General features: G+C 41.1%; 2 protein-coding genes and 1 pseudogene across 3 annotated transcripts; 2 read left to right on the top strand and 1 right to left on the bottom strand.

Annotated features, from left to right (window-relative positions):
* The first annotated feature begins 730 nt into the window (after positions 1-730).
* On the top strand, positions 731-1,171 carry LOC308246407 (large ribosomal subunit protein eL31-like). Its single transcript, XM_080664606.1, has one exon. The coding sequence runs from the start codon at positions 764-766 to the stop codon at positions 1,136-1,138; it is 375 nt and encodes a 124-aa protein (XP_080520732.1). The 5' UTR covers positions 731-763; the 3' UTR covers positions 1,139-1,171.
* A 36,460-nt stretch (positions 1,172-37,631) lies between these two features.
* Positions 37,632-60,909, top strand: AMD1 (adenosylmethionine decarboxylase 1). Its single transcript, XM_080666626.1, has 9 exons — positions 37,632-38,088; positions 55,184-55,270; positions 56,170-56,296; positions 57,563-57,665; positions 58,943-58,985; positions 59,084-59,228; positions 59,350-59,442; positions 59,523-59,678; positions 60,075-60,909. The coding sequence occupies exons 1-9, from the start codon at positions 37,979-37,981 to the stop codon at positions 60,213-60,215; spliced, it is 1,005 nt and encodes a 334-aa protein (XP_080522752.1). The 5' UTR covers positions 37,632-37,978; the 3' UTR covers positions 60,216-60,909.
* LOC308245914 (ribosomal protein eL42-like) lies at positions 43,100-47,988 on the bottom strand (annotated as a pseudogene). The gene is made up of 2 exons: positions 47,956-47,988; positions 43,100-43,437 (listed from the first exon to the last, which is right to left on the bottom strand). The product of its transcript is annotated as a ribosomal protein eL42-like (transcript).
* Positions 60,910-72,089: the final 11,180 nt, after the last annotated feature.

The raw sequence follows: 72,089 nt of genomic DNA, 5'->3' as shown, positions 1-72,089 counted from the left end.
CTCTCTAAAAAAAAAAAGAAAAAGAAAAAATCAATGGAAAAATATCCTTGGGTGAGGATTAACAAAACAAAACAAAAAAAAAGTAAATGGAAAGTGGACCATTATGTTAGTGAAAAATAAAATATAATTATGAAAAGCTTAACTAAAAAAAAAAAAAATTGGACCACACCCTGGGTTAACAAGGATATGGGAAAACAGATACTCTCCTACATTGCCTATGGAAGTAAATATTTGAAAAATACATGCCAATGTTATACATTAGATTTTGATCTTAGCAGCATCTATCAAAATTACATAGTAGTATCCTACAGTTATACTCCTTGTGGTGGAAACTGTGATGTGCCTCCCAGAACCCCGTTCAGGACTAAAGGATGTTTATCTCCAAGCTGCTGGGAGCGGTGCCACAGACGGCCTTCAGCTGTCAGTCCCCTTCAGGGATTGCCTTGGCCACCTCACCTAAGTCATGCCATTTCCCCAGAGCAGCAATTTTCAGCCTTTTTCATCTCATGACACAAACTAATTTCTAAAATTCTGTGGCACACCAAAAAATATACTTTTGGCCATTCTGACCAAAAAAAAAAAAAAGTATAATTTTGGTTCATTCATATCAGACAACTATTGTGTTGACTGGTTGTCAATTTTTTATCTGACAGTTTAAGGGAAAAGTGGGTAAGTGCCCCTGACTAAATAGCCAGGTATTGCATGTTTTAAAAACTCCCGCAGCCAATACCCTGCGCTCTTTCTTTCCAACTTGTTGGTCAAGATGGCTCCCGCAAAGAAGGGTGGCGAGAAGAAGGGCCGCTCCGCCATCAACGAGGTGGTGACCAGGGAGTACACCATCAACATCCATAAGCGCATCCATGGCGTGGGTTTCAAGAAGCGTGCCCCCCGAGCACTCAAGGAGATCCGGAAATTTGCCATGAAGGAGATGGGGACTCCAGACGTGCGTATTGACACCAGACTCAACAAAGCTGTGTGGGCCAAAGGAATAAGGAATGTCCCATATCGTATCCGAGTACGTTTGTCTAGAAAACGTAATGAGGATGAAGATTCACCAAACAAGCTATATACATTGGTCACCTATGTGCCTGTCACCACTTTCAAAAATCTACAGACCGTTAATGTGGACGAGAACTAATGCTGATGGTCGAATAAAGTTATACAACTGCCAAAAAAAAAAAAAAAAAAACTCCCGCAGCCCTAACCGGTTTGGCTCAGTGGATAGAGCATCGGCCTGTGGACTGAAGGGTCCCAGGTTCGATTCCGGTCAAGGGCATGTACCTTGGTTGCAGGCACATCCCCAGTAGGGGGTGTGCAGGAGGCAGCTGATCGATGTTTCTCTCTCATCGATGTTTCTGACTCTCTATCCCTCTCCCTTCCTCTCTGTAAAAAAATCAATACAATATATTAAAAAACAAAAACTCCTGCAACACACCAGCGTGCCTCTTGTGGCACACCAGTGTGCTGCAGCACACTGGTTGAAAATCGCTGTATTAGAGCAACTTACATCCAATGGCTGATCATCAATGCAGAGATATAAAGGCCCAGACCTCTCGCCCCACTTCAGGATAACTCTGATGAGTCATCCTATCATCAGAACTCCTTGTGGGGCTCACTGAGGCCATCACTGAGAATGTGATGCAGACCAACTTTTCAATCTCCCCCATTCTGCTTTCTTCCTTTCCACTCCAGAGGTATTGATCACAGTTTAGTAACACTCTGTAACAAACTGATTACATGTTAATAATCTCTATCTCAGGGTCTGCTTCCCTAGGAGCCCAACTTGTAATATTCCCCACATGTGCAAGATGATGTAATTCAAGGTATTCACTGAGCATTGTTTCAAATAGGAAAACAACAGAAATGTTCATTAGAGGGGGACTGGACAAATAAATTATGGCAAATCCATGAATGAATGATTATGCAGCCCTGACAATAATGTGAAATTTGTAAAATATGCCTCTTGGGTCTTCTTCCTGAAGGGAGGCCCAGCTGCTAAACTCTGAATCTACCACAGCATTTGCAGTGAGGCCATATTCCCCATGAGCTACCCCCAGCCTGTGATTGAGCATAGACTTCACTGAGTTATTCAGTTGATTGTTTTGTAATTTAGTTATAATTTCTGTTTGGTCCTGTGATGAGGTGAGTATAGTTTCCACCTACTCTGCTGCCATCTTGGATCTCCAGATGCTTTTTTTATTAAAAATAAAAAACAATCTGTCTCAGATAACACCAAACACCTTGAAATCCCAGATTAGGCTTTCTTATTTATATTTTTCTTTTAATAAAGGAAAGTCTAATAACTGTAAGAATATTATTAAACATTCCTTCTTTATCTTTTAGGTACTCTACCCTGGCAAAATAGATCATGGTAGATTAATCTGATTCTTAAAAATTAATCTAGTATTCTCCGTAGATAGATTGCAAGACATTTTTTCTTTCTATTGATATTTTTTAGTTGATCATGTTTAGAAAAATATAGGATATCCTCAAATATACAATAAATACAATGTGCTACAAAACAACAATAAAGTAGATTGATCAGTCCCACTATCGAGCAGATACTTATTTCAGAATTGAGGGACGCATTATTTTCTTTTTATTCAGAGAAGAAAAAAGTCAAATTCCTTTCAAAAAGGAATAATACTACATAATAACCTTATTTGTCTCTTTGGCTTACTATGTTTTCAGGACAACAGAGAAATTAAAAGTCTATAAATAAGACTTTGCCAGTCATTCTTTCATTCTTTAAACTTTGTAGCCCCAATACAGCGCTAATTGTTTCCTGACACCAAAATACAGCCTTCCCTAAGTTTCAAGCAAAAATCAAACTAATGATATCACACAGAAATTAATAAGGCCTATTTATACTGCTGGTAAGGTATTTGAAAAGTTTGATCTGAACATTAAAATATTGAGTTCAAAAAAAATTGAGTTCATTTGGCACAGGTAGAGAATAGCAATGAAAGGAGAAATCGATGGTTTCAATAGTTTGTTCATGTCAAAGGAAAGGTGGGTGTGCCCTGCTTCCAATGGATTAGTCATGAAGAGAACTGAGCTACAAATCTTGCAAATCAGGTTTGATGCACATGTGATAGAAGTAGTTAGCAAAATCGTGACTATTTTTTAATGCTTATGCCATTAGTCAGAACCAGTTTATAAGCTATGTGGAAGTCAAATTTTAATATGGAGACATTTTTATTACCACAGTCTAATCTAGGTCAGGAAAGTTTATTAAAGAGATTTATCAAGTTATTTCTTCATTGTTTAAGCTCAGTCTTCCTTTAGAAGACTCCCTGAGGAAGTCTTCTCTTGCCTCCCCAGTCTACACTGAGTGCTCCTCATCCATGCTGGTAACACTCTGTAAGATTTCTTCACACTTTCTTAATCTTATGCATATCATGTTTATAAGTCTTTCTTCCCAGATAGTGTATTGGAAATAACAACTAATAATTTTAAGTAGTCTTTTTATTAATTATTCATAATAATAATATATTAACATGTTTATGTTAAAAATAACTTTTCCAGCCCTAGCTGGTTTGGCTCAGTGGATAGAGTGTCGGCCTGCAGACTGAAGGGTCCCGGGTTCGATTCCAGTCAAGGGCATATATCCAGGCTGTGCGCTCGATCCCCAATAGGGGGCGTGCAGGAGGCAGCCGATCAATGATTCTCTCTCATTGATGTTTCTATCTCTCTCTCCCTCTCCCTTCCTCTCTAAAATCAATAAAAATATATATTAAAAAATAATAACTTTCCAAAACAAAATTAATGAAAAGAATGTCATTGTTTTACTTGTGTGTAAATCTTTATACCTGGAATATTAGAACACAGGTAGATTTCCATATCTGCTTCTGCATTCATTCTGATACATTATGTTGTTTTGGTTATGTTTTGTTTGGTTAATTATGTCTTGTTATGAAGAAAAATCTAGCATCACACAGGTATATATATATATATATATATATATATGTATATATGTATGCTAGTGGCCCAGTGCACGAAATTCGTACGGGGGTGGGGATTCCCTCAGCCCAGCCTGCACCCTCTCCAATCAGGGATCCCTCTCGAAATCTGGGACCGCTGGCTCCTAACCACTCACCTGCCTGCTTGCCTGATTGCCCCTAACTGCCTCTGCCTGCCTGCCTGATCGCCCCTAACTACCCTCCCCTGCTGGCCTGATTGCCCCTAACTACCTCTGCCTTGGCCCCCACTACCATGGCTTTGTCCAGAAGGAAGTCAGACATCCAGAAGATGGCTGGTCAACCCGGTCTAATTAGCATATTACCCTTTTATTAGTATAGATTATTCTCTGATAATACATCAAAACTTAACAAGTGGTAGTTTATTAAAGGATAGTAACAATGTAGAATCTGAAGCCAATAGCAATGAAGTTTTCATACTTTATTACCTAAAATTCCATTGCCCTATCTTGAACTTTGAATTCATCTTTTCCTCACACATTTGTAGGTTGATTGGTCCCACTGTCAAGTTACCCATCATACATAAGCCATTCAGAAAATGTTTCACTAAATTATGCAGATCTTCCAAATGTTGACACATTGCATTATCAAAAAAATATTTGTTAATATCACCACAGGTCTCATCAGGAAAGTTTTAAGCATTGGGAAGATATCAAGCTTATGGTATCAGGTAAATTTTTCAAACTACTAATTTTTGCTTGAAAGCTCAATTGTTATCATGGGCAATAAATACCATTAACTATTTTCCTTGAATTAACAGAGTCACTTTATTCATTTCTAAGAAAATACCAAATACCCAGTCTGAATAATCATGGTTTTTCAGACAGTCATTCTTTCAAGTAAAAATGGTGTTCTATGAAAAAAAAAAAAAAAAAAAAGTGGCTAGCCCACTTGTGTAATCAATTCCAGTGATTATAAAAGTGCCTTTCCTCGAGACAATCATTGTACTTCAATATGCAGAAGCTTTTGCTTACTTTCCATCTTGTCCCACAGACCCTCTAGGCAGCCTTGGCAAACTACGGCCCGCGGGCCGGATCTGGCTGTTCTATCCGGTTCTCTTGCTCTCCCCTCCGCTCCTTTACTTTGAATTTATATTAGTTCACACAAACACTCCATCCATGCTTTTGTTCCGGCCCTCCGGTCCAGTTTAAGAACCCATTGGGCCCTCGAGTCAAAAAGTTTGCCCACCCCTGCTCTAGGGTCAATATTTAATAAAGCCAACAATTTTTCTGCTTCATTGAGGACATTTCTATGCGTAACTGGCATTTTCTTTGTTGTGAATGTGTGGTGGTGAAGAATGCAATGACTACCAGTACATTTGGTTCCACTGTCTCATATGCTGAGATGCCAACAATTTTACCCACCATTGATTTCTTTTGCGCCATTAGTGCCAATGTCAATGCAGTAAAAACGGGGCAGCAAATAATGTCTTTTTTTAATTTAATGATTTTAGAGAGAGAGAGATTTGTTGTTACACTAATTTATGCATTCATTAGTTGCTTCTTGTATGGTCCTGACTGGGGATATCGGACAGTGCTCTAACCAACTGAGCTACCCAGCCAGGGCAATAATGTCTTAATATTACGAAAATAGTTTTAACCTTGTAGACTCCCGAAAAGGGTGTTAGCAATGCCCAGGAGTCCATGGACTGTACTTTAAGAACTACTGTGGTAAATAGCTAGTTTCCCGCTTTATAAATGCCCTAGAGTTGCTGTAACAAAATACCACATTCTGAGTGTCTTAAAACAACAGAAGTTTGTTCTCTCACTGGGTGTCTTAAAATACCAGAAATTTATTCTCTCACAGTCTGGAAGCTAGAAGTCTGAAATCAAGGTTATTGCTAGAGCTCTGTTCCCACAGATGGCTCTTCCAGCTTCTGTTGGCCTCAGACTTTCTTGGCTTGTGGCAGCATAACTCCAATCTCTGCCTCCATCTTCACGTGGCCTTCGCTGAGTGTATCTCTGTGTGTTCTCCTCTTCTTATAAGAAGACTAATTAATGAATTTAGGGCCTATCCTAATCTAGTATAACCTTGTAGGGGAAGAAAAAGTTTTTCTTGACCCTCTTATGGTCCCTAGCTAGATCTGAAAATAACTTTTATGTGACACGGAAGAACTTCATAAGGAAATGATGACCTGTAGTAATAGACTCGAGTATTTTTATTTCAGTTTCAATGAAGAATGGATAGTTGTGGAGGAATATGGTAAGTTAAAGAGTTAGAGGTATATGTAGTAAGCTGAGGAAAACTTGGCAAGGCCTATTTGTTCATATTTTTCTCAGCATACTTTTGTCGCAGGGGTTCTCAACCTTTCTAATGCTGCGACCCTTTAATACAGTTCCTCATGTTGCGGTGACCCCCAACCATAAAATTATTTTCGTTGCTACTTCATAACTGTAATTTTGCTACTGTTATGAATCGTAATGTAAATATCTCTGTTTTCTGATGGTCTTAGGCTCTATAGCAGCGGTTCTCAACCTGTGGGTCATGACCCACAGGTTGAGAACCGCTAGCAGGGTCCCCTAAGACTATCGGAAAACACAGATATTTACATTACGATTCATAACAGTAGCAAAATTACAGTTATGAAGTAGCAACGAAAATAATTTTATGTTTGGGGGTCACCGCAACATGAGGAACTGTATTAAAGGGTCGCAGCATTAGAAAGGTTGAGAACCACTGGTCTACAGAGATAAGGATACTCCATTCCTCCAGGTATAGAGTTCACCTCTCATGTAAGAGTTTTATGACCTGTGTCAGGAGCAGGGCGAGGGTCAGAGAGAACTTCCTGCTTCTGCCATTTTCTCAAACTTCTTCAGCTTAAAATATTCAATATGCTAAGGTGCCATATTTTGGGTTGTTGCCCTGAACCCTATCAAGCTCATCTTAGCTAATTACATCTACAAAGAACCTAACTTTGAATAAGGTCACATTCTGAGGTTCTGGATAAACGTGAATTTGTAAGGACACTATTCAAGTCACTATACCCATCAATATTCCCTAAGGTATATTCAACCTGGAGCTGCTGTGAGTGAAGGTAGCTAAAAGTTCACAGCTGTCACCCGGTGGGTGTGGCTCTGTGGATTGAGCATCATCCCATGCACCAAGAGGTCACCAGTTCAATTCCTGGTCAGGGCACATGCCTGGGTTGCAGGCTCCATCCCCAGTAGGGGGCGTGCAGAAGGCAGCCAATGGATGTTACTCTCTCACAATCGATGTTTTCCTCTCTCTCTCTCTCTCTAAAACATTTTTTTTAAAGTTCAAGACTGTCCTTTCTCTAGAGCAGGCGTCCTCAAACTACGGCCCGCGGGCCACATGCGGCCCACCGAGGACATTTATCCGGCCCGCCGGGTGCCGCTGCCTGTCCTGCTTAGCAGCAGCCGACTCGTCCCGGGCCCGCAGTGCGCATAGGAATTAGTTCATAGTTTTTTTTTTAAACTATAGTCCGGCCCTCCAATAGTCTGAGGGACAGTGAACTGGCCCCCTGTTTAAAAAGTTTGAGGACCCCTTCTCTAGAGTCTAGAGAATTGCCTTTGAGAAAGGGAATTGTTTCATCCAAGAAGATATTTAACCCCTCCCACAGGCAGTTCACAGCCAATGACCAATTGATATTGTGGTATAAAAAGTTGGCCCTCTTGCCCTAGCTGGTTTGGCTCAGCAGATAGAGCATCGGCCTGAGACCAAAGGGTCCCAGGTTCAATTCCAGTCAAGGACACTTTCCTTGGTTGCAAGCTCCTCCCTGCCCAGGCCCTGGTCAGGGCTTGCAACAGGCAACCAATTGATGTTGTTTCTCTTACATTGATGTTTCTCTCTCTGTCTTTCCCTCTCTCTTTGACTCTACCTATAAATCAATGAAAAAAAAAAAGCCAACTAGAAATGGCTCACTTAAAAAAAAAAAAAAGGGTTGGCCCTCTTGCCTGGCCAGAGGGCTCAGTTGACTGAGCATCATCTGGTGCACCAAAAGATTGCTGGTTCAATACCTGCGTTTTGGGTTTAATCCCCAGTTGAGGCACATATGGAAGACAACCAATTGATGCTTCTCTCTCTCTCTCTCCTCTCTCTCTCTCTCTCTCTCTCTCTCTCTCTCTCTCTCTCTCTTCCCCACCCCCCTTCTGTCTACCTTCTTCTCTCTAAGCATGTCCTCAGGTGATGATTAAAAAAAAAAAGTTGGCCCCTTTGTCTCAAGGCAGTGCTTTTATGGTGCAAGTCAAGCTCCAGAGCTACCCTTGAAATCAGGCTGAAGCTAGCCTCCAGCTGAGACCAATAGCTCACTTAATGTTTTTCCCTACCCCATCCTTCCTCACTCCCTTTTTTTTTAAAAAAAAAATATTTTTATTGATTTCAGAGAGGGAGATAGAAACATTAATGATAAGAGAGAATCATTGATGTGCTTCCTTATGTATGTCCCCTACTGGGGATCAAGTTGCAACTTGGGCATCTGCCCTGACTGGGGAATCGAACTGTGACCTCCTGGTTCATAGGTCAGCCCTCAACCACCAAGCCACGCCACCCGGGCCTTACTCCCTTTTGAGAGTACAACCCAAAATAATTCCTAAGTCATTTTTTACCTCTATGATTGATAATTATTTATTTATTGCTGCTTGAGTTTCACTGAATACAGGGAAATTAGATCATGTTAAACATTTTTGGTAGTAAGGTAAATTGATATCATCTTTCTTGAATGCAGTCTGGAAGTGTGAATTTTAAAATTTAAATATATATCCTCTTTGCCCTAGCCAGTTTGGATCAGTGGATAGAGAATCGGCCTGCAGATGGAAGAGTCCTGGGTTCGATTCCGGCCAAGGGCACATGCCTGGGTTTGGGGCTCAATCCCAAGTTGGGGGCATGCAGGAGGCCGACAATCAATGATTCTTTCTCATCATTGATGTTTCTATCTCTCTCACCTTTCCTCTCGGAAATCAATAAATATATATACTCTAGAGGCCCAGTGCACGAAATTCATGCATTGGAGGGTGTCCCTCAGCCCAGCCTGCACCCTCTCCAATCTGGGACCCCTGTGGGATCGGGCCTAAACCGGCAGTCGGACATCCCTCTCACAATCCAGGACTGCTGGCTCCCAACCGCTCGCCAGCCAGCCTGCCTGCCTGCCTGCCTGATTGCCCCTAACCGCTTCTGCCTGCCAGCCTGATCACCCCCTAACCACTCCTCTGCCAGCCCGATCGATGCCTAACTGCTCCCCTGCTGGCCTGATCGCCCCCAACTGCCCTCCCCTGCAGGCCTGGTCACCCCCAACTGCCCTCTCCTGCAGGCCTAGTCACCCCCAACTGTCCTCTCCTGCAGGCCTGGTCCCCCCCAACTGCCCTCCCCTGCCGGCCTGGACACCCCTAACTACCCTCTCCTGCCTGCCTGGTCGCCCCTAACTGCCCTCCCCTGCTGGCTTGATCGCCCACAACTGCCTTCCCCTGACGGCCATCTTGTGGTGGCCATCTTGTGACCACATGGGGGTGACCATCTTGTACGAGGGAGTGACAGTCAATTTGCATATTACCTCTTTATTATATAGGAGATATATATATATACTAGAGGCCCGGTGAACAACATTCGTGCACTGGGAGGCACGGGGGGGTGGCCCTCAACCTGGCCTTTGCCCTCTCACAGTCCGGGACCCCTCTGCCAGCTTAGGCCCGCTCCCCATGCTAAGCGGGGCTCCCACCAATGCCACTGTGCTTGCCAGCCATGAGCCCAGCTACTGGCTGAGTGGCGCTCCCCCTGGGGGAGCGCACTGGCCAACAAGGGACAGCTCCTGCATTGAGTGTCTGCCCCCTCAATGAAGTGGTCAGTGCACATCATAGTGACCAGTCATTCCACCGTTCGGTTGATTTGCATATTAGCCTGTTATTAAACAGGATAGTATACCTGTAATTGAAACCAAGTTCATTTGCCAACATGCGGTAAGACTAATTACTAAAACACCAAGTGTGCAATGAGGAAAGAGTTTATTTCAAAAGGCAGCCAAATGAGATGGAGAGAAGGTCCAAACCTGTCACCTTGATCCAGGGTTCTGGCAGGTTTTTAAAGGGTTAGGGGGAACAGGTATGTGCAAGTGCTGGCAGGTCAAGTTGTTTTCTTTTTAAATCATCACCTGGGTATATGTTTTTACTTATTTTAGAGAGATAGAAAGGGAGAGGGAAACATTGATCAGCTTCCTCCCATACATGTCCTGATTGGGATCGAACCTGCAACCCCGGTATGTGCCCTGACTTGGAATTGGACCTCCAACCTTTTGGTGCACGGGATGATGCTCCAACCAATTGAACCACCAAGCTAGGATGCAGGTTAAGTTTTAATTGGAGTGTCACTGGGAAGAACTGGGCCAAAACATGTCTGTCTTCCCTAGCACAGTTTGGAATGTGGGGGGTCTTGATTTCGTGCAGGAAAGATTTCACGATACAAGTTCAGGTGATTTTTTAAAACATATTTTATTGATTTTAAGAGAGAGAGGAAAGGAGAGGGATAGCAACATCAATGATGAAAGAGAATCATTGATTGGCTGTCTCCTACACCCCCCTCCCCACACTGGGGATCAAGCCCGCAACCTGGGCATATGGTCCGACTGAGACTCAAACCGTGACCTCCTGGTTCATAGGTAGATGCTCAACCACTGAGCCACACCAGATGGCCCAAAGCATGTTTTAAAGGGCAGTGCTTCTCAAACATTAATGAACAAAAGAACCCTCTGGGTATCTTGTTAAAATGCAGATTATGTTTAGTTAGGGCTGGGGAAGGGCCTAAGAGTCTGCGTTTCCAACTGCCCCCAAGTGGTGCTGATGCTGCTGATCATGGGCTACACGGAGTGGCAAGATTTCAGAAGGTGTCAGCACTGCAGTGATCCAAGTAGTTGCTATATCAAAACTATGAAACTGAATACAAAGCTATGAAATTGAGTGTGTGCAGCATTTCTAAAATGGCCAACAAAATCAACTAATATAACTGTACAGTGATTATATATGACTCAGAGAATCCTGAGGCCTTGCTTTCTGTGTATTGAAGCCTTATGTGGAGAGGTATTACTCCCAAAACAGGTGATTCTAACTTGGAGAAAAATCCAGTTAACTAAAAAAAACTCATTTCCTAATTATGTTGGTTAAGTATACTTTTTTCCAAACATGCCAGTCTTCTGGATGAATTCAGCATTATTTTTTGTTTGTTAATCCTCACCCGAGGATATTTTTCCATTGATTTTTATTTTATTTTATTATTTTTATTATTTTTTAAAATATATTTTATTGATTTCTTACAGAGAGGAAGGGAGAGGGATAGAGAGTCAGAAACATAGATGAGAGAGAAACATCGATCAGCTGCCTCCTGCACACCTCCCACTGGGGATGTGCCTGCAACCAAGGTACATGCCCTTGACTGGAATCAAACCTGGGACCCTTCAATCCACAGGCTGACGCTCTATCCACTGAGCCAAACTGGCTAGGGCAGCATTCTTTTTTAAAAAACATGTTTTTATTGATTTAGAGAGGAAGAGAGAGGGAGAGAGAGAAACATGGATGAGAGAGAGACATCAATCAGCTGCCTCCTGCACACTCCCTACTGATGATCAAGCCCAAAACCCAGACATGTGCCCTGACCGGGAATTGAACCGGCAACCTCTTGGTGCACAGGAAGATGCCCAACCAACTGAACCACACCAGCCAGAGTGAATTCAGCATTCTTAGAAGTGAGTCATAATACCCTAAGTTCCAATTATAAAAACCTCCCCTGCATTTCAGACACTCTGGCAGTATGGGAGATTAGATTCTCAAAACAACCCTCACACACAAAACAAATTTAATTCTGTCTAGAACATGAAAAACATCTGTTCATATAAAAGTTTGAGCTAGCAAATAGCTACGAACTATTCCGAGGCCATAAAACAAGTGAAAGCAGGAATCTAGAGTGGTAAACAGCACAAAAGGAAATTTTTTATGGAGGGTGGAGGGTATCTTAATTCTGGTGACTTTGAACTAGAGTTCTAATGGCCATGAAGGGTGAGGGAATAGGAGCAAAGCCAAGACCTGAGCCAAGATAAGGAATCTAATAGGAGATCCTCACAGAAACACACATACAAAGGTCTACACCCTCATCAAATAACAACAACAAAAAGACCACCTGCCCTACACCAGAGGATAGCAAGAAAATTTAACCTGTCTTGACCCTGGCTCTAGACAGAAGAGCGGAAAAGCTACTGTAATAATTTGCAATCACACGCATGGGCTCATGACCCAATTTAAACTGTCTATTCCTTATGAGTCTCTCAAGTTTCTACATATTGTGAGCAGAGGCACAACTGTCTTTGTTCCAGACTCTTTCAACGGTTTATTTCCTGAGCAGTGTTGGAAGAGAACGAGGGCAGATTTGCTTATAGTCTTGGAAGATAGCTGTAAGGTCTACCTCTGGAGAAAAAGGCAGGTGTGCTATTGCCTATTATAAAAGATCCATGTTCTGTAAGTTCAGGCTTCCTTTCTTGAAATTCAACCCACTGCGTGTGTAGATGTCACCTGGACCGCTTTGTGTTGCCCTGTGGGAATTGGGACTTGGGAAATGAACAATAAATGCTGATCCTCTGGCTATTGCTTTGTTTTGAGTAATAACCTGTCCTTGGTCTCTAGCCCAAGAGTAGCATGTCTTCTGCCAAAATCGATGCCAGCGGTTCTCAACCTGTGGGTCGTGACCCCTTTGGGGGTCGAACGACCCTTTCACAGGGGTCACCTAAGACCATCAGAAAACACGTATTTCCGATGGTCTTAGGAACGGAGACACCGCTCCTCTATCCGTCTCCAGGTGGATCCGCCCACATGCAGATATGCCCACATACGAGTACCTGGCATGATGACATCATCATGCCAACACCATCACATACACCCCGTACAAATACAGGTGTATGGGACAGGGTTGGCGCCATAATGTGCTTATGAAGACCAGTCACACATGTGTAGAGAGCAGCTACTGTGTAGAAAGCAGCTGCTGTGTTGAAAGCAGCAGTATTGGAGGTAAAATGACAGTTCATGAATTATAATTACTGGGTAAATGTAAAATCATGTACTGTAAAATCATCAACTACTGCAAAAAAAAAAAAAAAAAAATCTGTACCATGGGAACTTAATCTGGATGCTGATCAGTCTTTTTATATTCAGCTGTGGTTGATGTGAATACTGCCCCCTTGTGATAGTAACAGGTATGTAAAAAAAACAACACAGAGAATGGTAAATCATAGGAAACATTAATGAACTGTATTGACTGAACTATGCCATGTATCATCTTTTGTATTATTAAAGCTATTGTTATATATTATTTTCATTAGCAAACCATCCCATGACAATGGATCATATAGAGAAGAACGTTAAGAAAAGAAAAGAAAGTGAGGATTTTTTACAGTATGGTTTTACCTCAATAATTACAGCAACAATTGAGAAACTGCAATGTGTTATTTGTTGTGAAGTTCTATCAGCCAAATCTATGAAGCCGAACAAACTAAAACGCCATTTTGATAGCAAGCATCTGAGCTTAGCCGGCAAGGATACCAACTATTTAGAAGCAAAGCTGATGGACTCAAGAAAGCCAGACTTGACACTGGTGGCAAGTACCACAAACAAAATGTAGCAGCCATTGAAACTTCATATTTGATGGCACTCAGAATCGCCAGAGCTATGAAACCTCACACCATTGCTGAGGATTTACTGTTGCCAGCGGCCAAAGACATTGTTCAAGTTATGATCGGAGATGAATTTGTTATGAAATTGAGTGCAATTTCCTTATCTAACGACACTGTCTGCAGAAGAATAGATGACATGCCTGCTGATATTCTTGATCAGGTAATCCAGGAAATTAAATCTGCTCCACTTCCAATATTTAGTATCCAGCTTGCTGAATCTACAGATGTTGCAAACTGTTCACAGTTACTGGTTTACGTGAAGTATATTAATGATGGCGACTTTAAAGATGAGTTTCTTTTTTTCAAACCTCTTGAAACGACAACTACTGCACGTGATGTATTTGACACAGTTGGTTCATTTCTGAAAGAGCATAACATCTCTTGGGAAAAGATTTGTGGTGTTTGCACAGATGGTGCTCCAGCTATGCTAGGATGTCGATCTGGATTTCAACGTTTCATACTGAATGAGTCACCAAAAGTCATCAGAACTCACTGTATGATTCATCGACAAATATTAGCAATGGAGACGCTGCCACAAGAGTTACAAGAAGTAATGAAAAGCATCATAAGTTCTGTCAATTTTGTAAAGGCGAACACTTTAAACAGTCGACTATTTTCGCAACTGTGCAACGAGTTGGATGTGCCAAACAATGCTCTGCTATTTCACACTGAAGTGAGATGGTTGTTGAGAGGAAAAGTTTTAAAACGTGTTTTTGAGCTTCGTGATGAACTCAAAACGTTTTTTAATCAGAAAGCAAGACTTCAGTTCAAAGCACTTTTCAGCGATAAAAGTGAACTGCAGAAAATAGCTTACTTGGTTGACATCTTTGCCATCTTGAATGAGTTAAATTTATCACTGCAAGGACCAAATGCAACATGCCTCAATTTGTCTGAAAAGATCCAATCATTGCAAATGATACTTCAGCTTTGGCAAAAAAAAAAAAAATTGAATGAAAATAAAATTTACATGTTGCCTGCTTTCTTTGAGGAACATGACATTGAACCAGACAAAAGGATTACGATGATAATTTCTGTGAAAGAACACTTGCACATGCTCGAAGAAGAAGTTTCATCGTACTTTGCAAATCTACCTGACACCCCATTTGCACTCGCCAGAAGCCCATTCACAGTCAAAATTGAAGATGTTCCTGAGACAGCACAAGAGGAATTCGTTGAACTTATTAACAGCGATGCAGTGAGAACTGATTTCTCTACAATGCCAGTTACAAAATTCTGGATCAAGTGTTTGCAGTCATATCCTGTTCTGTCTGAGACTGTGTTGCGCCTTCTTCTTCCATTTCCAACAACGTATCTTTGTGAAACAGGGTTTTCCAGCTTGTTGGTTATCAAGTCTAAATACAGAAGTAGACTTGTTGTGGAAGATGATCTTCGTTGTGCTCTTGCAAAGACTGCCCCGAGAATTTCTGATCTGGTGAGAAAGAAGCAATCTCAACCTTCTCACTGACTTTGGCTTTTTACGCATACTGTCGCAAAATGTAGCAATGTAGTTTACTGTTGTTATATTAAGACTGTTACCCATGCTACACCATGCTTTAAGACAAAAAAATTTCATTTATTTGTAATTAGAAATAAATATTTCACAATATATAATTACATATTGTTTTTGTGATTAATCACTATGCTTTAATTATGTTCAATTTGTAACAATGAAAATACATCCTGCATATCATATATTTACATTACGGTTTGTAACAGTAGCAAAATTAGTTATGAAGTAGCAGCGAAAATAATTTTATGTTGGGGGTCACCACAACATGAGGAACTGTATTAAAGGGTCGCGGCATTAGGAAGGTTGAGAACCATTGATCTATGCAATAATGGCAAGCTAACTGGCAGGGTAAAATCTCAAACCCTTCACAGCTTTTAATATCCAGGTGGTCCAACACCGTATGCTGAAAATTTATTAAATTGTTCCTAGATTAGTAGTAATCCTAGACAGCTAATAAAAGCAAAAGAAAATCCTCTCTAGAAGAACACCCTTCCATTCACACTGCAGACAATTCTCATAGCTAATGTACCAAGGAATGATGAGCTTTTTTGCAGAGCCACATAACACACAAGAAAATAAAGTATCATGAAGTAGAAGCAGTCTCACAAAAGTTTCAGATACTAGGATGATTAGATATAGACTACAAAACAAGTATATTTAATATGTTTAAAGAAATAAAAGATAAGACTTAAAATTTGAGTAAAAAACAAGTGACTGTTAAAAAATGGGAAGCCAAGTTTGCAAATGATCCAAATAAGACCTCTAGAAAAGAAATACATAGAGGTATATCTTGGTGATATTGCAGGTTTGGTTCCAGAACATGAAAATAAAGCAAATATCACAATAAAGCGAGTCACACTAACTTTTTGGTTTCTGATGCATACAAAAATTATACAGGGTGGGGAAAAGGTAGGTTATAGTTGTGTGTATGAAAACAGAGTTTATTCTTGTATTATTACTTATTAATTACTAGAGGCCCGATGCATGAAGATTCATGCAAAAATGGGCCTTCCTTCCCCTGGCAGCTGGCACCACCTTTGCTCTGGCTAGAGCTGCCTTTTCGCTCTGGCCCAGAGCCACCTTTCTGCTCCAAGGCCCGGAGCCGCTTTTCTGCCTTCCCACACTGCCCAGAGGCCCAGAGCGGATGGGGTGGTGCGGAATGCCTGCATCCTGCCCCGCCCCCAGCCACTTGGCCATCTTTGTCGGGTTAATTTGCATACTCACTCCTGATTGGCTGGTGGGCATCGCAAAGGTACGGTCAATTAGCATGTTACTCCATTATTAGTGTAGATTGTATTATTTTCCATACAAACAACTATAAACCTACTTTTGCCCCACCAAGTGTTTATACTATACTGTAGTCTATTAAATGTGCAATAGCATTATGTCTTTTAAAAAGTAAAAACAGCCCTGGCTGGCACGGCTCAGTTGGTTGAGTGTCATCCCATGCATTTGAGGGGTCACAGATTTGATTCCTGGTCTGGGCACATGACCTTGTTGTGGGCTGTATCCCTAGTAGGGGGTGAGCAGGAGGCAGCCAATTGCTGTTTTTCTCCTCCCTTTCTCTCTCTAAAATCAATATAAACATTTTTTTAAGTAAATACCAGGTGCAGTTCACTTTAGACAATTTTTTAAATGTGTATAAATTGGACTAAAGACAAACCCAGAGCTTCTTGTTTAAAAGGGAACTCGGGGGAGGGGGGCAGGGGCAGGCTAGAAGGGGCCAATGGGGAAAAAAGGGGGACATGTGTAATACTTTCAACAATAAAAATTTAAAAAATGAATTAAAAATAAAAGGGAACTCTGCTAAATTCTTCTGCAAATAATGTAGCTTCCAATATATATTGTGTAGCTATTCATGTTTAGACTTCTATCTTCCTTAATAATTGGGAAATATCTGTTTTGTAACCCATAGTCATATCAAATAAAGGCTTACATTCTAGAGTTATCTTAAAAATAAAATGCAACAATAAGTAATTAAAGGAATTGCTGATTTTGATCTCTATGTCATTTTTATAACCATTTTTTATATTTTTATTTATTTTAGAGAGATAGAAACATCAATGAGAAACATCAATCAGCTGACTCCTGCATGCCCCCTACTGGGGATCGAGCCTGGAGTCAAGGTACATGCCCTTGATCAGAATCAGACCAGGACTCTTCAGTCTGAGGGCCGATGCTCTATCCACTGAGCCAAACTGGTTAGGGCTATAATAAACGTCTTGTAAAAACCACAGATAAGGATTAACAAAGAAACAAACAAAAAACAACAACAATCTCACAATACCAATATGAGTCTCAATTTTAATACCCCCGTTTTCCCGAAAATAAGACAGTGTCTTATATTAATTTTTGCCCCCAAAGACACGCTAGGTCTTATTTTCAGGGGATGTCTTATTTTTCCATGAAGAAGAATACGGTACACATTTATTGTTAAATGAAAATAAAGGAAATTTATTACCTGTATACAGTACGGTAGTACGGTAGTTGTCAACACAAACCAGACAAACTGTGAATCCTACAGTATCAAGAATTTACTCATTTATTCAATGACAATCATGTTATCATCTTCTGGAACATCATCATAACCATCCAATTCCTGAATTTCCTGGTGAATTTCTTATGACTCCATTTTTTTCAGAATCAGTGGACCAAATCTCTCATGTTTAGCAATAGCACTGTCTTTAAATGAGTACTTCTTGTCAAGGTAGCCTGCTCATAGTGCATTTGCAATGCAACTGTCAGTGATTTTCTCCCATGAATTCTTCACCCAAGTCACAACTTCTTGCAGTTTAGGTCTCACAAAGTTTCCACGCTGATTTCTCTCCATTCTATTTTCAATGTAGTCACTAATTTCCATGCGCAAATTGTCTTTGAATGGCTTGTTTATTGCAATACCAAGAGTCTGGAGATTCCTGCCGTCATTCCTGCGGGAATCATTATCTGATTTATTTTTCTTTCGTGAAGAAATATCTTCATGTCTTTAGCGCGGTGAGTGCTAGCTGCATCCCAGACTAGCAGACCTCTTTGGCTCCCTTGCATAACAAGCGGCAGCATTAAATCGACCCACTTCCTTATAACTGCTTGTGTGGCCCAGGCTTTTTCAGTTTCAGGAATAAAAACGCCCAAAACACATTCAATCTTTTCCTTCTTGCCCTTAGAAATGATTAAAGGTGGGATTTTAGTGCCATCCAGACGAATTGGCAAAATACAGGAAACACGTGCACTTTCGTAAGCAGTGGAGGGAATGTACACCAAGGAGGCACCCCGCTGTTCAATTGTTGTTTGAGATGATTGGCCCATAAACACTGCAGTTTCATCCATAGCAATCATGTTGGAAAGATTGTATTTAGAGAAGTCAGCATCATCCATAAAGGACTTGAATGCAAGTGCTCACTTAATAACTTGAGTATCTTCCAACCTAAACAATGTTGTAGATCTTCTTAAAGACAGTTCACTTCGCTGAAGGAAATTATCCAGCCAGTGTTGTGATGCTTTGAAGTCTTTGGGGGCTATGTCAAACTGTGGTGCCATTGCAAGGGCAAATTCTTGAATCTGAGCCCTATTCATAACCAAAGCCTTTGCTCTCCTGTCAACAACCCATTCACAGATCAGGTCTTCCAGCTCGGAAAATAATGGTTGCCGACCTGATCCACACTTGCGCTTTTTAGCATTTCCCTTGTCCACTTGTTCAATGAGGTTACCATACTCTGCTCGCCATTTTCGGACCAATCGGATACTCAACATCTTCTCTTTGCAGAAAGCAGTAAGATTTTGGCCCCAAGAGTCTTCCACGATTCCTTTCTTGTACTCCACGGAGTAGCTTTTTCTTTTTGTGCTCATTTCTAGGGGTAAAAAAAAAGGAATTGGGGTATCAAGGTGGGGGGAGGGGGATCACTCAAAATGACACAGGGGGGATCAGAGGGGGGAATCAAAATGGCACAGGAGAATCAGAGGGGGAATTACCATTTTAGTAACCCCTTTTGATCCTCCTGTGTCATTTTGATTGCCCCCTCTGATCCTCCTGTGTCATTTTAAATGATCCCCCTCCCCCGACCCCTGTGCCACTGAACACCTTCACCAGACATCCCCCCTACCCCTTTATCAGACATTTACCCCCTGGGGCCTGCCTGGGGACTGTCACTGGGCTTGCTGGGGCATGGATCTGGGCTGGAGCAGGGTCTGCCACTGACTGAGAACCTCAGTCATCATGAAGGCAGCTGCGAACATCAGGTAGTGTCACCAGAGTCAGACCAGCACTCACCACCTTTGCCGCGTCCCGTCCGCTCTAATCCTCCTGTTCTTCTACACGCATCTGCGAAAGTCTCCTCCTCTCTCCCGCCCCGCGCTCACCGCTCACTCCGACCTCTGCTCCGCCTCCACACAGCAGTGACATCAGGACTCTGCGTAACGTCACTGGTTGCTAGACGCCAGTCGGGGCGGCCCTAGCGACCAGTTTACGGTAAATTAATTTTCATTCTGAGACAGAGCCTGGGGCCTTATATTTCGGGGGATGCCTTATATTTCACTCAGAAGGAAACCTGTAAGTAGGTCTTATTTTCAGAGGATGTCTTATTTTCGGGGAAACACAGTACTTAAGACCTAACACAATGCCAAAATAGGTACTGATGAATAGCAGTTGCATGAATAAGTGATTGAAATCATTCATTCATTCATGAATACACAAAGATAATACTTAAACCTAAAAGTGTTCTGTGAAAAATATAAGACTAACAAGAAAAATTCATAGGGCTAAGTAACCATGTCATGTTAAACTACCTGATCTTTTGAAACTAACAGTTTATGTTAGGAATTCTCTGTTTTGCTCTCTGTGTCTACATAATATTGCAGCTCTTTTATTATACTAGAGGCCCAGTGCACGAAATTTGTGCACAGGTGGGGTCCCTAGGCCTGGCCGGTGATCAGGCCTGGGCCAAAGACGAGGTGATGGTCGCCAGGCCAGGAGCAGAAGGAATGGACACGACACCACCATTGTGGACACCCCGCCACAATGTGGTTCTCCCCCTCCCCACTCCTCCTTCCCTTGCCGCCATGTCGCCGTAATGGCAGAGAAGTGGCGGGTCAATCAGGGCCTGCTGGCAAGGGGGAGAGACAAAGCATGGGAGGTTGGCCATCGGCCCCAAGGTGGGAGCTGGCCCTTGGCCCCCCTGGGAAAGGGGCCACATCCCCTGCCACCCACCCCCAATTCCACATCCCAGCCCAGGGCCTGGCCCCAATTGGACCATCGGGGCCTGCCGGCCAGGGGGAGGGACCGGGGGAGGTTGGCTGTGGGAGCACACTGACCACCAGGGGGCAACTCCTGTGTTAAGCATCTGCTCCCTGATGGTCAGTGCAGATCATAGTGACCGATCGTTCTGGTCACTTAGGCATATATATATATATGTATACACACACACACACACACACACACACACATATATGTGTGTGTGTGTGTGTGTGTGTGTGTGTGTGTGTGTGTGTGTGTGTGTGTATGGATAGATAGATAGATGATAGATAGATAGATAGATAGATAGATAGATAGATAGATAGATGATAGATAGATAGATAGATAGATAGATAGATAGATAGATAGATTATGAAAAGGCTGTGTCATTTGATAGACCCACCACATGACTGTATTCATGTGTTACTTAGCAACATTTCCCTGTCTCCTCTCTCGCCTCCTGTTGGGAAACCTGCTCAGAGGCTTTAGAACTTGGCAGGGGTGAAGGAAATCCAGTGACTGATACTTTATGTCCAGGAATTTTCAGAGGCTATAGGTGACTTTTGGTTTTGAATCGTGGTTTTTGTTCTAGCTTTCTTCCTTTAAGGATTTTTAAATTTAAGGATTAAAACATATATATTAGAGAGTTTGCTGCACAATGAAAGATGCAGAGCAGAAACATGTTTGACTGGAATAGGCTTTTTTAGCACTGGTGCCACCACACCTTCATTGCTAAAGACATTGCTGTTGGGAAACGCTGACACTCCCCTTCTCACACTTGGGGTTACAGCTCTGTAGAATTAAGCAATACACTACTTCACATTGGAAACCTTAATTTAAAAAGAGAGTTACTACTGACTTTTATGTAGGTTAGTAAGGTACATGAAAAAGAAAGTAAATGAGTACAGAGGAGGAAGGAATCACTTCTATATAACTTCTCGGGTATAAGTATAAATCTGAGTAGGTAAAGTAAATACTCCTTAAGTATAATTATAAGTCTGAGTGTATAAGGTATATACATCAATACCAGCCAAATTAAACAAAGTTAAGCTGAAATTACTGTAATACTTTGTTCACATAATTGCTTTCTTAAAAAAAATTAAGTAGAATCAGAGCAAAGGTTACCTTGGGGAGCATTCAATGCTAAAGACTTGCTTCCTGAGGAAGAAGCCCAGAAAAGGAGGAAGAGGAAAGAGGGTTCAACAATGGCTCTTTCTTAGGAAATCAACCAAAATGTCTGACAGTTGGAGACTCTCTAGATCTTTTTTCTTTTCTAATCCTCAACTGAGGATATGTTTTTAGAGAGAAGAAGGAGGAGGAGGAGGAGGAGGAGGAGGAGGAGGAGGAGGAGAAGAAGAAGGAGGGACATCAATATGTTGCCTCCTCTACATGCCCTGACCAGGCTGCAACCTAGGTATATATGCTAACTGGGAATCGAACCCACAACCTTTTTTTTTTTTCTTTCTGGTGTATGGGATGATGCTCCAATCAACTGAGATACACAGCCAATGCTAGATCATTTTTATCACATCCATTTCTTGGAGGTTTCATTTTCACCCTGTGGATTGTATCCTTTGACACAAAGAAGTCTTTTATTTTAAATATATTTTATTGATTTTTTACAGAGAGGAAGGGAGAGGGATAGAGAGTTAGAAACATCGATGAGAGAGAAACATCGATCAGCTGCCTCCTGCACACCCCCTACTGGGGATGTGCCCGCAACCAAAGTACATGCCCTTGACCGGAATCGAACCTGGGACCCTTTAGTCCGCAGGCCGACGCTCTATCCACTGAGCCAAACTGGTCAGGGCGACACAAAGAAGTCTTTATGTTTGATGAAGGGATGAATGGCTGACTTTCAAAGGTGTGGCCATTGAATTTTCTCAGGAGGAGTGGGAAGACCTGAACTCAGTTCAGAGGGCCTTGTTCAGGCATGAGATGTTGGAAAGCTATGGGAACCTGCTCTCCTTGGGTGAGCATAACTTTCCTCCAGAAATCAAGATCTGCCCTTGGGTGTCTTTTCCATTGTGTGCTGCTTAGGAGTCCTTGCCTTGGGTGACTGAGATTGAAGCTCTGTTTACTGAGACATGAAAAGGCTTCATAATGTAACATCAGGATTTTAAAGGTGCCCTTTATTCAGATGCTCTACCCACTTCATGATACATCAGTGGTTGTTCCAGAGCATAACTGTTTATAAAGCCCTATGGCAAACTTAAAATATCTAATATTTTGTTTTCTATCTCTCTACTATTGAGTCTGTAGTTCTTGGAAGAGAGGCTGGTATCTGCATAAGACACTGGTCCCTATGCACAGAAGGTGGCAAGCAGTGGATGGATTTATGAAATGTTTCTTTCAGTCCATCTGGAATATCCTCATAAACTCAATTAAGCAAAGATTGGGAATTCTGAAAAAAACTACAGGTCTTCATGCTCCATTCTTCATATATGCAGGAATTTTTGTTTCTGATCTGAATATTATCTCTATTTTGGAACAAGAAAAATTGCTCTGGACTCTGGAGCGTAAGTTTGAAAATAGCAAACGAAAACAAATCATTGGGAACATATAAAAGGTGTGAACACATGTCAGAGCTCAGAAAGGAGAGAGGAAACTGCAGCATTAATAGTGTTTGCAAGGGAAAAACCAAGATGGCGGCATAGGTAATCACCTATATTTGCTGCCTCTCACAACCACATCAAAACCACAACTAAACGGCAGGACAACTACCACCCAGAACCTTGGGAAAGCTGGCTGAGAGGAAGTTCCATAACTAGAGAGGTGAAGAAAGCTCACTGAGATCGGTAAGAGGTGCGGAGGCACAGAAAGTGCTGGCACCTGGATGTGCTGCTCTTTAAACCAGGAGGGTGATACAAGCTCCCGCTTGCTCTGAACTCCATTTCCGGGTGAGACTCTGGGGGACCCAGGCACATATGGGGAGAAACTGGACTGTCTGGCATCGGGACAGAAATGCAAGGGTGGCTTTCTCTCAGAGGTGCTCGCAGCGATCATTGTTCCTGCACGGGGGCATGGGATGCAGAGACCCAGGGACCTCCCCGGTTCGGGGCAGCCATTGCTGTTTGCTCTGCCCTGGTGATTCCCAGAGACCCTGCCCCACCCAATTTACAACCTCACCCAAGCTGTGCAGTGGCTTTTGCATATGAATGGCCTGTTCTTTCCCCTAAAAGGAACTGCAGCTGGGTCAGAGAGCCCCAGAGATTCCAAAAGAAGGGCCACTACCTGGCAACAGCAGCAGCCTTGCTTCACAGCTGGGCCTCGTCTGGGCACTTCCAAACCCCATACAAAGTGGAGGAATCTGCAGATCTCTCTGTAGCTCCTCCTGTGCGGCCCCAGACAGTGGCTGACCTTGCACCTCCTTGGAGATCCAAGAGCCAATGTACCCAGTGGTCAGAGTGAGACAATATCAGATTACAAATCTTCACATCCATAAGAGACACACTCAAGGGACAGACTCAGTGAACACCAAAGCCCTACTGAAGCAAGTCCTGCCCCATAAGGGTGTATCCTGAGCAACAGATCTTCCAGTGTAGACAGACACAGCTGGTCCTCACAGCCAATTGGCCTGGAGGTCAATTCCTCCCAGTGACACCAACAGCAATCAAGGGTTAACTACAACAAGACTGTGCACACAGCCCACAAAGGGGTGCACCAAAAGCATCCACCTCAGGTGACTGAGGAGGCTGAGCCACTGGGCCCTATAGGACACCAACCATACAAGGCCACTGTATCAACTCAAGAAGACTTAGCAGCTACCCAGTACAAAGAAACAAACACAGTGAAGCAGCCAAAATGCGGAGACAAAAGAAACAAGTCACAAATGAAAGAACTGGATGAAAGCAAAATACTGGATATAGAGTTCAAAACCACGGTTATAAGGTTACTCAAGAATCTTCTAGAAACCTCTGAGAAATTTAGTGAGACCCTCAAGGATATTAAAAAGGACCAATCAGAAATTAAGCATACACTAACTGAAATAAAGAATAATATACAGAGATCCAACAGCAGACTAGAGGATCCCAAGAATCAAGTCAAAGATTTGAAATACAAAGAAGCAAAAAACACCCAACCAGAAAAGCAAAAAGAATCCAAAAATATGAAGATGGTGTAAGGAGCCTCTGGGACAACTTCAAGTGTACCAACATCCGAATTATGGGGGTGCCAGAAGAAGAGAGAGCAAGATACTGAAAACCTATTTGAAGAAATAATGACTGAAAACTTCCCCTACCTGGTGAAAGAAATAGACTTACGAGTCCAGGAAGCCCAGAGAACCCCAAACAAGAGGACTCTAAAGAGGACCACACCAAGACACATCATAATTAAAATGCCAAGGGCAAAAGACAAAGAGAGAATATTAAAATCAACAAGAGAAAAACAGTTAGTTACCTACAAGGGAGTACCCATATGATTGTCAGCTGATTTCTCAACAGAAACTATGCAGGCCAGACGGGAGTGGTAAGAAATATTCAAAGTGATGAATAGCAAGAACCTACAACCAAGATTACTCTACCCAGCAAAGCTATCATTTAGAATTGAAGGTCAGATAAAGAGCTTCACAGACAAGAAAAAAATAAAGGAGTTCATCACCACCAAACCAGTATTATATGAAATGCTGAAGGGTATTCTCTAAGAAGAGGAAGAAAAAGGTAAAGATAAAAATTATGGCCCTAACCGGTTTGGCTCGGTGGATAGAGCGTCGGCCTGTGAACTGAAAGGTCCCAGGTTCGATTCCGGTCAAGGGCATGTACCTTGGTTGCGGGCACATCCCCAGTAGGAGGTGTGCAGGAGGCAGCTGATGGATGTTTCTCTCTCATCAATATTTCTGACTCTCTATCCCTCTCCCTTCCTCTCTGTAAAAATCAATAAAATATATTAAAAAAAAATTATGAACAACAAAGTGACAACAAATACGTATCTATCAACAAGTGAATCTAAAAATCAAGTGAATAAAAAAATCTGATGAACAGAATAAACTGGTGAATATAACAGAATCAGGGGCATAGAAAGGGAGTGTACTGACAATTCTCAGGGGCGGGGGGTACGGAGGTGTGGGGGGTGCAGAAAGAGATTGGACAAAAATTGAACACCTATGTACGAGGACAATGGGGATGGGGTGGTAAGGGCATGGGTGGGGTGGGAACCAAGTGGAGGGGAGCTAGGGGGTGGGGAAAGAAGAACAACTGTTATAATCTGAACAATAAAGATTTATTCAAAAAAATAGTGTTTGCAAAACTCTCCCCAAGTGAGAGAGTTCTGTGGGTAAACAGAAGTCTATTTCTTATGAATCCTCCATCCTTCGTGTGTAAAATTTGCTCTTTCACCCTCCTGTCATGCTGCTGCTCCACCAGAGGCAAAGGCAGAGTGTTTATCATGATTACAACACTCTGTTATCTGGCCACTTGTTATGGAGTCCTTGAAGAGCAAGGGGAGGGCTGTTTCAAAGAGGTCTCTCTTCTATTTTGGGGTCTTTCCTTCAGGACTTGACTCCATCAGATGTACAGTTCTTAGTTTATACAGATCAGAGCTGAGGCCATTGTAGTCCTGCCTCCTGAACCTATCCCAGTTTCATTGCCATTTCCTATAGTTGGAAGACCTTCTCAGGAGATGGGAATACATTATTTGTTCTTCCATTCCATCTGGCATGCCAGAAACTACATGGAGCTGTTTCCAGCCCTGTCTGCCTGCTCAGGTCCCTCAACCATTTCTCCTGTTCTGATTTTTCTACACTCTTCAGAAGTGTTTGGGAAATGGAGGTAGTTATGATCTTCTCTAACTGTTACTTAGGAAATCTCTAAAGACAGTGGACAGAGAGCTCCTCTCTTTGATCTTCAATCCTATATGGGGAACACATCAATCTGTCCTACTTTTAGATTGGTGTCTGTGGTAGAGCACATGGTCCCATCTAAAGATCTTACACTATCTGACTCCATACCTTGTATTTTCTTTCTCTGCACCATACTTATTAGTCTGAGAAAATAGAATTCCAGATTTCATATTCTCTTAAATTTATATGATATGCCTCTGAATCTTCCTTATGAAAAACACATTCTGAGGGTCTCATATTTTATTGTATTCTTTTGCTGGTGTAATGCACCTTCAGATGATGGACACCTTCTGGTGGACTCTTTATGCAGTAAGTTTACTTAGTCACAGAAAATTCTGATGGAGAATGCTTTCACAAATATATTGCACATTACTGCCACATAGAGAAGCGGTGCTTGAAGCTGCTCAGTAGAGTGGTTGGCATGTCCAAGGATCCCAAGCTAGAAAATATCACAAGAGCCTGACGGATAAGTGTTTTCAATTTTCTTCCTGATTTTGAGGAGTGTCAAAATCGCATCCCTCCAGAACACTGTGATAATGTTGATCACATGTACATACATGCTAATGATCATCCCTTTTGAGCCGCAATAAATAGTATAGAAATTTCTTCTAAAGACAAGTGTCCAAGTTCACATCCTCTTATACTTGCATCTTTAACTAAACTAGTGTTCATTCCACGTTTTTCTTTCCCTGTGTGTGTCATTGTGCATTCTACCTCAACAAATGTACTTGTGAAGTGTCTTATTGAGGAACCCTATGAAGTGGAGTGACACCTTCAGAGAAGTTCACCATAATTTGGTTTTAAGCCACTGCTGCCTTCATCTTGTACATTTCCTTGTGTTACAAATGAATTTGATTTTTACTTATTTAACCATCAGTTTCATATTTTTATATTTTAGTGTCTTATATTTCTAGTGTGTAGGAGGGTTGAATTGAGGAATTGACATTGTTTGATATGTATTGAGGGTATTTTCTTCTTAATTTTGAGGGTATTACTTCCCAGACATTTTGTTGAATCCTACACTTATTCCAGATTATTTTGAAGAAATAATCTCAACTATTCCTTCTATTTCTTTTCACCTGATTTAGTACTTCATATTATGTTACCCTTCTGTTAATTGGATTTATTATAGAATTTAAATTGGGAAATACATATATATATAATTCTTCATCCCAGAAAAAGCATTAGATTGATTTGTCATAGCTTGTTATATAAAAGTCTTTGCTTTTTCTTTAGCATGTTTTCAATCTGCTATCCATTATTTGTTGAGTTGTGTGTAAGTTGCATCATAAGTTTCACCAAGTTTTTATATGTTATATAACTGCTCTCTTCTAATAATTTGGCCAAATTGAAAACTAATGTCAGAGCCTGATAGGAATTTTTATTTTGAGTCCCCTCCTTAAGCTAAAATAAAATTATAGCCTAAAGGGAAAGAAACAAATTAGAGATTATGTAGTTAGACAGGTATGTCAACCTATGATGTCACTTAAGTTTAAACCTAAATTTTGAGAGCAGTTATCCATATCTTACAAATCTTTATGAAACCAGAAATGCAGCTCTAGAAGCAATTCAAGCCCACCTATCTTCATCATTCTCAATTTCTAAGACTAAAGGGAAAAAAGGGGGGAGACTAGGGTGTTCTTTGAAAGCACAAACTGCCTCTTTGGATCCAAGACACAGATCTTAAGTGCCTTCTCCACAAATATTAGTTAAAAAACAAACAAAAACCGTAGCCATCTGAATAGATCAACGTAAATTATTACATGTCTAAATAAGTGAGTTTTGCTTTAGCTGCCTATCTCATGGCTACAAGATCTCTATATCTGTCTGTACGTATGTTATGTGCATTTTAGTATTTTCTACCTCCAGATAGCATTATTAATTTTTTTTAAAAGAGCTCTATCAAATTGGCTTAAACAAACAACTGCTTATATGAGAATGCTCAAAAATACCGTATAACAGAAATTAACCCAAGTACTTTTCAGAATCACGTGATCTGGGAAAGTATCTGGTATTAACGCTGCTCAGAGTTTGGTTTGGTTTGGTTTGGTTAAATATGCATACCCTTAAAATCATCAGCATTAAATAATACTTTTATTCTGCCTTGGTTTATTAGTTAAATAAGTTTATGTTATCTCTGCTGCAAAATTGTCAGCAAGAAAAATAATAGTATAATAAAGTCTTTATAAGTAATCTGAACTTAAATGTTAGGAACAAATAAATTAAACAAATGGCAATGGGATAAAAATTTTATTTTAGGATAACTCTTATTTTCTTACTCATTTTTATTTATTTACTAAAGGCCCAGTGCACGAATTCATGCACATGTGGGGTCCCTCAGCCTGGCCAGCAATCGGCCGGCCAGGGAGAGGGGCCACAGGAGGTTGGCTGTGGGAGCACACTGACCACCAGGGGGCAACTCCTACGTCGAGCGTCTGCTCCCTGGTGGTCAGTGTGTGTCAGAGCCACTGGTCAACCAGTTGTTCAGTCGTTTGGTCACTTAGGCTTTTATATATATAGATTTTAAAAATACTTTTTATTGATTTCAGAGAGGAAGGGAGAGGGAGAGAGAGATAGAAACATTAATGATGAGAGAGAATCATTGATTGGCTGCCTCCTGCACTCGCCACCCCTTACTGGGGACTGAGCCTGCAACCCGATCATGTGCCCTTGACCGGAATCAAACTGGGAACCTTCAGTCCACAGGCCAACCAGCTAGGGCAGCTAGGGCTATTTTAGCAATAATTATATTGTACTTAACTTTTTTTTATATAAATAAATCTCTTTGGTAACTTGGCACTTTAAAACTTTTCAATAATAGATAGTCATTAAATGTGCAGACCATTACTGAACATAGGTTTATCTACTGTCTACTTATTGTAGAGAAACTACAGATACTTGTGCCTATTAGTAAACATATCTTATGCCACATTAAAAAAAGGTGCTATGAGGAAATATACATATATTTTTAATAAATTTTTATTGATTTCAGAGAGGAAGGGAGAAGGAGAGAGAGATAAACATAAATGATGAGAGGGAATCATTGATTGGCTGCCTCTTGCACACCCCCCACTGAGAATCGAGTCTGCAACCCAGGCCTGTGCCCTGACCGGGAATGGAACCATGAATTCCTGGTTCATAGGTTGACACTCAACCACTGAACCACGCTGGGCAGGAAATAGATTTTGAGAAATTATTAAATGTTTTCATAAATGTATTACTCTAAAGAATACTAATTGCTTACTTTTTAGTTGTCATTAGAAATTGAGGTTTCTAAGAGTTAAGATTTCTAATTAAGATGGGAAGAAACTGTATGTTTTTAGTAATAAAAATATACAGTATATAAAATATGGAAATACTTTTTTTGAAGGAATTAGAAGACCAGGGTTTTTTCTAAATAAGGTTGGTTGTTTCAGAATGAATAAGAAGGGACAAACTAAGAGGGAGTAAGAAAGTTGTAGAAGTCTATAAAGAAAAATCTTGAGGCGATTTCATACATGATTAAGCTGAATAAGTTTGGCATTTACTTAAGTAAATAAATTTAATTATCAAATATAAGCTAATGCAGAATAAAAGTTTTATTTTGTTCACTCTGTTAAAAATTATTTTTGTACTTTACTACAGATGAGATATTATTTTTAAAAAATATTTTTTATTCCCAAATCAATTATATAGAAAAGATTCCTTTATTAACTTTTGGTCGAGAATATGTTTGTATGTTTCCAGAAAACAACTCCAAGACCATGTGGATTCCTGCAACAGAGAGGAATGGACAGGTCTGCTCCAACCACGAAGACAAGAGGAGAAACAGTCCAGAGATGGAAGACGCTGACGACGCCTTGCCACGCTAGCAGTCAGCAGCTGTGCGACACAGCACTTGCCTAGGACCAAACCAGAGAGGGTTGGACCTGCATTGCCACCATGTGCCCACCATCCAGATATCATTGCTAACATGTACACATAAGGAACTGTTTGACATTGAAACGGGGACTCAGAACTGTTGGACATTGAAATTGAGACTCAAACATTTTTTGTTATTATATGTTTATTTCTAGTCGCAGAGGCAAGATTTTTTAAAGGAAAGAAATGGGGAAAAATAGATACAGAGGCAAAGAAGCATTGAACAGACTGTCAGGCTACAGCGGGAAGGTAGGGGAGGTTGGGGGGGGGGCGCTGTAAGAGATCAACCGAAGGACTTGTACGCATGCATATAAGCATAACCAATGGATACAAGACACTTGGGGGGGGGCAGGTAAAGGTATGTACTGGGGGGTAGGGGAGGCCAGGGGGAGGTCAATGGGGGAAAAAAAAAAGGAGACATATGTACTACTATTTGTAATACTTCAAACAATAAAAAATAAATAAAAAAATAAAAAATTTAAAAAGATATATTTTTTATTTATTTCAGAGAGGCAGGGAGAGGGACAGAGACAGAAACATCAATGATGAGAGAGAATCATTGATCGACTGCCTCCTGCATGACCCACACTGGGGATCGAGCCCACAACCTGCCATGTGCCCTGACCGGATATCGAACCACAGACATTTAGGTTCATGGGTCGTCACTCAACCACTAAGCTACACCAGCCAGGCAGGAGACCTTCTTAACCCAGAAATGGCTTTGGGTTGTTCCAATGGGCCCCTGGAGCATCTCAAGAATTTTTTTCCTCCTTGCAAGAGAGAGGTTTTGAACTAATTAGGCCATTTGATATGTTTGAATTGTATGGGAAGCTTTGGCAACTAAGGAAATAGTTGTGTTGTATTTGTATGCATATGTGGTTGTTATTAAATGGATATTATATATTGGAGATTATATTAAAATCTCTTAAGAGTCTACAAAATCCTGATACAATAATCATTTGTAATTCTTTTTTTTTTTTAATTTTAGAGAGGGAGAGAGAAATCAGAACATCAATGATGAGAGAGAATCATTGATTGGCTGCTTCCTGCACACCCTGTACTGGGGATCGAGCCCAAAACCCGGGAATGTGCCATGACGGGGCATCGAACCATGACCTCCTAGTTCAGTGGTCGGCAAACTCATTAGTCAATAGAGCCAAATATCAACAGCACAACAACTGAAATTTCTTTTGAGAGCCAAATTTTTTAAACTTAAACTTCTTCTAAGGCCACTTCTTCAAAATAGACTCACCCAGGCCGTGGTATTTTGTGGAAGAGCCACACTCAAGGGGCCAAAGAGCCGCATGTGGCTCGCAAGCCGCAGTTTGCCGACCACTGTCCTAGTTCATAGGTTGATGCTCAACCACTGAGCTATGCCAGCCAGGCAATATTGAAACTTTTATTCTTAAATTTGTGTATATGTAGGTATAGACAAAACATACATGAAGTGTGATGCAGACTCTAGTAGCAAAATGGACATATTATACTGGAATTGCAGTTAGTTTAATTTTCATGAATATATTTAATAGGTTTCATTAAATTTTCAAAAATTAAATTTAAAAACTTTATAATTGCCCTAACCAGTTTGGCTCAGTGGATAGAGCGTCGGCCTGAGGACTCAAGGATCCCAGGTAAGATTCCGGTCAAGGGCATGTACCTTGGTTGCGCACACATCCCAGGTGGGGGGTGTGCAGGAGGCAGCTGATTGATGTTTCTCTCTTATAGATGTTTTTAACTCTCTCTCCCTCTCCCTTTCTCTCTGTAAAAAATCAATAAAAATGTATTTAAAAAAATAAAAACTTTATAATTATAAACTTGAGTTATTAATTAAAATTCATATAATTGTTGTCTTTAATTTTAACAGATGATTATACAGTTTAGAAGAAAAATACCAGAAAAAATTTAATTTGTGATGTTTTTACACTTCTTTTATATCTTAACATACATTCAAAACATCGATGAGAGAGAAACATCAATCAGCTGCCTCTTGCACACCCCCTACTGGGGATGTGCCCACAACCAAAGTACATGCCCTTAACCGGAATCAAACCTGGGACCCTTGAGTCCGCAGCCGATGCTCTATCCACTGAACCAAACTGGTCAGGGCTATATTTTTAATTCTTTAGCTGACAGGATGAGTACAAGTTGAGAGAATGATAGAAGAAGAAAATGCAGAAGTGGAGCTTAAAAACAGAAAAGTCTCAAAAGAAAAAATACAATATCCTTTAAAGAGGCTATCATCTGCATAAATATTTAAAAACTGAAGTTGTGTTCATGAACCACATTACAAATTCTTTTCTTACTGAATATTTAATTACTAATGAAAATGAGTAAGAAAATTATGTTAGCGTATCTTGCCAGGACACTACTGGTCAACTACATTGTTTATAACTCTCATTGTCCATTTCCATTCATTAAGTTCATTGTCTATCTTTTCTTATTTCTAACTTTATGTCTGCTGTTAAATACTTAATTCATCCTAGGAAACAATTTTACTAAATTTGTTATATCCTGAGTTTTTTATTCTCTCTTATCAGTTTCACTTTTTCTATCACTTTTCTTTCCCCTATGTCTGGTAAGTTGAAATACATTGGGGAACAGAAGGGGGGTTTTTCCACATAAAACTACATTCTCACCTTTGGCATATGTCCTCGAATTAGTCACACCAAAGAAGTCAACAGCTTTTAGGACATTATTTCTGGGCACTTTTGTTTCATAATTTAATGTAAAACTTCACAGGCATTTCAGTTTTATTCCTTTCTTCAGTACTTTTGTTTCTGCATTTTGTAGTAATAATACCATAACTTATTTTTATTTGCTGTTTTATAGTTTTCAAATCACTTTTACAATATAACACAACTAGTGACACATTGAAGGAAATTAATTCATGCACATTGAAATTAATTAGAAGGTGGTTGTGGGGTGGGACTGGATGAGACAGGCCAGACACGCCCTGGAGCCAACTTCCCTCTCCCCCTCCCTTCCTGGCACACCTGGGGTGGTGCCGTGGCTTGGCTGGAAGGGCATCTGCAGAGTGAGCGGGGTCCCTCCAGCAGGTGGGGTCCTTCAGCCTGGCCTGCGGGAATCAGGCCGAAACCGGCTCTCTGACATCCCGAGGGATCCCAGAGTGCCCGAGAGGGCACGCTGCAAAGTTGGCTGTCATACAGGGTGTGGAATGCAAACGCAAGTGTGCAGTAAACCAGATTCAGGGCCAACAGTACCCCAGCAACAACATAACCCACAGCCGAAGGTGGAATCACACAGCCTCACGAGGAATCCGGCTCCCTCCTCTCTGGTTTCGGGGTGCCTCACCGGAGAACCACCGCTGCCAAGTCACTGCAGCTCAGCAGCTCCTGTGTTGAGCATCTGCCCCCTGGTGGTCAGTATGTATCATAATGACCAGTCAGAGGGACACTTAGCATATTAGCCTTTTATGTATAGAGATAAGCCCTATAACAGCCTTGGGTGTTAGAACTCACATTTACAGTAGAGAAAACTATGTTTTCAACATCACAAAGTGACAGGTTTGTGACAACCAGTGGTATACTGTAAATATTTCTCTTTTCCATGTCCAGCAGGGCTAGAGAGCGGTCCGCTTCCTGAGTAGGGGCTGCTGGGGATTGAGAAAATGAAAGAAGACAGACACAGAGATGGGAGGAAAAAGCTGGGGCCAGGTGGGACCACTGTCTTCTGATGGAGAGACAGGGACCCAGAGCCAATACAGCGTGTTTATTTTATACAGCAAAAACCAGGAAGTTTTACTGAAGGTCAAGACAAAGGAGATTATGTGCATTCTTGGGTGGGCCCGAGTCGTATTCATTCCTGGTGCTTGGCTGGATTTAGATAACGAAACCCACCCCCTGGTGCCTGGGCTGAAGGTCAAGCTGACACACTCCTGTCTCTGGCAAGGTGTGTTTTCAGGACGTGGCTGGATTCAGCTGACAATAATTAAAGAAATGCTCATGTGCCTTCCCAGGCGCTCTCTACAGTATACTGGCAAATGTTTAATACCTGCTTCTTGGAAGGTATGGAGAGCCTTGCTTGTAGAGTTCACCAATTTCCATGAAGTAAATACTCCCACCATGGCCAATTTCAAGCTATCAATGTGATGCTACTGGCTCCTAAAAGTTCTGAAAACTTTTGTTTCCTGTTTTGCAAACAGGAAGAAGCCAGCTCCAGCAAACCAACCAGTCACTTAAAATTTAATCCAAAAGTATATGAAAACTTACCTATGTGCCTTGTTTGAGATGGGATATCTAAAAGACATGGATTGTCAATTTAGTTAACAGATTAAACCAACAATGAAGCTATTAAATGGTAGTGTGGTCTTAATTACAAATTCCTTTGGAGTTCCCAGTGAATATGACAGATCCTCAATGATCCTGACTCCTGGTATTCATGCCCTTGTGGAATGTTGGAGGATAAGGTTAGTTTGAAAGAATAATATTAGGAGGACACTTAAAGAAAACAAGACTTATGTAGCTTAAAGTCTAATTTGATGGTGAGAGGGAGCCGACAACAGTAAGTAAATACAAGAGAACAGTAAGAATTATGCAGAGAATTAAACCAGAATGATGTGGTAGGGAGTAACTAGCTAGCTACTGCAGATTAGGTGGTACAGAAAGGTGTGGCAGGCCTGCAGATTGTCCCACACACCCATCCTTTCCCTCTTTTAGTAATTGCCCAAGTTTTGAGCAGGCAACTAGCTACCCAGGTAGCAACCGTATTTCCCAGCCTCCCTTGCAGCTGGAAGTGAACATATGACTAACTCAGCAGAATTAATGTTACAATTTACTGATCTCATTTTCATAAGGAAATTGTTTTTCTCCACTTTCTCTTTTTCTCCTTTTTCCAGATTGGAATATAGACAGATGTGGGCCAGCTTTAATCATGTGAATGAAATTTACACTCTATGATAGGACCAGGCTAGAAGGAACCTGGATCCCTGAATGATCTCATGGGGCCAAGCAGCCTGTTTACCCTTTACCACCTGCCTACCTCTGGACTGTTATGTGAGAGAGAAATAAACTGTAATCTTTTTTGAGTTACTAAATTTGGGGATCTCTTTATTATGGTAGCTTAGCCTGTGCCCTAGTATTAGAGGTGACCTCTCAGAAGAGGTGACATTTAACCTAAGACCTCAGTGATAAGAATGAACAAACCAGCCCAGCCAATGCTGCTCAGTGGTTGAGCATCGACCCATGAACAAGGAGGTCACAGTTCGATTCCCGTTTGGGGAACATGCCCGGGTTCTGGGCTCAATCCCCAGTCGGGGAGTATAGGAGACGGCCCATGGATGATTTTTCTCTCATCATTGATGTTTCTATCTCTCTCTCCTTCTCCCTTACTCTATCTGAAATCAATAAAAACATATTTTAAAAAAATTAATTCTAATGTTAAGTATTACAGGAAACCACTGGAGAATTTTAAAATATTAAAATTTAAATATTAAAATATTAAAAAGTGTTAAGTTGGATTTATGTTTAAAAAAATCACTCTGACTGGTCTATGGTAAATCATCTGAGGGGGCCACTAAGGAAAAATAATATATTTTACACAGGACCAGTCCAGTTGGTAGACACTTTTAAAATTATCTGTATCAAATTAACAAGGACTTACCTTGCCAAGATTTTTGGCACTTTTATATTAACTTAAATTGCATTAGGAAAAAGCATAATAGTAATTGAAAAGCAACTAATTATAAGCAATTATAAGCCAAATTATGTTTATACTACAATTAGTGTTTGAAGTGGTTTAGTAGACTGATTCTTCATTTCAATAAGCAACATCAAAATAACTGAATAGCTTGTAAAACACAAATACTTCTTTTATCTTTATTCCAGGTATAACCACCACATTCTCTTTGAATTATTATTGCAATAAGTAACACTTATCTTTTGTCCCAATCCCCAGTTTGAGTTGGGTGCTTTTAAAAACATGGCAAGATTAGCATATGCACCTACCACACAACACAGCTTCTTTCAACAGGTTTGTTGGAGAAATGTGAATAAATAAATGTTTTTGTAAGACAAGTTCTACCCTGCAGGGAATCTAGAGTGCAAACTTAAAATCATGTCTTTTTTACTAGGTTTTTCACACTTACAACATGATCATATTGCACTTTTAGTTAAGGAAAGTCTTTCTTTTTTAAAAATACTTTATTGATTTTTTTCAGAGAGGAAGGGAGAGAAATAGAGAACCAGAAACATCAATGAGAGAGAAACATCAATCAGCCGCCTCCCGCACACCTCCCACTGGGGATGTGCCCACAACCAAGGCACATGCTCCTGACCGGAATCGAACCTGGGACCCTCCAGTCTGCAGGCCAACACTCTATCCACTGAGCCAAACCAGTCAGTGCGGAACGTCTTTCTTTAAGGATGATAGAGAAAAGTCTTTTGTCACCTTGGGTAATTTTTTATCAGGTTGCCTTTTTTTCTTATTTCTGAGTAAAAGTCATAACTTTGTTATCACAATTTTGCCACCTCAGGTTAAAATGAGTATTACTTGGCAACTGTTTGACACTTTACATTTATTACTGAAATATTAGATACATTGTTCTTTAAATAACCTCTAGTGAGAGCTTTGGATCCTTTTTTCATTAATTTCCATGTACAGTCTGATACACTGAGATGGTAGCACTGTAAATTTTGGAGGCAAGAGACCCCTTTCAATCAGTTAATCAACTCCAGACAATTTAAAGAAAAATATTATCAATTTCAAATTATATTAAGTAAATCAGTTTCTAGAAATAGTTTTGCAGAATAAATTCCCACTAGTTGACCTAATGGAGCATGGAGTTGCCAGCGCTTCATGGCAGCTGCTGTGCTTGGCCAACTCCGAGGCTTGGGCGAGCCACATGGTGGGAGGCAGATAGAACCCGAGCCCTCCAGGGCTGGGAGCCTCCTTGCTTTTTTTTAAATAAGAAGACAACGCTTCTGGCTATTGTGCAAACGGGTCGAGAACTGCGTTCGTTCGTAGAGCAGCCAAGGCGTGAATTAAAGCGCCTTCTAATCTGATCTTTGGCACCATGTGCGTCAAATGTGGACAAATGCTGGGTTTGAATGCCTTGCTTCGTTCGCCTAGCGGGGACACACTTCGGAGAATGGCCAAGTACCTCAGCAATCGCGGCGAAATGCACAGGATCAAAACCACCACGCCAGCCCAGCAGTGGCCACCGCCCCCGCCGAGCCGCGCCAGTCTTCCTCAGGTCCCACCCACGTTATCGCATAACCAGTTGTTGCACACATAACTGCATAGCCTTTCTTCACTCCACTCCGCTCTCCCACCCCCTCGGCAGGCAATGCCCGGTTCCCAGTCCCCAGTCGGACAACATAAGGCCATCTCCCGCCCTAGGAGCATCGCGAACCCGAACCGCAGCGCAGCAGGCAGTTCCCCGCGCTGCTCGCAGGCCGGCGGCCAGCCAGCCGCAACTTGGCCGCTGGTGATGGACAGGCGGCTGCAGCTATGAGCCGCAGGGGCGGGACGTGCGTCACTTCCGGGCCTTTCGAGGGAGACGGCGTATATAAAGTCGCTGCTCACGCAGCGCTCTCGCTTCCACAGTATGGCCGGCGACATTAGCTAGCGCTCGCTCAGCTCGCTCTCTAACGGGGAAACAGCGGACTACAAGAGACTGAACTGTATCTGCCTCTATTTCCAACAGACTCACGTTCAACTTTTCGCTCACACACATACAAAAAAGCCGGGAAAATTTTATTAATTCTTTTTTTAAAAAAAGTTAATATAAAATTGTAGCAAAAAAAAAAAAAAGGAACCTGAAACAGCTGGAACAATCCGCAGCAGCGGCGGGAGAAGAGATTTAATTTAGTTGATTTTCTGTGGTTGTTGGTTGTTCGCTAGTCTCACGGTGATGGAAGCTGCACATTTTTTCGAAGGGACCGAGAAGCTACTGGAGGTTTGGTTCTCCAAGCAGCAACCCGACGCAAGTCAAGGATCTGGGGATCTTCGCACCATCCCAAGGTGGGTGCTCGCGGCGCTCGCCCACAGTCGGTTCTGGGGCTGTCGCCGCCTGGGAGATACTAACCATGGGCGGAGGTAGGGAGCCGGGTTCTCGCAGCCTTCAGGTGGGAACAGCTCCGCCTTCGGAGGTTATTTCCACGTCGCGAAAGGGGTCCCCGGTGCTGGAGGGAGCGCCCCTTCCATGCGGGGCCCGGGCCGGTTTCTCCCATCGCCGTTGCCGGGCCGGGCGCAGCCCGGGGGGAGGGGAGAAGGCCGGTGCCGCCGCGTGCTCAGGTAACGTCCCTGGTTGAGCCGCGGGCGGCGCCGCTCGGAGCGGTTTGGCGGTCAGAGGCCCCGGGCGAGGGTAGCCTGGGGGGCCGCGAGGGCTCCCTCCCGGCAGGTGTGGCTGGCCGGGCTTAGTCAGGCGCTAATTCGGGCGTGCCCGCTTTGGGGATTGGGGGAGGGAGGGAGCGGGTCTGAACCGGACTTGTTCTCGCCGCGTGCAGCGGATCGGAGAGGCCCTCCGCCTTCCAGACTGGGGCTGGCGAGCAGGCCTCCAGCTCGGGGTCCGCGCTGGCAGCGTGTGGCGCCCGGGCGGCGGGGATGGGGGGTGGCGGTGGTGTCGCAGTGGCTGGGCCCCACCGCCGCCCTAACATGCTCTGCACCAAAGCCTTTCGGGGCGTTCCCCGCAGACGGCCGCAGAGCCCGCCGAGGCTTGCTCCCGCGACTTTTGACCTTGGTTTGTGTAACCTGTTACCGAGTCGTTGGGGTCCTGGCGAGGTGTGGGGCAGAATAAGGTTTGCCGACCTTGAGCAAGAGGCCCGTCTGGCTCGGGACTTAATACCTTGAATGCATAAGCCAGCAAAGGACTCTGGGGCCCCAGCCTCCCACCCCGGCAGTCACGCGAGAGAGCTGGGCTGGTTGCGCAGACAACGAGAGGTCTTCTAGGGTCTTGGGGTAATCGGAGCGCGAATCCGAGCGCAGGCGGTGCCGCAGGTGCCGGGGCCTGCTCCCGGGTCACGCTGACCGCCAGCCACCCCTTGCCTCTTAGGCTCCTCCGCACACGAGTGCGGCGGTGCCGCGCAGGAACCGGCGCGGCCGCTTCATTGAGAGTGGACGACCAATGAGCTGCTGGGCCCTGCCGAGAGCCCGGCCGGGGTGTGGGCCAATGGGCGTTTCAGGAATGTTGGCGCCGCTCACCGCTGTCGCTGACAAAAAGCAACTGGAGAAGGGAATCCAGGAGGACACGTGCTACCGGGACTTGAAGGCGTTATGTCTTGAAGGATTCTCTTGTAGAAAAGCGTCGTGATAGCTCACATTACAGGTCTCGTTTTCCAAGCTTTGTGCGACCCTGAAAATGTTTACCGTGTGCCAGGCTCCGTTCTAAGCACTTTATATGTATGTAATAGGAAGCAGTTACTTTTCTTACAAATATATGTGGAAGCTTAGATTTCCTCCCTTTCACCGTGGGGAAAACTCCCTGGTGTTGGTGATATACTTTGGAAAAATTATTTAGAAAATCTTATTTTAAAAAAATGAATAGCCTTGTTTTGCCCTGACTCACTGAATGTTTTTTTAAAGTTTTATTTGTAAGGACACATTCTTAATAAAGGGACGAGGGTTTTACCCTTTCTCCAAGTTCTTGGGTAGAAATGCCAGAATGTAAGGTTGGGCTTTTTTTTGGTGGTTGAGAGTTCCCTGAGTCCAGGAGGGAGAGAAAGGCTTATAAAAGAAAGGGCAGCTTGCTTTCTTTAAATACTTGAGAACCACTTTTCCTTTGTGCCTTTATCAGTAGCAATTACCTTACTACTTGAATATGGCTCATGAAATGGCAAAAGTTTAATCTTCAAGGACAGAATATTCTGTTTTGTACACTTCATAATTTAGTGCACGTTTTGTACATATTTAACATTCGTTAAATCACTGTTTTGAGAGTTTTCTCTTCGGTGTTTCAGCTGTTGTAGGAGTAACTAAGAACGAAAAAAATGTATCGTTTTAACTGAGAAGTCCATTGGTAGCCTTTTGGGGAAAGTTTTTCCGTGAACTGTCAGTCAAGCAAGAATGCACTGGGTAGGTTAAGTTACTAGGAGATTTTAAAAGTACCTGAAAAAATATTAGATGCTAGTAGATAAATCACTTAGAGTGATAACCTGGCAAGAGGGAGGAAGGATAATCTTCATCTAGAAGAAGAATATGCATAATGAAATGATACATGGCCTCTGGAATGTCTAGATTTTAATCAAACAACATTTAATGACTAGTTGTGTGGTGTATTTTCACCTCTAAAATGGAGATGATAATGGTACCTACTTCATGGGGTAGTTGTGAGGATTAAGTGGGTTAGTGTATATATAGTGCTTAAAAATAGTGACACATAGTAAGTAACCACTGTACAAATGTGTTTTTATATATATATATATTTTATTGATTTTTTACAGAGAGGAAGGAAGAGGGATAGTCAGAAACATCGATGAGAGAGAAACATTGATCAGCTGCCTCTTGCACACCTCCCACTGGGGATGTGCCCGCAACCAAGTTACATGCCCTTGACCGGAATCGAACCTGGGACCTTTCAGTCCACAGGCTGACGCTCTATCCACTGAGCCAAACCGATTTTGGCTGTACAAATGTTATAAGTGTTTTATATTTATCTTTAGAACAAAATCAATCTCTCCCACCCCCCTCAACCAAGGGTGAAGAATTAAGTATATCAGATTGTAATTTTAAAGGCTACACAATAATTTGATGTAGTTTTTATTCAAATAGAGGAGATAGTGTCAGTGGGAAGGTTTAGATTTATTATTCTGTAAAGGATTAATATCATGAAGCAATCTTTAGTAGTTTTGCTTTTATTGAATGATATAAAAATTTGGAAGCCAGAAATCCTTGCTTGTCCTTGCCTCATGTCCCTACTCTCAGTAATTCCATTAAAATGTAAACAGCTGGAAGGTTATAATTAAAAGATTTTAATAGATTTGATTAAAATTAAAAAGTAAATATTTTTACACTGTATATCAAATGTAAAACCTAAGGACATTGAGAATGAGCAGGCACAAATGTTCTAACAGGATTACTACACATACTACAACATTACACATGGGAAAATTCCTAGGAAAAAATGACTTTTCAAACATTGGTATAAGAAGAAATAGAAATATAAGTAGTCCTATAACCATTACATACACTGAATTAGTCATTAATCAATCGTCCCATAAAGAAAATTCTGGGCCCAGATGGTTTCACTGGAGTGTTCTCTCTAACATTCAAGGAAGACATAATTCCAGCCTTTCACACATTCTTGTGATTAGAGAGGAGATACATTTCCCAGCTCATTTTGGTATTAGCATAATTTTGATATCCAAACGCTGACAGGCTGTGAAGGAACCAGAACTCTAATGCACTGCTGGTGAGAGTGGAACGTGAACAAACCACTTTGGGATTTGTAGTTTGGTAGTTTCTTAAAGATTTAATTTCTAAAAAATGCATACTAATCACACCAGTGGTTGCCTAAGGGTTGGGAGTAAAGAGAAGGGTGTGGATTATAAAGAGGCCTGAGGGACCTTTGGGGAGTGGTAGAAGTGGTCACTATCTTGTGATTGATAGTTTTACAAGTAGGTGTGTATGTCAGAAATCTTGTAGATAAATATAAAGATGAATAGAATTTGCCCTAACCGGTTTGGCACAGTGGATAGAGCGTCTGCCTGCGGACTGAAGGGTTCCAGGTTAGATTCCAGTCAAGGGCATGTACCTTGGTTGCGGGCACATCCCCAGTGGGGAGTGTGCAGGAGGCAGCTGAATCGATGTTTCTCTCTCATCGATGTTTCTAACTTTCTATCCCTCTCCCTTACTCTCTGTAAAAAATCAATAAAATATATATTTTTTAAAAAGATGAATATAATTTGAAGATCTACAACACAGGTTAAAATAAATACATGCATGCCTCCAAAAAACAATCTGATTATTTTTGCATAGTAACTTTATCTTTTCGGTGATTCTCACCGTGCATATGATTGAATTGCCTCGCAAATAGGAATATTAATTTAGTTGTTATTAGCATATATGTTGTATTTACTGCTACAAACCAAAGAATAATTTTGGTTGCTGGTGAGCTCTCTCTGCCCTCCCCCCAAGTATGTAAACTTAGCAATTTGCGTCCGTATGAAATCAATTTAGAGCATTATATAGCCCCAAAACTCTTTGTACAATAACAAAGATGAATATGAATTTGGAAAATTGCTGAAATGATTTTAAAGAAAAACTGCTTTTGTGATGTATAAGGACAAAAATATTTAATGGGAAGTGGTGTGGAGCTTGAAGAATTGTGACATGAAAATAATTCCAAAGATTTTGAACCAAGAGAGAAAGCCATAAGGTAATTTTGAAGGCAATATTCCAGCAGAGTTTGAGGAAGTGGTAATCGGCCAAAGAAAGAAGTATAATATGAAAAATCTGGCTGTTAGTAAAACAGCTTGTCTTTGAATACAGATTTTTTAAAAACTTTTTGTTGAAACAAAAAAGTTACGAAAATCATAATGCAAACCTAGTTTTCACAAACTGATCACACTCGTGTCACTAAAGTTTAAGAAATATAACTAGCCAGAACTCCTCCTCGCCACCTCTAGCAGTTATTTTCCTGCCCCCTCTACCCCTGGGGTAATCAGTATCCTAACTTCTAACATACCATAGATATGGAATCATTTAGTTTGCATCATGTAAGGCCTCCCACAGTCAACATTATGTTTGAGGTTTTGTAGTTCATTCTCATTGTTGTGCCTGTAGTTGTTTTGTGTTGATACACCACAATTTATCCATTCTACTGTTATGGGCATTTGAATAGCTTCTAGTTTGCTAATACAAATAGATTGCATGTGTCTTTTAGTGAACACTATGTATTTCTGTTAGGTCAGAGAGTGCATATATCTAGCTTGAGGGTTCCAGTAGCTCCATATATTCATCTAACACTTGTCTTTTTATTTTTTTATTTATTTGAACATATCAAGATTTTGTCATATAATAAAACAAAATATGAAACTTAGAACTGGATCGCTTGACCCTTTCTCTTATCTCGTCCCAGTTCAAAATGCTTGAATCTCTTAATGGCCAGCATTCTCTTAGATCTGCAGTTAGGCTCAACGCATTCAAGCCTCAGCACAATCTTCTTTGTAGTTTTAGCCTTTTTTTTTTTTTTTCCAGAAAATAAGCTTAGTCTGCCCACCATAACCACTCTGCTTCCTGTCACAATGCCGCCTTCCCTGCGCATACAGAGAATCCTTGCTCTTTCTTGTACTGTGTTACTTTGTGGGGTTGATGCTTGCCACACTTACAGAAAATTCAGCGGGTTTTAGGAATGTTCACCAGTTTGCTAGAGCACTATCAGCAGGGAAAGCTAACACTTGTCTTTTTAATTTTAGCTATTGTGTGTATAGTAGTAGTATATATTTCCCATCAGACTAATGGAGGCTAGCTTTGTTTTTTATATCTTTATTTGTCATATGGATATCTTTTGTGAAATGTTTGTTCAAGTCTATTTTTTTCTGGGGTAATCATATTTATAGTTCTTAATATGTTATGGATGAATTCTCTGTCCAACATGTCTATTACAAATATACCCTCTATGGGTTTCCTTATTAATGATACCTTTGAAAATAGAAACACATAAGTTTAATATGGTTCAGTTTATTAATATTTTCCCTTTAATGTTAGCAGTTTTTTGTGTTTTTGTTTGTTTTTTTTTTTTTTTTTTGTTAGCAGTTTTTATGTACTATGTCACGACATAAGAAACATCCAAACCTGTAGAGAATCTTTTGAGTTTATTTGAACCAAGCTGAGAAAATTTGTTGGGAAGCAACAAACTGAGAAAGTGCTTTGGAAAATGTCAGTTTTACCACGTATTTTATACATCAGAATACAAGGTAATGCTGGTGGTATTGATCCAGCATCTAGAAGGGTTCAGCAATTTGGCGAAGGGCTGTGTGTAAATTAAATAAGAGTCCAGAGACGAAACATAATTTTGAAAGGCATTATAGGAAGTCAGAGAAAATTTAGCTAAGTTCTCCTTGTCTCAGGACCCCTTGCTTTTTATTAACATAATTTGTCCTAAGGCAAGGTGTATATACACATCAAAGGGTAAGGTTTCCTATACACAGTCCATTGTCAGAATGGGGAATTGCCTGTGGCTGTTCAGGTGTTGGGCCAGTAGGAGGCAATAACAGGTAGATTAAGATGCCCTAAGCCAGTGGTCGGCAAACTCATTAGTCAACAGAGCCAAATATCAACAGTACAACGATTGAAATTTCTTTTGAGAGCCAAATTTTTTAAACTTCTTCTAACGCCACTTCTTCAAAATAGACTCGCCCAGGCCGTGGTATTTTGTGGAAGAGCCACACTCAAGGGGCCAAAGAGCTGCATGTGGCTCTCGAGCTGCGGTTTGCCAACCACTGCCCTAAGCTGTCTGGCAGCAAGCAATCATCCTTTTCAGGTTTGGGGAAATACCTTTAGCCATTTCCAACAGGCAATAACATATGTGACTCAGCCCTTGTTGAGTCCCCAAGTTCCATCAACCTTTTGATGAAACTCTTGCAATTATGACATGCTGGAGTTGGCTTCCAGCAGCAAGGGGAAAAAACTTTAGAGGGGTGACATGAAATTTCTTGGTGATTAGGGAGGTTGGAGAATGCAAAGCTTGGAAATCTCTAGAATTGGATAAAAAGTAGACAGAATAGACACTTCTTTTACATTGGTGGGTATAGGATACCTAACTGAACAATTAACATGAAAACAGTGAGGGTTCTTTGGTTTGCTCTGGTACAGTGATTGTGCCCTTAGGGGTCGAAAAGAAAATGACTGACAAAGATGTGTTGTCGGGTAGATGCAAAAAAGACAATAGGCTCAGTTAAGATAAAGGTTGACCTTTGTCAAGGAATATTCCTGCCTAGTACAGGACTACCTGCCATGACTCACTTTTATTTTTTATCTCTATCCATTTATTTATTTTTTTTACTTGACACTATTACAGATGTCCCCATCCCACCCTTCCCTCTGGCCATCACCACACTGTTGTCTGTGGATTATGCATTATATGTTCTTTTGCTAATCTCTTCATCATATTCCAGTTTCCCCTCCCCTCAGACAGCTGTCAGTCTGTGGTTTGTATCCATGCCTCTGTTTCTGTTTTGTTCCTGTTTATTTTGATCATTAGATTCGCTTTTAGTTAGGAAGTTTTCATTTCAGACCATCTTAGGTGGTTACTTTGTCTTTTAGTTTGTAAGGCGGCCATGCAAGCCTCCCCTGAGCTTGTCCACAACTATTTGAGATATCTTTGCTCATCCCTCAACATTGTTTTACCTTTCATGTTTATATCTGCAGTCCATCTGGAGTTGGTTTTTGTTTTTTGTTTTTTTATGTGGCATGAGGGAATAGAACACACTTAAAGTAAAATAGGCTTATCTTTCCAAGTGATTTTTTAATACTGGTAATCTTTTACTAATTTCTTAAGGGTGATCAAAGGGACACATATAATTGGGGGGGGGTCATTTTTAATAGAAAATTTTGTCTGGTATGGGCTGGGTTAAAGAATACTGGTTAATCATCTGTTGGTGGAAAGCAGTAGTCCCGGCATATCCAAGTAAATAAGGAAAGGATGATGTGTTCTGAAACTGACTGATTTCACACAGTATTTAAAGTTGAAATGTAAAAAGGAGTAGTATCTTAATCTGCAGTTTTGTCTACTAATTTTTCAGATTTCAAGAGTATGTATAAAAGTGTATTCCTGCACTAAGTTGGACCAAACGAAAGTCTTATTTTAATGGCAGCTTTGGGATGGATGGAGGTAATGGGGAGGAAGTCTGTCAGAAAATAAGAAATTTGGTTGGCCCTGAATCAAGGCCGGCAGTTTGCTGAAGCTGCTGGTTTCAAGCAGGAGCCTAAAGAAATGTCTTTCTATGGTCTGTTGGCCATTTCAGAACTTAGGAAATGTAATGGTCAATTCATTAGAAAGAAACATCTGAGTAATAAAAAAAAATAAAAAAAGAAAAGAAATTTGGTTTAAAAAAAAGTTTAATTTGATCTTTAAGGACAATAAAGTAGGCTTTTGCTTTTGAATTTATCACAAATTTGACCTATTCTTAGTAAGAGGTGGGTGGGTTCAGGTGGGAAATTCTAGTGGAAGTAAAGTAAAGAGAATAAATAAACATTTCATTAATTGTGAGAAGCTTCCAGGTATTTTTATTTTTATAAGCTAAAATATAACTTGCAGTAAAGTATTAGGGGCAGTTGCAAAGATAGTAAATCACACCTCAGCATTAACTGTCCCAGAACTCATGCCTTACTTGACTACAGTATTGCAGAATTGATAATTTACATTGAATGAATTTACAACCCATTGCTAAAAAAAACTTTTTAAATGCTTTGGAGTAGAAAAGTTTCCTGTTGAATTAAACTCATTGCATTTCTAACAGTTTCAAAAAAGTTTGAACTGCTGTCTCTAAACCACCTTTCTTTAAGAAGTGTACATTGAAAGTACCGTAAACAATAGTTATACTGATAGTGATTTAAATTTGGGGTAGAGATTTGAGATGGAGAATACTGTGATTATTGGGTTGATTTGTTTAAAAAAAAATACTTATTTCTCTAGATATCTTGAATTAACTGCCCTAAGAAGGCATGCTCGGAATTTGTTTTGGTCGGCCTAGGCTTTGTTGAAGAATAATCTTATGTTTTAGGGCAGTGGTCAAAGAGCCACATGCGGCTGGCGAGCCGCGGTTTGCCGCTCTGTTGACTAATGAGTTTGCCGACCACTGTTTTAGGGTATGACCCAAAGACTGCTATCTTGGTAAGGTGTATAGGCCTGAATGTAAGGAAAGTCATGCTATTAGCTAGTCACAGTTGAGGGCAGCTTCAAATAGGCTTTTTGAGTAAATTGCTTTAAGAAAGTAATCCATTAGTGCAGTGGTCGGCAAACTGCGGCTCGCGAGCCACATGCGGCTCTTTGGCCCCTTGAGTGTGGCTCTTCCACAAAATTACCATGCGCGGGCGCACACGTACAGTGTGATTGAAATTTCGTGTCCCATGCGCAGAAGTCAGTTTTCGGCTCTCAAAAGAAATTTCAATACTCATACTGTTGATATTTGGCTCTGTTGACTAATGAGTTTGCCAACCACTGCATTAGTGGAATCTAATTACATGGAGGCCTTTTATTTTATTTTATATCTTTATTGATTTTTTTTTACAGAGAGGAAGGAAGAGGGATAGAGAGTTAGAAACATCGATGAGAGAGAAACATCGATCAGCTGCCTCTTGCACACCTCCTATTGGAGATGTGCCCGCAACCAAGTTACGTGCCCTTGACCGGAATCGAACCTGGGACCTTTCAGTCCGCAGGCTGACGCTCTATCCACTGAGCCAAACCGGTTTTGGCACATGGAGGCCTTTTAAATGCAAATTTTCAGGGGCCCATCTGTAGTGTCTGACCTATTGGATCTCAGAGTAGGATCAAACTCAATTCTAATTCCTTAGGTGATAAGGGTGAAAACCCTCCAGCAGCATTGTTCCCTCAGTCATTTACATTTTTATTTTTTTTTTAATATATTTTATTGATTTTTTTTACAGAGAGGAAGAGAGAGGGATAGAGAGTTAGAAACATCGATGAGAGAGAGACATCGATCAGCTGCCTCCTGCACGCCCCCTACTGGGGATGTGCCCGCAACCCAGGTACATGCCCTTGACCGGAATCGAACCTGGGACCCTTCAGTCCGCAGGTCAACGCTCTATCCACTGAGCCAAACCGGTTAGGGCAGTCATTTACATTTTTAATTGTAGTTTTAAAAAATCAAACATGAAATTTTAATCACTTTTGAGTGTACAGTTCAGGATTGTTAAGTATATTCTTACTGTTGCGCAACAGGTCTCTAGAACCTTTTTCATCTTGTGAAACTATACCTATAAAATACTATTTCCCCTCCTTTCTCCCCCAGTCCTTGACAACTGCCTTTCTACTTTCTTTATGATTTTAACTACTTTAGATACTTCATATGACTATTTGGGTACCTCATTAGTAGAATCACATAGTATTTGTCCTTTTGTGACTGGATTATTTCATTTAGCATAATGTCATTCATGTAGCAGGTGATAAAGTATTTCCTTTAAGGGTGAATTATCCATTGTATGTATATACCACATTTTTATTATCCATTAATCTCTTGATGGACATTTGGGTTGCTTCCTACCATTTGACATTTGTGAGTTATAATGAACATGGATGTGCAAATACCTCTTCCAGATCTTGTTTTGAATCCTTTTGGATATATACCCTGAAGTGGGATTGTTAGATCATACGTAGTTTTCACCGAAGGTACACTATTGTTACAATTTCTCCACATCCTTGCTCCTTGTCAGCGCATGTTATCCTCCCCCCCTTTTTTTTTTCATCCTAAAGAGTGTGAAGTGTTTTTGATTAGCATTTCTTTTATGATTTGTGTAGAGCATCTTTTCATATGCTTGTTGGCCATTTTTTAAACTGGGTTGCTTTTGTTGTTAGAGTTTCTTGTAAATTCTGGATATTGACTTCTTGTTATATGATTTGCAAATATTTTCTCTAACATTCTGCAGGTTTTCTTTTCACTCGTGTCGAGTGCTTTCCTATGATGCACTGAAGTTACCACGTTTGATGTAGTCCTGTTTGTCTATTTTTGCTTTTGTTGCCCGTGCTTTTTGTGTTTCATCCAAGAAAACATTGCCAAATCCAGCGTCAGACTTTTCCCATAAGTCTTTAACCCATTTTGAGTTAATTTTTACATATGTTAGTTAGGGCTGCAACTTTAATCTTTTGTGTGGAGACCCAATTTTCCCAACATTTAATGAAGAGGCTGTTTTTTCCCAGTTGTGTAGTCTTGGTATTTTTGTTAAAGATCATTTAACCTGAGGTGTTTACTTTTTACATTAAAAAAATGTAGTCAGGCCTGGCTAGTGTGCCTCGGTTGTTGAGCATCATCCCATGCACCAAAAAGGTCACCGGTTCCATTCCCAATCAGGGCACCTGGCCAGATTGTGGGCTTGATTGCCAGTAGGGGGCATGCAAGAGGCAGCCGATAGATGTTTCTCATCCTTATTTCTGTCTCGTAAAATCAATAAGAACTTTTTTTTTCTTTTGGTTAACCCTCACCCGAGGATATTTTTTCCATTTACTTGTTGTTGTGTTTGTTTTTTAGGGAGAGTGGAAGAGAGAGAGAAAGACAGAGAAAAACATCAATGTGAGAGAAACACATAGATTGGTTCGCCTCCTTCACATGCCCCGACCAGGGCCTGGACGTGCCCTTGGCCGGAATCAAACCTGGGACCCTTCGGTCCACAGGCCAACCCTCTATCCACTGAGCCAAACTGACTAGGGCTAAAAAACATTTTTTCAATGTAGTCACTTGCTTATTTTATGTGTAACTGAGTTAGCTGATGTAGACGTCTGTCTTGTCACTTTAATTGTATGTTTTCTCATGTAAACACCTCAACTTGTTCTATTTTTTACTAGACCACACTCTTTCTTCCCCCCTCCCAGGGAGGAAGGGAGAGAGATAGAAACATCAACTATGAGAATCATTGGTTGGCTGCCTCCTGCATGTCCCCTACTGAGGGGGATCAAGCCCGCAACCCGGGCATGTGCCCTTGGCCGGAATCAAACCTGGGACCCTTTAGTCCGCAGGGCAACGCTCTATCCACTGAGCCAAACCAGCTAGGGTAGACCACATTCTTTAAGGAAGCTTTAAATATAAAATACGGCTTGTCATTAATGTTTTGCTTTTCAGGCATGGTGACTGAGATCATTCAGTCCATATACTGCCATTAGTAAAGGAGCACAATACTTTGGGATCATTTATCATGATCTGATAGTATTTTTTAGTACTTTACTTTTTAAGTTAGGTTTCTCAACCTCAGCACTTTTGACATTTGGGGCTATATAACTATTGTGTTCTATTTACCTATGGTGTAGCAGCATCCCTGGTCTCTACCAACTACATGTCTCTAATGACAAACTGCCACCAATGTGACAACCAAAAATGTCTCTAAATACTCCTAAGTGTTTTCTGGGTGACAGTTGAAAACCCGTGAGGTGAGGTGGTGGCACTTAGGTAAATGTAATTCAAATTGGAATATGTTTGTTTATCTATGACTTTTCATTGTTTTATAACACCTTGCAATTGTGTAACATTTTTAATATTGTTTGCAATATTTTCCAATCACTAAATCAACACTAAATACATTCCAACATTGTCTTCTTTCTTCTGCTTTGTTGTCAGTTTATGATTTATTGAACTCATCTGTATTTAAAACGTAAGTAAAATAACAATGACTGACAAAAAGACCAATTTTGTAAAATAGTTTATACTATAGACTAGTCTAGGTGTTAGTGTGTTTGGAGAGAAAGCATAGACACCTTCCACCATACTGAGCCTGCTGTTACATTCTAACTTGATACTATCTCACTTTGAAATCACAAATAAGTAATTCAGAAAACGCCTTGGTCAACTGTACAAAATACTTGGTCTTTTTCATCATTAAATTTGGACATAAAGCAGGGCACTTAAAATCTTTCCTTTAAAACAGGAGTCAGCAAAAATCTGTAAAGGGCCAGATAGAAAATTTAAAATTTTGCAAGGCAGACAGTACAGTCTATGTTGCAACTACTCAGCTCTGACCTTATAGGGAGAAAGCAACCATAGACACTATATAAATGAGTGGGTGTGGCTAGAATCCAACAAAGCCTCATTTTATTTATAAAAGGAGACTTATTTTTTCCACAGAAATGTGATTAAATGATATGCTGGAATTCTTAGCTGTTTTGGTGTTGGTTTTTCACCATTCACTTAATGCACATGTATAGCATTGTACTAATTTCTTCAGTTTCATTTCTCTGTCACATCTTTCATGCCCCTCCCCCCAATTTATTATCTAGAATAATAAAAGTATAATATGCTAATTAGACCGGATGCCCTTCCAGATGAAGCCAGGGCTGCAAGGGAAGCCTGGGTCCCCAGTGCCGGAGGGAAGCCAGGGAAAGGAAGGCCTACTCTTGCACAAATTTCGTGCATCGGGCCTCTGGTATTTATTATATTTCTGAGCCTAGCAGCTCTCTTAGGGTTATGTCTTTATAACCACTTGGTTGATAGACCATCCAACTGTGTTTAAGGTGTTTTCACACAATTGCTTTCTTTCACACTGTGACTTTGGAAAAATAATGACTGCTGGGGGATTTCTGTTTGGTTGCAGAGTTTAAGTAACGGTGAGTGACTTACTGTGGTTTCCATTAAGGTGGAATAAGCATCTTGCTAGATGCAACTAAAAACCCTGGATGGAATGCATGGTGAGGGCTCTGAAAAGTAAATGTTAGCAGGTGAATGGAAGAAGAAAACCAGAATTCAAAATGCCACTGAAACAGCCATGGTTTCTGTTTCTTTTTTCTTCTGGAATCTCCTACGGTGGTCTCAAAGGCTGCCAGAAACCTGGAACTGCACACCAGGTGCAAATAAAGAACTCTAAGAAGTCCTCTTTTTCTGGTCTGTAAAGACAGGAAGGAGGGGTCCCTTTGGCTCAAAAAGAATGGGTGGGATCCCCTTTTGGTTTAGTTTTATTTTGTTTGTTTTTTTCTTCTGTTCTTTCCTGCCACAGATAATGCAGTCCTGTAGTAATTGTAGCCAGGCAGATGCCTAAATTCCAAGGAGGGGGGAACATTTTTGACCGGAAGAACTGTGGTCCCAAGATGGAATAGCATCAGGGATATCCCTGTTGTTGTTTTCCATCTGTCATCTCCCCATTTGGCCCAAGATAGACAGATAATCACAGGCAGCCTGCTGCAGAGTGGGTAACCTACAGCCTTGTCTTTCTAGCCAGAGGACCAAAAAGTTCCCCTGCTTCTGCCTTTGAGCCAGAAATTGTCAGAGCTATTATGGAGAGGAGAGGAGAGTTGAAGAAAGTGAATCCCATAAAGATTTATATGAACACCCCTGAGCTGCTCATGTATGGTTCTGACCCTAAACAGAAGATCCAAGGCTTTGAGAACTGATAGCTCACCTCCCAGTACCAAACTGGCCACTGAGTGTAGGATAGATCTGAATACCATCCTATATAATAAAGAGCTAATATGCTAATTAGACCGGAGGCAGAAAGACCTTCCTGATGATCTTCCAGGCGAAGCCCGGGCTGCGAGGGCTGAGCCCCTTGCATGAATTTTGTGCATTGGGCCTCTAGTGGCATGCATAATAGCCTTCCCTAACTAAACTGAAATTGTATCATACATAACCATAGAAAAAAGTTGGATAAGAACTTGAAGACTGAACCATAACATTTCAGTTCCTTGCTAAAACAATTGTTAAATCAACATGCTCCATAGGATTTAAATAAGATTTAAAATTATATAACTTGGCCTGGCTGGTGTGGCTCACATCATCCTTACCCTGAAGGGTTATGGATTCAGTTCCCTGTCAGAGCCATGCCTGGGTTGCAGGTTCAATCCTGGTTGGGGCATTTGTGGGAGGCAGCTGATCGATCTCTGTTTCTGTATGTGTGTACCCCTAAACATTCTTTAAAAAGTATATAACGTAATTATAATGTTCAGGCTGCAATGACAAATTGCTCAATTATACAGATCAGGATATTCTCGGTGTCTCTCAAAGGAAGACAGTCAACATACACCAGCCTTGAGGTGATGCAGATCAAGATTTAAAGGCAGCTGTCATTACCATTTTATAAGTAAGAGCGAATACTCTCAAAATGAAAGAGAGTCTTAGCAGAAAAATAGAAGATAGAACTTAAAAATATAACAAAAATAATTACTGGAATAAAAATTACTGGATGGGCTTAAGTAGAAGGGACATGACAAAAGAGTGAGTTTATCCAGTCAGCAATAGAGAATAAAAGCTGAGACTTAAATGTAAGTCGTGAAACCATAAAAATCTTAGAAGAAACCATAAGCAGCAAAATCTCAGTTATCTTTCGTAGCATTATGTTTACCCATACATCTCCTGAGCCAAAGGGAACTAAGGAGAAAATAAACAAATGGGACTATCAAAATAAAACTTAATGCACAGCAAAAAAAAAAAAAAAAAAAAAATGAGAAGGAAGCCCACTGTATGGGAGAACATATTTGGCAATGATACATCTGATAAAGGTTTAATATCCAAAATATATAAGAAACTCATGTAACTTCTTATTTATTTATACCTTTTTTCCTTTATTTTTTGGAACTCATACAACTTAACCAAAGGAAGACAAACAGCCCAATTAAAGAATGGGCAAAGGCCCAGCCAGCATGACTCAGTGGTTGAGCGTCGATCTATGAACCAAGGGGTCACTGGTTCTATTCTAGGTCAAGGCACATGCCCTGGTGGCAGGTTCATTCCCCAGTAGGGGTACTAGTTTACTTAGTTCTATATTTATATGGCTTCAGTTTTGTTCTCTGTTATTGCCTGTACTACAGACTTTCTACTCTATTGAAATAGGCATTTTCCCATTTCATTAGAGAGCCACATTGTATTCCCAAGATCTTGTGGGAATGCTTGTACTGTTGAATTGCTAGCCCAAGGCTTTTTTTTTCTTCATTTTTTGATAATGTTTCTCAATTTTTAATATGCTTTTCTTCAATCATTTAAACTAGTGAAAGGTAATGGTTTTCTTTGGTTTCCTTTATGCGCGCGCGCGCACACACACACACACACACACTAGTGTCCCAGTGCACGGATTCGTGCACATTGAAAGGAAATTAATTAGAAGAAATATTTTAATATTGCTATTCGTGTCTTGCTAATGAAAAGAAAATAGGATTCTACTGAGTCTACTACCTACTCTAGGACTTCTATGAGGATCAAATGAGATGAGGCACGGGAAAACACATCACAAACATTTGGTTAAATTGCACCTGGCTATAAAGCAAGTCGGGTTCTTGTGCTGAAGAAACTCCAAGGAGGCTAGTCGCTAGGGAGAGGAATCCAGGTGTTGCTATGTGACCTCATTACCCGGCACCCACAGCCACTGTTTCCAGGCTGGGCTGTGGGCCATATTTTGTGCCACGGGGTCTTGGCAGCGTTGGCTGCGATTTGGTGGGGTGTTGCTCTGGGGTGGTGGCAGGGCCTGTGTCCCACTTGGGTGAAGCTGAGTGTTGGGTTTGTCAGCACCAGGTCCGTGGTGCCGTTTATTTTTAAACTAGAGGCCCAATGCACCAAATTTGTGCACAGGTAGGGTCCCTAGGTCTGGCCAGTGATCAGGGCTGATCGGGGCCTTCTGGTTGCCGACTGGGGCCTCCCTTCGTTCTGCGCTGCCCCCAGGTGGTCAGCGCACATCATAGCGAGCGATGGGTCTCCCAAACTCCCACGGGGACATTTTGCATATTAGGCTTTTATATATACATAGATGGCCAGTGCGGTTCATGGCAGCTCCTGCGTTGAGCATCTGCCCCCTGGTGGTCAGTGCGCATCATAGCTACTGGTCAGACAGACGGACACTTAGCCTTTTATATATATATTAGAGGCCCGATGCACGGAATTCATGCAAGAGTAGGCCTTCCTTTCCCTGACTGCCTATACCGGCTTCCCTCGCAACCCTGGCTTCGTCTGATAGGACGTCGGGTCATAGTATGCTTTTATTATTATAGATAATTGATTTCAGAGAGGAAGGGAGAGAGAGAAACATCAATGATGAGAGAGAATCACTGATCGGCTGCCTCCTGCATGCCCCCTCCTGAGGCTCAAGCCCACAACTTGGGCATGTGCCCCAATAGGAATCAAACCCCGGACCCTTCAGACAACAGGCCGATGCTCTATCCACTGAGCCAAACCAGCCAAAGGCCTTAGTTTCCTTTTGAATTTCCTCTGTACATGGTTTATTCATGGTATTTTATTTGTCTTTTTCTTAGTAAAATGCCAATAATGTCATCTTATTTAATGGGTGTCAATATAGATAGATAACTTTGGAACAAAACTAAATGTTGATATTCATAAGAGAATCTACAATAAGAATGTGTCAACAAATATAAAATATGCTTTGTTGATCTTTGAAAAACTCTTTTAAATGTGATTTACAATTTTTGACAGTAGGCAAATAGTATGATGAATTAATCATCTTTTTTGTTAAATAATAGATCCGAGTGGGACATACTTTTGAAGGATGTGCAATGTTCAATCATAAGTGTGACAAAAACTGACAAGCAGGAAGCTTATGTACTCAGGTAAGTCCTGTAAAACAAGTGTTACCTAACATATTTCTGTCTGAATTATGCTATATATAGAATAGCAAGTTGTTCCTCTGAACTTTAGTTCTGTCATTATTTTAGCCTTATTTTAAAAAATACGTTGTAAAATAAAATGTTTATTCAGGTATCCCTAGGCAGTAGGTTTTGAAGTCTTACCTGAAAGATCTTCAAGATGGTTGCCATCTTTACCTACATGTAGTGAGCAGGAAATATCTATAAAGTGGTTACAAGGACATTGTACCTTTACCTTGCAGATGGGGGTCTTCCTTTTAGTATATGCCTCTCAATATCAGAACCTTAGGCAAAATGAAGTTAGCTCCGCTGTACAAATAGGATTGCCATATATAACAGAAAAAAGCCATTCAAACTTTTTATCGGTACAAAGATAATTTATTCAATAAATATGTTGAATTCTTATACTTTTATAATGGGCCTTGGATTGAACAAGGTACCATAGAGATATAATGGTGAGTAAAAACAAACATTCCTTTCTTTGCTGAGCTTATTATCTAGTGTAAGAAGTAATGAGATGGCTATAGAAATACATGTGAGAGTGGATGGTGCAAGATGAGGTAAAGTATGAATTTAATAAAGTCTTAGGATAGGTGAGGAGGAAAATTTAGTAAAAAAGAGGGTGTGTATAATGAGATAATATGCTTTATAACGAATTCAAGGACTGTTTCTGTGGGTTCTAGAACTTAAAACTGATTTTTGTATAATAGAAGAGGAAGACTACTGTACATTATTTGCTTCCTTGAGGTTTTAACATTTAAAATTAGCAAAAATTTATATTGTAAATTATAGTCCAACAGTAGGTTAATTATATCAATAGTACATAAATAGCATTATAATATTGTAACTTTTTTCAATTGTAGTGAGAGTAGCATGTTTGTCTCCAAGAGACGTTTCATTTTGAAGACATGTGGTACCACCCTCTTGCTGAAAGCACTGGTTCCCCTGTTGAAACTTGCTAGGGATTACAGTGGGTTTGACTCAATACAAGTAAGTAATCAAAAAACATTATTTAATCCTTTAAGTTATAAATAAATGTGTATACTTATGCTTTGGTTGTAATGGGTAAGGGTGGGCACACCATGAGAGAAAGAATATTCTTCATGCTGCTGAAGAATAGCAGAATGTGGAGGAAGCAGAGAATGAGTTGGGATAAAAATTCATATGGGAGAAAGAAATGAAGAAACCAGACATGTTCAATATTTAACTCCTTGAAGTGTTAATATGAAGGGCAAAGAAACTAAGTGAAAGCAAGAAAAATTAATCCAGTTTTCATAATAAAAAGCTGATTATGTTAAGGCAACAGTATAGAGTTAAATTCTGATAACATTTAAGAATTAAGGTGAGAGCCCGGCTGGTGTGGCTCAATGGATTGAGCGTTATCCCATGGACTAGGAAGTCCCACGTTCAGTTTCTGATCAGGGCACATGCCCAGGTTGTGGGCTCGATCCCCAGTAGGGAGCATTCATAGGACCTAAAAGAGTTTTTGTTAATTATTGATCCTCATAAGAAACTCAAACAATATGTTCTTAATTTTTGGATCACTGACTCTTTTCTTTCTTTTTTAAATATATTTTATTGATTTTTTTTACAGAGAGGAAGGGAGAGGGATAGAGAGTTAGAAACATCGATGAGAGAGAAACATCGACCAGCTGCCTCCTGCACACTCCCCACTGGATATGTGCCTGTAACCAAAGGTACATGCCCTTGACTGGAATCAAACCTGGGACCCTTGATTCCTCAGGCTGATGCTCTATCCACTGAGCCAAACGGGTTAGGGCCACTGACTCTTTTCTTAAGGCTATATTTTTCATTGATTCTGGAGAGATAGAAACATTGATGTGACAGATAAACATTGATTGGTTGCCTCATGTACATGCCCCAAATGGGGAACAACCCCAAACCCTGGTATGTGTCGATTGGGAGTGGAACCCACAATCCTTGAGGGCAAAGGATGACCAGAGGTACACTGGCCAGTGCTGAATCACTGACTCTTAAAGTTTAATGTACACATGTTCTCCCACAAAATTTTGGCTTACATGTCTATTTAAATGCTCAGGTCAGAAACCACTGCTCTATTGTATTGTAATTGCTATCATTTTTATGACCCATCATCTGTAGACTGGGCATTTTAGTTTGTAGAAAGTCATTGATGCACTCTGTATTATTAATGCTCTGTTGAGACTTTTCCACAGCTTACAAAGTTGTTCCTAAGAGCACTTGACTCATAGATATTGGTTTATCTGCCTTTTTTAGAGCTTCTTTTATTCGCGTAAGAATTTCATGAAGCCTTCTCACCAAGGGTACCCACACCGGAATTTCCAGGAAGAAATAGAGTTTCTTAATGCAATTTTCCCAAGTAAGTTTAAATAAATAGAATTGAAACCTGCTTTATTATAAAGTTTAGAGGTATATCTTTTCAAAAATCTTTTATATATATATGAAAGCACATTTATGCAAATGTAGCATGTTTATAATTAAGATAAGTATATCAATATAGTTGATTATAAATTTTAGATTTATGTGTGTGTGCAGTTCGAGTCATTGTTAAAATGATAGAAAATGAAACGAATTAGTCACCTGCTAGAGCGAGAATTCATCTTGATCTAGTCACTTGCTCTGATTTATATCAAATTTAGTGGATATGAAGGCTATGATCCCTTCATCCAGAAAAATGCCAAGTGAGTGACTGCATAATCCTGTGGTAAGACACTGATCCAGCATTCTATACAGGAATTGAGCTGATTTATAGATGACAAACACAGTGAGATCATAGTGTGCCTTCAATATACTGGGCAAGGTTTTCATTCATTTACAAAATGTTTATTTACAGATCTTTATTAAAAAATACATATTAAGGATATGTGGAGGGGTTTTTTTGCTTTAGGGAGAGAGAGATGTGAAAAAGAAACTGATCAGTTGCCTCTCATGGCCTGAACAGGTATCAAACTTGTAACCCTTTGGTGTCTTGGGCGATACTTCAATCAACTGAATCACCAGCTAGGGCTATAAACCTTCCTTTTTGAGGTTTAAGGTCAAGGAACTAAGGGTTATCTAATCCAACACCCTTATATCCTAGATAAAGCTGATAATTTAGGATCCTTTAAAAAATTTGACAAAGTCACTCACTGGCATGGTTTTAAAAGAAAATCAGATTTCTATTATCTACTAATATGAAACTAAACTGATCTAAATCAGAGAGTGCTAATTGTAATTTAGTGTAAATATCTACCAATAGTTAATTTACTGTGTTGAGTGAGGCTTTGAAACAATATGGAAAGTATTACATAAAATAACTTGTATTTACTTGGGAGAATAGATAAATGGGTAACCAAATTCTATTTCCTAATGGACTCTTAGGAGAGAAGGAGCCATAGTTTTCTCAGCACCACTTAGACTGACTCACTGGCTGCTAAAGAGAATTTCTAAATGACAGTCAGTAAAATATATACATACATATTTTAAAGGGTGATGGGGGAGAGTCTTGCCTACTTGTGAATTCACCCACTTACTTTCCTTCACTGATATTTCTGATAGGAGACAAATAGTATCATCCCAGCTATTGGAAGGGTGAGAAAAAAACCATCCTATCAAATGGAACTGTTGCATTTATTTTACTTTCTCCTCCCTCAACAGATGGAGCAGCATATTGTATGGGACGTATGAATTCTGACTGTTGGTATGTTGGACACAATCTTACGGATTTTTTTCTTGTATATAAGATTACTTTAAACTGCCGGTTGTCATTTTTAGAAATGATTTTTTACTTTTGTATAGGTACTTGTATACTTTGGATTTCCCAGAGAGTAGGGTAATCAGTCAGCCAGATCAAACCCTGGAAATTCTGATGAGTGAGCTTGACCCAGCAGTTATGGACCAGTTCTACATGAAAGATGGTGTTACTGCAAAGGATGTCACTCGTGTAAGGATTTTCAATAATTCTGGATTCTGCTTGGGGACTAAAATATATTGTTTAACTCATTCTTGTTTTATTTTTTAAATTTGTATTTAATTCAGTCTCTTTTATTTTCTTTCCTTTTCAGGAGAGTGGAATTCGTGACCTGATACCAGGTTCTGTCATTGATGCCACAATGTTCAATCCTTGTGGGTATTCGATGAATGGCATGAAATCGGATGTAAGTAATAATACTTGCTTAATACTTAAATATTTAAGTGTGCCCTTTCAGTTTTATTAACACAAAACTGTTTCTCTAAGGGAACTTACTGGACTATTCACATCACTCCAGAACCAGAATTTTCTTATGTTAGCTTTGAAACGAACTTAAGTCAGACCTCCTATGATGACCTGATCAGGAAAGTTGTGGAAGTCTTCAAGCCAGGAAAATTTGTAACCACCTTGTTTGTAAACCAGGTACTTTGTTTTTGACAATAAAATCTAATAGAAAATAGGGGCAGGGAGGAATGTCATAAAATGGTACCTATCAGTCAGATACGAGTTTTGAGGTTTTTGGGATGAAAGGCTTCCTATGTTTCATTAAATTTCTATTGGTTCTTGTTTTATATCTAGTTAATTGGTGGGCTTCCCCTGTACTGTTTATTGTCCCTGTTGGCAGGCCTGGAATTGGGATGGGGGCTGGTGGACATATGTTATCTTATCTCACTTAAGCCCGTAAGAAGGCAGCTTGAGATATTTCAAATACCATAGTTTTATGAAGATAAATGTTTTAAATATTTGTGGCATGACTGTGTTGTTTGTGAATCTTTTGCAGTATGGAACACTAACAGTTTATTTAATTTTCTTCTCCAGAGTTCTAAATGTCGCACAGTGCTTTCTTCACCCCAGAAGATTGAAGGTTTTAAACGTCTTGATTGCCAGAGTGCTATGTTCAATGATTACAACTTTGTTTTTACCAGTTTTGCTAAGAAGCAGCAACAGCAGCAGAGTTGATTAACAAAAATGAAGAAAAAACGCAAAAAGGAAACACACGTAAAAGAAGGTGGTGGCTGCTTTTTAGATGTTGATACTGGGGGCCATGCTTTCCATAACCACCACCTTGTAGTTGCAGAAAGCCCTAGATGTAATGATAGTGTAATCATTTTGAATTGTATGCATTATTATATCAAGGAGTTAGATATCTTGCATGAATGCTCTCTTCTGTGTTTAGGCATCCTATGCCACTCTTGCTGTGAAATTGAAGTGCATGTAGAAAAAAACTTTTACTGTATGAAACTTTACAACACTTACGACAATTCAATTTGGTTTATGCACAGTGTAATATTTCTCCAGGTATCCTCCAAAATTCCCCACAGACAAGGCTTTCGTCCTCATTAGGTGTTGGCCTCAGCCTAACCATCCGGGACTGTTCTATTAAATTGCTGCCAGGATGTTACATCCAGTTACCTCCAATTTCTAGAACATATTCTCTACTAATGTTATTAAAAACAATTTCTACTTCATTCAGATGTTTTTTGCAATGGCAATTAAAGTTTTTCTTCCATGAGTGGAGTCCTCTTAAGAAAGTGATTGCAGTTAACCATTTTGTGTACTACTGTTTTAACATTATTGCTTCCTGAGTTTGTATTCCTTTCAATGATTTTGTTCCTCACCATGGTGTCTCCCCTCCCAACCCCGCCCCAATAAAGCAATACACTGTTACACTGGGTCTATACCAATCTTATATCCCGGGGTGGGGGTGGGGGGGAGGGGATGGACCCTAGAATTTAATTTTCTTTTAGGGTCAAGGGAGTTTTTATTGGCATTGGCTCTTTTAGAAGGTGGTGACAAAAGTAAACTTCTAGTGTTGATTAGCAAGGAAGACACAAATTAATTTTAGACCATACTGGTAGAACTATATGGGAACTATGCCATTCTGTGCTCTCCAGTAAAATAAGATGGCTTCTCATGAGGACCATGTCTTTACTAACTTGCTAAGTAGTATAAAAAAATTATCACTAAATATAAGCAAGGAGAAAACAAAGGTTAGACTGCATTCAGTAAGTCAAATAAAATCATTCACCTTAATTTTTATTTCAGAGCGGCATGCATGTCATTGCCATCTTGTGACCTGAAGTTCTGTGACTGTGATGCACATGATAGTGTTCTGACTTTATGTGTTCCTCTTATTGGTGGTATTTTCTTCACCATGGTTTCAGAGGATCATGTGAATGAGAACTGTTCAGGTTATTCAGACATACGCAGTGAAGCAGAAGGCTGTCTGTAAAACATACAAAAATCCAAAATGGTCAATGGGAAATGACTAGAAATACAGGCTTTTAGGAGTTGGCATGTTTAGCTGTATTTGCAAATACTGTAAGATTTAAGCAACCTAGAAAACAGCAAAGTTGACTACATTTTGAATTCTTGTCCTCACTTTTTTTTTTTCGTTGGCTTAATGCAGTGATGTTTTTGTTCTGTCCGTATTTATCAACGAAACACTTTTTTTTTTTTAGTGTTTCTAAATATAAAATCTACTTGGTTTGAAATCAAGTGGTTGGATCACTTTTGACTTATTTTAAGCACATTCTTGATTCAGAGTTTCATTGAAGAAGCTTTCAATCAATGAATCAGTTTGATTCTGTAATTAGCACACAGTACCTACTGTTTTGGTGCTGATTTGAGGACCAATGCTCAAAGTGGATTTTCTTGAACAGTGTCCCAGTGGATTTGATGACATGAGTTGGCTTGAGGTCTAATTTTTTTTCTAATACATTTAAGATTTCTATCTAATGTTGAAAAACTACATAAATTTGTATGAAACAAAACCTAGAAAAATGAAAACTGTAGATTAAGTAGTAATTTAAATTAACCCTAGTATATTATGATAGAGGAGGGAAACTTTTGATGCCATAATTTCTTCATGGTGGTGTTGGACTTTAATCAGGTGAAATGTATTTCTGTACCACAATTAAAGCTTCAATAAAAGTTTGCTTAACTGATTGTCTAGTGATATTCAGAAAGTTTTCTGTTGATCTATTTTTTAAATAGTATATATTATCAAATATTAGGCATCTTAAGTTTTTAAATTGAAAAAATACGTATTAAATGATTATTTCCTAAGATTTGTGAGTTAAGAAGACAAAAGACCTTTGAGCTCCTGGGGGAATGGCTAATAGGTATTCAGACTTAAGCATATTTTTTTGTTAGTGGCTTTATTAACTGAAGCTCAGAAGAACTATTTGGACTGTGTACTAGGATATCAGAGATTAGAAAGGGTAAGTAGTAAGAATTAGAATGTGTTGCCAGGAACCAATTCCAGCATGTAATAATTACAAGAGTCTCACCAAAAAGTTGGTGAAGCTTGGGGAGCTCAACAAGGGTTGAGTCAAATGTAATTACCTGTTGGAAGGGCTAAATGACACTTCCCCCAAACCTGAATAGGATTGTCTGCTGCCAGACAGCTCAGGACATTTTATTGCCTCCTGTTGGCCAAACACCTGAACAGCTGTAGGCTATTCCCCAAACTGACAATGCTTTTGTACCCTACCCTTTGAAGTGTATTATCTCCAACTTGCCTTAGGACAAATTGTGTTGTTAAAAGCAGGGTCCTGAGTCAAGGAGGGGAGTCTTCAGTTCCTTTAGCTGAAGATCCTCTGACCCCCAATGCCTTTCAAAATTATCTTTCTTCTTGGTGGACTCCTCCTTAATTATCCACATGCAGCCCCTTTCTCCAGAATGCTAAACCCTTTGTAAGGCTGGGAAAAGAACCCCGGCAATGTGTATTTGTGAATTTGGTCTTCGAAGGAGTCAAAGGTTTGAAGGTAGAATGTACAACCTTTATTTATGGAACAGGCCTCATAATGGTGGGATGGAGAAGAACAAGCCGTGAGCTTCCTTTATTTGATGGTTATTTCTATTAACTAGAACACAGTTATAGACTTGATCATTTTGCCTACAAGAACTTTTTTGTTAATCCTCACCAGAGGATATTTTTCCCATTGCTTTTCAGAGAGAGTGGGAAAAGAGACTGGTTGCCTCTCGCATGTGTCGTGTCCCTAGTCAGAGAGTGAACCCACAACCCAGGCCTGTGGCCTTGACCAGAATTGAACCTGAGACCCTTCAGTGTGTAGGCCAGTGCTCTAACCATTAAGGCACAACAGCAAGGGCTCATGTACATATTTTGTGATTCTTTGGTAAAATTTCAGCTCCTCAATCTCCTTGGCTACAGTAATTAGAATTCTGAACATCAGAATTTTATGAAAATGTCTATTGACATCTTAGAATAAGCTTATTACAGAACTAGAGGCCCGGTGCACAAAATTCGTGCATGGGGTGGGGTGGGGGGATGTCCCTCAGCCCAGCCTGCACCCTCTCCAGTCTGGGACCCCTCAGGGGATGTCAGACTGCCGGTTTAGTGATCACTCACAATTGAGGACTGCTGGCTCCCAACCACTTGCCTGCCTGCCAGCCTGATCAACACCTAACTGCTTCCCTACAGGCCTGGTCTCCAACTGCCCTCCCCCGCTGGCCTGATTGCCCACAACTGCCCTCTCCTGCCGGCCATCTTGTGGTGGCCATCTTTGACCACATGGGGGCGGCTATCTTGTGCTATGGTGTGGGCCAATTTGCATATTATCTCTTTATTATATAGGATAGTTCATTGGCTTTGCAACCTGTTGATTACTTACTCTGTATAGCCCCTTATCCTATTTAGATTTTTTTTTAATTGGTTTGGGAGATATTTGAGAATGGCACAAACCATAGAGGTAAGCAGACCTACTAGATGGCAACACTGGTATTCTACAGAACGTCTCACTGATGGGGAGGGTGAGTTCAAGCTAGCAGAATACATTTTCACTAGAGGCTTGGTGCACTTGGAGCAGGGGTGTCCCTCAGCCTGGCCTGCATCCTCTCGCAGTCCAGGACCCCTCAGGGAATGTTCACCTGCTGGCTTAGGCCCACTCCCTGGGGTATTGGGCCTAAGCTGGCAGTCATACATCCCTCTGGCAGCTCTCGGGGGATGTCTGACCAATGGCTTAGGCCCGCTACCCCCCCCCACCACCACCACCACCACCACTGGCCTAAGCCATATTCGGACATCCTTAGTGCTGCCAAGGAGGTGGGAGAGGCTCCCACCACCACTGCTGCACGTGAGCCCGGCTTGTGGCTGAGCGAGGCTCCCCCTGTGGGAGTGCACTGACCACTGAGGGGCAGTTCCTTTGATGAGTGTCTACCCACTGGTGATCAGTGCGTGTCATAGCGACCAGTCGTTCCTTGTAGATATGCTGTTAGGGTCAATTTGCATATTACCCTTTTATTATATAGGATATTTTCCAAAATTTGAGTAAAGTATTTCTTAGCATAATAGTCCCCAGGTCCCTCCATGCTGTCTCAAAAGGATCCTCCTTTTTTACTGTTGCATAGAGGTGCATATATTCTTTCTGGTTGGTGTTCTGGATTTCAAGTAGGATCACAGTATTTACTCTTTATACCAGCGGTTGCCAACCTTTCGGACCCCGAGGACCACCAGTGGTCCGTGGACCACCGGTTGGCAACTGCTGCTTTATACAGTGCTCTCATTTAGTGAAAAGTTTGAGAGCTTGAACCATGTGTTGCTGAGTAGTATTCCTTAGTATGAATGTACCACTTTTTTTAAAAAAATATATTTTATTGATATTTTACAGAGAGGAAGGGAGAGGGAATAGAGAGCTAGAAACATCGATGAGAGAGAAACATCGATCAGCTGCCTCCTGCACACCTCCCACTGGGGATGTGCCCGCAACCAAGGTACATGCCCTTGACCAGAATCGAACCCAGGACCCTTCAGTCCGCAGGCCGATGCTCTATCCACTGAGCCAAACCGGTTTCGGCCCACTTTTTTTTTTTAACCCATTCTGTTAATGAACATTTTACTGGTTTCCTGTTTGGGGAAATAAGAATAAAGCTGCTGTGAATGTTTACATAAAATACTTCTGTGGCTTCCGGGTGTATAGTATTAAACTGCATTTCTCTGATAAGTAATTTAAAATTTTTCTCAGCAGTGTTTTATATGATACTTTCTCATGCATGATTTTTAGTATTTTATGTTTCATGGTGCTAGGGAATTTATTTTTCTAAATGTTTAAATCTTGTATCATGAGACCTTGCTAAACTCATTTTTTGTTTTCTTATTACACTGGTTAACACCTCTAATGCATATTGAGTATTAGTGATAAGAGTGGGCTGTGACTAAAGTGAGGTAAGCAAGACACCTAGGGAGCAAAATTCAAGGAGGAACATCAGGGTGGTGGCAGTAGGCATCTGATTGAGTGCATCCTTGCATTCTGCTCCCTGGGGGCTTTGCCTCTGTAGTGTCCAAATTTTAGGAAGACATTCAGTATTCCATCAATGTTTGCTGTTGGGTTTGTGTAGGTGCCTAGATAGATGGCGTCTTACATGGTCTTCTGTTTAGTTTGTTCTCATCAGGTACCCTTTTTTCCCCCACCCATTGAAGTGGTCATAGCCTTTATTCTGTAAAGATACTATTCCTGTTTTGGGGAGTTTAGTAATGAAACCTTAGGACTGAAAGAGGGCCCCAAACATTGGAGACAAATGTCTTGTTTAAAGTAACTTCCCAGATTACTGTGCAGTGGTGGCAAAGGTGGCAGATGTTCTTGAAACAAAAGCAATTTTAGTTGATTTGACATATTGACTTTACAAGACCTCCAACGGGTGACACCCCTCCATCTGTCTGCCCACGTAGGAGTACCCCTCAAATCATCACTGACAGAAAAAAACAGCCTTTTGCACCACCTCCATCAGCAGTGGGCCAAAACTGTCAAGAGCAACAAGGACCAAGTCTGCCTTAAGGGCTAGAGATTTACCAACAGCTGGGCATTCATGAGGAGACAAGTCTCGAGCTCCCCCACAGGTGCCTCCCATCTTATCTGCTCCAGTCCCACCCTGCACCCAGCATTGACCCGCCCTCACCCACACATATACCCACTCCCCTCGTGCATACCACTTCTAATGTCAAAACCTGTGTGTTTTCCTTGACTGTAAAATGTGCTGAGCCATGGTTAAAGGGCATGTCAGACTCAGTGTGATGTTAGATGCTAGTCACAAGCACCCCCACTCCAGATAACATGCCGCTCCCCAGTCCTCTGGAGATAAAGAGCATGTCTGCCAGAGTCTAGAGACCACCTTGCTGCAGCCAGGCAGGCTGGAATTACAGGATCTTTACCACTTGAGAAAAAGTAAAGTTAACTGCTTGCTTGCACAAGTGCCCGAGTCCATATTCAAACACTGGCTCACCAATCACTCAGCTAAACCTTTTCTAAATAAGTCCCTTTTTCCACCTAACCTAAACCTTGGGGGTTCAGTTATCTCACATACTGATATATTTTTACAATTCAAGAATTATTTTCCCATCAGCATGTTTGCTTCTTTTGGCTTCAGTTTTAGCATTTTAATAGTAGGGCAGTTTGAGGTGAACTGAATTCTAGAAATCTAAAAAATCCATTTAGGAGTCAGAAACGCTGCCTTAACTAATCCCTTGAAGTCCTTGACCTTGGTGCTCCAAATAGATTAATGATATCTCCCACTCACCCATGTTTTCCTCACCAGCCCTGACTGGATTCAAAGCTTGCAATAGAAATTATGAAACCAATGCTGATGAGACTTTGGAAATACAGCAGTTAAACCAATGCTGGTAGCCTTGAACATAGTTCCCAAGGAGGGTAATCTGGCAGTGCATTTTTAGCTTGAGGTTTTTCAAAATAGCCATATACAAAGTTTGCATGTAGTTACAATTTAGATATCAGAATTTAGGGTGCTGGTTAGTTATGTCTGTGCAGCATAATTACATTAAATGTTTAAAGGAAATTGGCTCACTGTAATAAGAAGGTAAAACTACAAGAATGTTCAGTGAGTTTACAATGCTGATTATGAGTTAAATTTAAGTCATAGTGCTAGATGATGAGAATAATAAAAATGAGCCACCATCACAACCTAACAGGAAGGTGACATCATGATGATAGGTATGTGGCGCAAGAGCACAAAAGAGTGCCTTTTGCTTAAGGAGGTTGGGAAATAAAATTAGGAGAGGTCATCTTTGAACTAACAGCTCTACGAACCAACTAAATACCAAGCAAGGATGTGATATTCATTGTAAGGCAAATATTTTTTAAAAGGTCAAGGTGAATTGCTTCCTTTAGAACAGTGGTCGGCAAACTCATTAGTCAACAGAGCCAAATATCAACAGTACAACAATTGAAATTTCTTTTGAGAGCCAAATTTTTTAAATTTAAACTTCTAACGCCACTTCTTCAAAATAGACTCGCTCAGGCTGTGGTATTTTGTGGAAGAGCCACACTCAAGGGGCCAAAGAGCCTCATGTGGCTCGCGAGCCGCAGTTTGCCGACCATGGCTCTAGAAATTTCAAGAATCCATTTAGGTGGAGGTGTTGAAAGTGGAGGGAGATGGGGAAGTGGTTACCATGGTGGTGGAAAGATTGTGGTGGATGCTAAACTTAGATTTCATTTCCCCTTCCACTTCTGCCTTCAGGACCAACTCATTGAGTATTGGCTACTGGTTCAGTTCACTGCTCAGTTCCTCCCTAGAAATGGTTCTCAGCTAAAGATTTCTGTGTAAGAAAAATTCTTAAAACTTATTTTGGCAGAAAATTTAAAGGGACAAAAATAATCCTGGAGGGAGCTTCAAAATGGATTGCAGTAAGGTAGACTGGATGCCAGGAGACCAGTTAAGACTACTACTGGAGGAAAAGGTAAGAAATATTAGGACTTGAGAAGTTGCAGAGACAAAATGATGAGACACAAAGAGGTAAAAAGTAGAAGGCCTAAAGTTTTCTGATTTGGTTCTACTGACAACTCAGAAAAAGGAGGGGGATTGGGATGAAAGATAATAGGCTTGCTTTTGGTTATGTTGAGTTTAATGAGCCAAAGATGGATAAAAAGAAACATTTGCGATGCTAGGATTATGAGATGATGGTCACTTTTTAATAAAGAATGTTTAACCTTTTCTGCAAACTTCTTAAGTTTGTTTACTTAAAATGTGAAAGAATTGCTTAATATAAGTGAAGTAAACATGTACAATAGGCATTTATAGATTTTACAGAAATGTGGAATAATAAACATGTTTGACATTGTCATCTTGGTGATAGGTTTATGGGTGTGCTTTTACTCGTCTCTCTCTACAGTGTACATCAACTGTGTGAGTAGTAATTAAGAATTATAAAGCAAGTGTTCCTGCCCTTGCTCCCCGATTCCCTGAGCAACCTACCCTGTGGGTACATGCAGGGAAGTAAGGGAGTGTGTGAATGAGAGCTCCCATACTGAGCTGAGCATGTGCACTTCAGCCCTGATGCAGAAATAGGATGGAGGCAAACGATCGGGTAGGTTCCAAGATCAAGGCCATGGCATTCATATATTCAAAAAGGTTGGATTCACACAGGAATCAGCATTTTTCTGATGGCATTTGAGGTAAAGGGCCATGTAGACTAAAATTTTTGACATGAAAAAGCAGTTTTTCCCAATCTGTCACAGACTGATGACTATAATAAGTCAATAACTATTAAAATGAATTTTTCAATAGGTGCAGCCTGATTTTTAAAATTTATTCAGAAGACAAAAATTATTCTACCAAATAGTTACAAAACTAAACGCTTGCCCTCAGTTTCTGTACTTACCTGGTTGAAAACTGATAACAGCTTGGGGCTTATACCAGTCAGCAGACGCTTTGTAGCCTGATCTAGCCTGGTTTGTACTTCAGAACTTCAGAATGTACCAGCCGGGAATGGGAGAGGGGGACATGAAGTAAGGGTCATTTTCTTGTCTTTGTGGAAGTCGTGCCTCCAGATAAAAAGAAGCAGGGATCCAAATGGCATTTGGTACCAGATGCTACTCCCACTCCACACCTCCCTTATTCATTAGGTCGTTTGTTCAAAAAACATGTGAGTGCTGGTACTACCTATCTGAAGGAGATGAGCTCTATGCTAAGGCAGAATAATTCTGGGTAATTTATAGAAGATTTTTTTGGGCATTTTATTATAAAACATTAAAATACATGTGAAGTAAGGAGGTGCAACAGCATCCACATCCTAGGACACAACGTTCATAGGAATGAAAATATCTCATTTAAAATAGTCACCATTGTTACTATCCTGGGGCAAGACTTCCACCCAACCCTTAGAATCAAAAAATCCCTAACTTAGTAACTTTTTTAAAAATATATTTTTTATTGATTTTTTACAGAGAGGAAGGGAGAAGGATAGAGAGTTAGAAACATCAATGAAAGAGAAACATCGATCAGCTGCCTCCTGCACACCCCCTACTGGTGTATAGGACCAAGGTACAGGCCCTTGACCGGAATTGAACCTGGGACCCTTCAGTCTGCAGGCCGACGCTCTATCCACTGAGCCAAACCAGTTATGGCAAACCTAATAACTTTTATATCCTGTAAGGAAACTTGATCAAAGTTTTTTTTATAAAGTTACTGTGTCTTAACATTGTGAATCCTCTTCTTAAAAAAAAAAATGTCACTCTATTTGTGCTATACTACCTGTTGTGTGGTCATAATACAAAAAGCTATCAAGTGTTATCAGAGTGAACAAAAGGAAGCCTCCTTTATTTCCACTCAAAAGAATAAGCTAGACATTGGGACTGAGGAGGCAATTTATGAAGAGAACTTTGCTGCAAAGTTTGTTAAAATTACATTACTACTAAATTCGTGAATTATTTTAATGGTATTTCTAAATTGTTTAAGTCTGTTTAAATATATCAATAAGGCCCTGGCCAGTTTGGCTCAGTGGATAGAGCGTCGGCCTGCGGACTGAAGGGTCCCAGGTTCAATTCCGGTCAAGGGCATGTACCTTGGTTGCGGGCACATTCCCAGTGGGGGGTGTGCAGGAGGCAGCTGATTGATGTTTCTCTCTCATCGATGTTTCTAACTCTTTATCCCTCTCCCTTCCTCTCTGAAATCAATAAAGATATATTTAAAATAAATAAATAAATAAATATATCAATAAGATTTATCCTGACCATCCTCTTTTAAATTGCAAGCAAACACTAAAGCAATCATAATGGCCTTTAACCTTTTCTTTTTTTCTTCAGATACTAAGTAATTATGCTTATTGTCTAGCTGCTTCTACTAGAAGGTAACCTTTGAGGGGAGGGATTTGTCTGTCTTGTTTCTTTTTTATTTTATATATATACTAGTGGCCCAGTGCATGAAATTCGTGCACATTAAAAGGGGATTCATTAGAGGAAATAATTTAATATTGCTATTTGCCCTTTCTCTATAATAGAAGTGTCAGAGATGAAAGAAAATTAGTAAAATGTATATGAAAACCTTCTTCCTGTCAAAGTCTGGGGTGCACCATGGAACCCAGAGTCAAGTCCCTGCCCACCCACATGCGCCTCAAAATCGCAGGAGACCCAGACCTAGCTGCCTCCCCCCCATTGGGCTAGATCCAGTCCTGGCCAGTCCCACCCTTGTCAAGCCCCACCGGGCAGGGGACGTAGCCTCAGGTCCCTTGGCCCGGCGCCAGGATGGTGGGAGCGTGGCCTGAGGTCCCCCAGCCCAGACTGGAGCGGAGGGCATACCTTGAGGTCCCCTGTCAAGCCCCGCTGGGTGGGGGAGGAGCGCAGCCTCAGGTCCCGTGGCCCAGCACCGGGAGGGGGGCACAGCCTCAGGTCCCCGCTCAAGCCCCGCTGGGCAGGGGGTACGACCTGAGTTCCCCTGACCTAGCACTGGAGGTGCACCTTGAGGTCCCCTGTCAAGCCCCACCAGGCAGGGGGGCGCAGCCTCAGGTCCCCTGGCCCAGTGCTGGGGCGGTGCTGGGCTGGGGGGTGTGGCCTGAGGTCCCTGGCCTCGTGCCAGGGTCGGGGGGACACGGCCTGAAGTCCCCTGTCAAGCCCCACCTGGTGGGGGATGCGGCCTGAGGTCCCCCAGCCTGGCGCTGGGGCGGGGGGAGCAGCCTGAGGTGCCCTAGCCCAGCACCAGGACGGGAAGCACACCTTGAGGTCCCCCATCAAGCCCCGCAGGGTGGGGGGCGTGGCCTGAGATCCCCTGGCAAGCCCCACGGGGTGGGGGAGGGCATAGCCTCAGGTCTCTGCTGATTGCTCATTAAGGCTCCTTACGGGAACTTGGCCTCAGCTGTGGGTGCAGCCATCTTTGTGATGGAGTGATGGTCAATTAGTATATTCCCTCTTTATTAGATAGGATAATATATATATTGCTTTCAGAGAGGAAGGCAGAGGGAGAGAGAGATAGAAACATCAATGATGAGAGAGAATCATTGATTGGCTGCCTCCTGCATGTCCCCTACTGGGGATCACGCCAGCAACCAAGCATGCGCCCTTGGCCGGAATCAAAATTGGGACCCTTCAGTCCGCAGGCCGATACTCTATTCACTGAGCCAAACCGGCTAGGGCTGTCTTGTTTCTTTATTTCCCAGGTATGGATGCCAGCTTCCAAAATGGCCCTAATGATTCCTACAGTGATAGGGCTGACTTATGTAGCCAATAGGATATTGCAGAAATTATAGAGCATAACTTCCAGAGATAGGTTATAAAAGGCATCTTGGAAATAAATGTGCCAGTCAAGCCTTTAGATGTCCTAGTCCAGTGGTCGGCAAACTGCGGCTTGCGAGCCACATGCAGCTCGCGAGCCGCGGTTTGCCGCTCTGTTGACTAATGAGTTTGCTGACCACTGTCCTAGTCAACATATTGCTGCACCCTCATGACACCCTGGCTCAAAACCACCCAGTTAAGTTGCTCCCAGATTTCAGAGAAACTGAGAGATGAGGTTTATTTTAAGCTGCTAAATTTGGGGGTAGTTACCTAGTAAGAGATGGCTAATCTACCAAGTATCTAGAATGATATGCCT

This window comes from Plecotus auritus (assembly GCF_963455305.1).
Source record: "Plecotus auritus genome assembly, chromosome: 4".
In the NCBI taxonomy this organism is placed as follows: Eukaryota; Metazoa; Chordata; class Mammalia; order Chiroptera; family Vespertilionidae; genus Plecotus; species Plecotus auritus.
The sequence above is the reverse complement of the archived record's forward strand: the minus strand, read 5'-3'. Positions and strand labels throughout refer to the sequence as shown.

Coding starts and splice junctions, on each gene's coding strand:
- LOC308246407 (XM_080664606.1), top strand. CDS start 764: ATGGCTCCCGCAAAGAAGGGTGGCGAGAAGAAGGGCCGCTCCGCCATC.
- AMD1 (XM_080666626.1), top strand. CDS start 37,979: ATGGAAGCTGCACATTTTTTCGAAGGGACCGAGAAGCTACTGGAGGTT. Junction 55,271..56,169: donor CAGGAAGCTTATGTACTCAG/GTAAGTCCTGTA, acceptor TTTCAATTGTAG/TGAGAGTAGCATGTTTGTCT. Junction 59,443..59,522: donor TGAATGGCATGAAATCGGAT/GTAAGTAATAAT, acceptor TGTTTCTCTAAG/GGAACTTACTGGACTATTCA.